Raw genomic sequence first — 71256 nt, 5'->3', positions numbered from 1 at the left:
GGGTGGAATGGGGGGGAAAATGGGGGAGAAAAGGGAGCAGCTCTTCATTAGCAGCTGCTGCTTCCCCCGGGGGGGGGGTCACACACCCCTCGGGATGGCAGTGCCAAGGAGGGAGCTCCTTGCTGGAGAAGGCAGGTTCCTCCCTGGAGCAGCAGGATCCTCCCGAGGCAGTTTTTGAGCAGTTTTGCTGGTTTTAGCAAAGAAACTGTTGCAGGGAATGAGCCAGTAAGACACTGGGGTAGGACAAGGGCAGCTCAGCACGGGGTGTCCAGAGATGTTTAATGCTAATTGTGCTGGTGGTGATTAATTGCTGCCACAGGCAAAGCCTCTCTGTGTCCATGTCCCTCCCTCTCCAAGGAACCTGGTTCACAGGACTGGCATCTCCAGAGGGGTTTGGGCCCCTCCAGCCCAGAGTTTCAGAGGAGTTTCGGGGAGATCACAGAGCCAGGTGGCCAAAGCCCACCAGGAACCCAAGTCAGATGTTGAGCTCTGCTTTAGAGATCTCCTGTGGGAAAACAAAGCAGGGCTTGATCTCCAGCCAGGTGAGGGGGGTCTTCCCAACCTCGAGGCACCTCGTGGGCGTGAAAGCACTGCTTGGTGTGTTGAGACAACCACACCTAAAAACCCATTTATATAAATAACGTCCAGTATTTGGAAGAGACAAAAAGAAGATGGAGCAGAACATGCTCTCCTTGTGCCCAGAGGGAATGGGCTGTGGGAGTCTGGCCCCAGGGCTGCAACTCCATCCTCTGTCCCTGTGTCCATTCCCAACTCCACACCAGGGAAGATATGAGGGAAACATGTTTACAGTGAGGGTGGGGAGGCCCTGGTACAGATTTCCCAGAGAAGCTGTGGCTGTCCCATCCCTGGAAGTGTCCCAGGCCAGGTTGGGAAGCCTGGGCTAGTGGAAGGTGCCCCTGCCCACGGTGGGGGTGGAAGGAGATGGGCTTTAAGGTCCCTCCCAACCATTCTGGAAATGACCTGTTTTAAATTAAAGGTGTGGAAGGTGAGTGCTGGTGAGGTCTACATGACAGGGCAAGGCAGAGCCCTGGGTAGGGAAGCAAACCTGTGGTTGGGGCTGTGGGAACACCGGGCACATTCCCGGAAGGGAAAATTCACCTTTCAGCAAAGGCCAATTGACAAAGAAGCTTTTGAACACCAGCAATAAACTGAGAGGGCACAACAAGTCAGCAAAGGGCCGTTCTGGAGCCCAAGGAAGGGAGGGTTGAACCTCCCACTGCCCGCAGCAGGTCCTCCCAGACTGCACCTGGAGACTCCAGCGCTCCCAACAAATCCATCGTAAGAAAACACAGGCACGTCCCAGCCGTGTTTATTGGCCCAGATAATCCAAAGCCCTTTCCTCAAAAAAAAAAAACCATAATCCTCTCCCCTCCTTTCCCTATTAGCAGTGTGCAGAGCTCCATTCCCTAATCCCAAAGCTCTGAAGGTGCTGCTGGGGCTCAGCACGGGTGGTGCCCGCCGGGGCCCTGTGCAGCCGGCGATAAGTGGATTCCTCCTCATCCCTCCTCAGATGTGCTAAAAGAAGGGGGAAAAAGGGGGAAAAAAATAAAAAAGGAGGTGAAGGGGAAAGGAAAAGCACAGCAAACCAAGCAAATGAAAAGCATCTCGTTCCTCTCAGCAGCTGGAGGCAGAGGCAGATAAGTGAGCACTGGCTCCGCTCCAGCGTCGCGTTTTCCCCGAATGAGGAGTGGGTGAGAGTGGGAGCAGCTTTCCAGCCAAACCTTGTGCCCCAGCAAAAACCTGTGAGGTGGAAAGATCCTTTTTGAAGGTGATTAATGGCAGGGAACTCCTGGGAGGAATTTCAGCTGTCAGGGGCGATGGATGGAACGGTATTTACCTTCCAACAAATCGGAGATGATTTCCCCATCTTTCCTCCGGTGTTGTTGTTCATGAACGGGTGTCTGGGCAGGGATCAGGATCCCAATGCACAGGAGAAAGGTGTCTCTGCCACCCAGGGCTTTGCTTCAAAGCAGCTGGAAGGAGCAGGAGGGGATTCCTGCCTCCCAAAAGTTATGATTTGCATCAAGAGAATGATGCCGAATGTGTGACTTTCTGAAGCCCAACACTGGCAGGGTCAGCAGGGAATTCCTGTCCCCCAAAAAAGTGAAGATTTACATCAAGAGGTGTGGCTTTTGGAAGCTCAGCACTGGGAGCTGCTGGGAGGGCACTTTGGCCACAGGAATGGAGCCAACTCTTCCCCTCCTCACACCCTGGAATGTTCAGGAGCTGAAGTTCTCGCTCAGGGCTGTCCCAGCCCTGCCTTGACCAGGAGACAACAGACAAAGGAGAACCTACTGGTTCCAGACTGAGCCACACAATGTCTGAGGTGGAAGAGAGACCCCAAATCTGCATTTCCCTCTCCTCTTTCCAACCACTTCCCTTCTTTCTGCCGTCTCCAAACACTCCATATAACCCTTCCAAGGAGCTGCTGTCACAGGAGTCAACACCCAGGGCATAAACCCAGCACTGAGGTCAGCACAACCCCTCCCAACCCCTTCCCACCTGGATACACCTCTGGGATGGCACCTGCCTGTCTGAGCCCTCAGTGCCCAGGGCAAGATCTTCTGCCCCAGGAAAGGGTGTTTTTTTCTCCTCCAAACTCAAAGTGCATAACTCTCACACATTCCAAGGGCCCTGCCAGAGTGATGACACTGGATGGAGCCCAGCAGAAGAATGGATGGACATCCAAAGGGCATCAACCCTCATGGGAAAACAACTTATTCAGCTCCAGCCAGAAGGAATTACACAGAAATATCCTCGTAGTGCCAGGACTAAGACTCTGAGTTAAGCTTTAGCTTTGCTTTGCTCTGGGTGTTGAGGGAAAGTCCTGAGGCCAAAACCAAGGAAGGGAGCCTCAAATGTGCATGGAAGGAGGGAGGTTGTGAAAAAACAAGGAATCATTATCCACAAAGCTTTAAAAGCCCAGATAATACCCTGGATTTTTCCCTCACCCCATGCCTTGTTTTTCCACAGGTTCCCTCGAGCCAGCACAGCCTTGCTGGAATTATTCCTGGTCCTTTCCCAGTGGTTTGTAGCACCACTGGGACACTTTGGTGGGATTGGAATTAGAACCAGTGCAGCCCTGTAATGGCCACTATCACCCCTGCAGAGGGGGTGTAAACAGCTTTTCCAGCCTTCCTCAGCTCCCTGTTTCCACATTTCCAGTTTCTGCTGCCAGCCCTGGGGGCACAGACACTTCCCCCTTGCTCAGCCCACTGAAGGTCAGGAAACAGTGTGGAATAGCCCAGAGACTGGAGGTAAAATCCCAGGAGAATGATTGCTGCTCGTGGGAAAGGTGAAAGGAAGGGTCACTCTGCCAATAGTGTGGGAAGGGCAGGGGATTGATTTAAAGAGGGAAAAAGATGGAAGGAGACAAGGAAGATCTTTTTCCTCCTTTCACTGAGCTCTGTGGCTCTCTGACAAACCCAGCTCCAAAAATGCTGAGGATTTCAACCCCCAGCAGGAGATTTTCTCTGTCTGAGGTTCTTCCATGGCTGTCACAGGCTGCCCAGGCAGGCAGGAAAACTTGGGATCTTCCCCTTCCCTTACTGCTCTGTTCTGGGCAAAGGAAATACGGGAATGCTGCTGGGACTGGGAGCCTTTAAAGGCTGTGGATGGAGAGAGAGCATGGAGGGCATGGGGAGCATGGAGAGCATGGAGGGCATAGAGGGCATGGAGGGTATAGAGGGCATGGAGGGTATGGAGGGCATGGAGAGCATGGAGGGTATGGAGCAGATGGAGTGATGCTCTGCCCACCCCAGCAGCTCCCTGGAAGCAGCCTGAACGCTCTGCCATGAGCCATTGGAGGGACTGATTCCCACTGAAAAGGGATCCCACTGATCCCGCTGATTCCCACTGATTCCCACTGACACTTAAGGAAGGAAAGCGCTGGTGATGGAGGAAAACAAATGGTCTGTGGGGCTGATGGGCCACCCAGGACCCGGGAGAAGAGATTGGAGAAGCAGGAACAACAAAGTTGGGATTGTGGGCTTTCAGTGCCTGAAAGGGGCTTGCAGGGAACGTGGAGAAGAACAGTTTACAAGGACATGGAGTGGTAGGACAAGGGGGAATGGCTTCAGTTCCCTCAAAGGTAGATATTGAGAAGAAATCCTTCCCTGGGAGGGTGGGGAGGCCCTGGCACAGGTTGCCCAGAGAAGCTGTGGCTGCCCCTGGATCCCTGGAAGTGTTCAAGGCCAGGTTGGATGGGGCTTGGAGCAACCTGGGCTAGTGGAAGATGTCCCTGCCCATGGCAGGGGGTGGCACTGGATGATCTTTAAGGTCCCTTCCAACCCAAACCATTCCATCATAACTAAAAGAGAACATTTGTTGGAAGGAAAACAGTTGGGCTCATGTGCACTGGGGTGTTTCTGTTGCTGCCTGCATGTGTGAATGTTCTTGGCAAACACAAGGCCATCCAAGAGTGGAGAGACCCCGAGTGTGCAGCCCCCTAAAGCCCCAGGTAACTTTCAGGACGTGAATTTACCTCTCAGAACATGTATTTAACTTTCAGGACATGTATTTAACTTCCAGGACATGTGTTTAACTCCCAGCACAACCCCCAGCCTGGGTTGGTGTGAGCCCAGCTCACGTTTCAAATGAACCATGTGGTTCAGCCCAAGCTGAAGGAAAATCCATCCTGACCTCCTGGATTGGGGAATAAGAGCCCTAAGTCTGTCTGAGCCCACTCTCTTGGCCCTGGAAGCCCTGGCTGCAGCAGGATGTGCTGGTGGAGGAGAGCTGTGGAAACCATCCCTGAGACCCTTCCCAGAGCAGTGAGGGTTTCCAGGGCTGCTCAGGGGGGTGGATCTCATGGATAACTCAGGGAATTGTTTAACTTTCTGGCTTTGGCCTGGAAGTGCAGATTCCACAGAAACCCTTGATTTTGATGTGCAGGTTTCCCAAAGCCTGGGTGATGAAGGTGAGGAAAAGGCAGATCAAGGAATGCTGGAGGGATGATGGGAAAGGCTGATTCCAACTCTCCCTGAATCCCTGCCTGAGGCATGGGAAGGTGCAGTTACTCCTCTCAACCTCCTCTGCTGGGGCTCTCCTGCTTTCTCCATCCCATTAAAGGTGGGAGGCAGGGAGGGAGGAGGATGAAGGAAGCTCCTGCCCCCGGAGATGGGATGTAAGGACTGATGGGGCTCCTTCACACACAGGTCCTGGTTCCAAGTTAAACACATCAGCTGGAGCCTCTCCATGACTTCTCTGGGCAGGGGGTTTCCCCAGGGTGCTTTCCCACCTCTTGTTGAACGTGAAAGCTTTTGCAAGGCCTGATATTCCAGTGCAGAGGAAATGCCAAAGCCATGAGACGTTTTGCAACCCCCCAAATCCCGTTCCTCGCCCAGCCCCTTCTCCACAATATCCCAGAGGGATGCTCAGGAGCAGCTGAGCTGTGCCATGGGCTGCCTTTATGCCTGGAATGCTGCTACCCCACGGCTCTGAGCAGTTCTGTGCCCCAGAGATCCACACCAGCATCTTACAGGAAGTCTAAATTAGTCCAAAATTAATTCAGCAGTGCTCAGGATGAAGTGAAACCTCTCTGTTCAGTCTGGGCCCTGAGTGCAGCCAGGCTTTCCCTGCCTGCCCAGCTTTCCCTGACTCCTGGCTTTCCACTCTCCATCACTTCCCCATCTTCCCTGCTCCCATATTTTCCTCTCCAGCCCGGAGGTGCAGCTCGGGAAGGGAATCCCTACCCGGGGATGGAGGGGTGTTATTTATAATTCCAGGGGAGGTGCCTTTTGGGCGGGAGGAGGAAGAGCAGAGGAGAAGGAGCCATCCATGGCAGCTCCATCCCTTCCTCCCTGCCGTTGCCATGGTGACGCTGCGGTGGGGACACATCCCTTTCCGGGCTGCCTCCCAAAGCCGGGATGCAGGAGGGCTGCCCCTGGGAAACGGAGCCTTTCCGTGCCCTGAGCTCTTTAAAATTCCCCCCGGCCGCCTGTGAGCAGGTCATTGTCTCCCGAGTCAGGTAGAAACCCTTCCCTCCCCCTCCCTTCCCGCAGCAATCTGGAGATAAAGTTCCCATTCCGGAGCAGCAGCCGCAGGGAAGGAGCCCGTCCTAAGCCATTCCCGGCGACTTTGCCAACGTGATAATATTGTCCTTCATCAGCCGCAGGATTAAGGAGCAGGACAGAGCACGCGGCGCTGTGGATTAATGCCTTCATTTTTCAAGGTCAAACACGGAGTTCATGGGCTGAGATTTCCAGCGGTTCCTTATCCAGGTGCACAAAGCTGGAGCGCTCAGTGTTTCCATAGATCTCGATCCCTTTTTCCATGCAAGTCATTAAATTCCTGTCCTCCCCCCCCCCCCCTTCCCCTTGCAGCTCCTCCTGGCTCTTGGAGCAGGTGGGAGCACTGGGTGGCACAGGGGAACAAATCCAAGGGGTTGGGAAGTGGGGAAGAATGTTTCTGGAAAGGAAAGGAAAATATCTGGGCCAACAAATTCTCCCTCTTATGGTTTCTGTTAACTCGCTGAAACCGAGCAAGGCACTTCAGGGGTTGTTTGTGGTTATATTTTCCAGTATGTCTAAACAAATAACTTGGTTTTCAAACACAAACATGTGAAGTGGCAGAAGTTTTGGCTTTCTACTCGTTTGCTTAACAGCAAAACTACTGCTGCTGTGAAAACAGTTATTCCAACTACTTCTGCCTGGTGGGAAAAGACAAAGTGCTTTCAAAAGGGAGAAGAAAAGGAAGGTTTCTACCCGGGGAAGGGTGAAAACGAGGTGTGGAAGGGAGTAAATGAAGTTTTTCTGCTCATCATAGAATGGTTAAGGTTGGAAAAGCCCTCCAAGATCATCGAGTCCCACCTGTCACCCATCCCCACCTTGTCACTGAGTGCCATGTCCAGTCATTCCTTGGACACCTGCAGGGGTGGGGACTCCAAACCTCCCTGGGCAGCCCCTGCCAAGGCCTGACAGCCCTTTCCAGGCAGAAATTCCTCCTGATGTCCAACCTGAGCCTCCCCTGGCACAGCTTGAGACCGTTCCCTCTCCTCCTGTCCCTTGTTCCCTGGGAGCAGAGCCTGACCCCCCCCAGCTCCCCCCTCCTGTCAGGGAGTTGCAGAGCCAGAAGGTCCCCCCTGAGCCTCCTAAAGCTCCAAAATATCTCTGGGCACAAGTTTGCTGCTGCAGGAGCTTCCCACTGCTCAGAGCCACCTCTCAAATTCCTTCACACAGAGACACAGTGGATCCAGCAGAGAGATCCAGCGGAGCAGAGACCCAACCACAGGGCACTGGCATCCAATGGAAAAGCAGGAATGAGGGATTTAAAGAAGTTTGGAGATGTTTCTGAAGTTAGGACAGACTTTGGTGACCGTGCACAGCCTGTTCCCACCAGGTTGATCTTGGGAAAGGTTCTTCTGCTAAAGCCTTAGAGGATAATTGAACCCCATCTATTAACCAGGAATTCTATCCCACCATCGCTGCTCTGAAGGATAAATGGGAGCCTTGTTCCCATTCCTAGAGGATAGAATTTAGACAGACATGAATAAACACCTCTCAAACCTTCCCTTCCCTCCCTTTTGGAGGAAGCTGCTGGGAAAGAGAGGGATCACAGCTCAGTCTCCAGGCTCAAGCTGGGGGAGCACGGAGTGACAAAGTGAAGATGCTTTAGAGGAGGGAGAAGGAGAAGTTTCTCCACCAGGAGAGGATGGCTCTGAGGAAAAAACCAGAGTGTTTCTAAGCTGGATAACAAGGATTTCACAAAACAGCCAAGCAACAATCCCTGGAGTGGGAATTCCAGCCGAGGATCCAACTCGGAGTTGTCCTTTCCTGCAGGGAGCAGAGGACAGAGAGAGCCTGTGCTGCTCTGGCTGCAGAAAGCACAGAAAGCCTTTCTAGGCTCTGTATCCTCACAAGAGCAGAAGTCCCTGCCTGTACATTTGTGCAAATAATAAATATTTGCCTGGCCACGGTTGGATTGAATCCTGAGCAGGCGTTTGTGGAGCCTTTGTTTACCCTGCTCAGCTCAGTGTAACCAGCACTGGCTGCTGAGCCCTGACCCAGCTCAGCAGCACCAGCAAACACAGAGAATTTACAGCTGGGGCTTTTCCCTCACCCTTGGAAAGGCTGCTTTGCACAGAATGACTTATCCACGGCTGATGGATCCACCAGCAGTAGGAAAAGTCGGGATGCTGCTGCTGATGTCTTCATTTTATACAGCTCTGTCCATCCAAATGTTCCCAGGCACTTCACAGATCTTTTCCTACTTAGGGATCACTTCCACTAACGTGGGTAATGACTGGAGATACAAAAGATAAGTGGGCAGATAAAGGCAAGGCACAATTTTTAAGAAGAAACACGGTATTTTTTATTTTCCCTGAGGTGGGGGAAAAAACAGCTGGAACAGCTTTTTGCAGCTCTCCACTTTCCCTCTCCTCCAGGGTTCCAACCCATTTGTTCTGGGTTTTACAGCCATGGAAATGACTGCACCATGTTCCTTACTAATGCTCCCTTTGAATATCACATTGCCTGGGGAGCATTGCCTTTTAATCTCCAAGAGCTGGGAGAACACCTGACATTCCAGGGAGATGTTAGGCCTTTGGAGAAAGGGGTGATCCTTCCTCAGCTCTGCTTGGTGAAAACCTTCAAATAAAAATAAAACCCCCCAGCCCTTTCAGAAATCAAGTTCTCTCCAAATGCTTGTTGCTCTGGCAGCCCTTAGAATGGGAGCACTGGGAGAATGAGAATCATGGAATTATTCAGATTGGAAAAGACCTTCAAGATCATCAGCCTGGGGAAGAGAAGCTTTGGGGTGACCTAATTGTGGCCTTCCGGTGCCTGGAGGGAGCTACAGGAAAGGTGGAGAGAGACTATTTCCAAGGGCCTGGAGTGGCAGGATGAGGGGGAATGGCTTCCCACTGCCAGAGGGCAGGGTTGGATGGGATATTGGGAAGGAATCCTTCCCTGGGAGGGTGGGGAGGCCCTGGCACAGGTTGCCCAGAGAAGCTGTGGCTGCCCCTGGATCCCTGGAAGTGTCCAAGGCCAGGTTGGACGGGGCTTGGAGCAACATGGGCTAGTGGAAGGTGTCCCTGCCCATGGCAGGGGTGGCACTGGATGGGCTTTAAGTTCCCTTCCAACCCAAAACCATTCTGTGATCAAGTCCAACCCCTGTCTGAACACCCCCATGCCCACCAAACCACAGCACCACATCAACTCATTTTTTGACCCCTTCAGAAGATCTGCTGATGTGAAGCTCAGGGACTGCAGGAGATCCCAACCCCGGTGTCACCTTCACGCCTCCTGATTCCAGGAGCAGCTCCAGTAACCTGCTGGAACAAGGCAGGATTTTGATGTGTTGTGCACAGTTTGGTCTCACAGTTGGGATGTGCTGCTGGGATGGTGTTCTCCTCATGGAGAGGAAAGAGCTCCACACCCAGAGAGGACGTGCACAAGACAGACTGGCTGACTCTGGCTCACCTTTTCTGGGCTAGCATTCCCGCAAGGCTCAAGACTCCAAGAGATATCCCTCATCTCAGGAAGGTTTGCATCACACGATGAAAACTTTCCAGGAGTTTCCCAGTCCTTGGTGCTGAGTCCCTGAACACCTCTGCAGGATTTCCAGCACCCACATCCAGGAGACAGCACAGCTCCCAGAATCCCAAACCCTGAGATGAACAGAAGAGCAGCAACATCTCTGTTTAACAGTGTTTGGCCACGGCATCAGAGCAAATATGTGGGATCCACACATGACTGATGGAGTCTGGAGATGGAAAGAGCTGCACTGCATCTGCTAGAAGACATCTGTCCACCCCCCCAGCAGAAGCTGTGGTGGGATATCTTGTTCCAGACAACCGGCCCTGCCAGATCCTGACATCTGCTCCCACATACCTGCAGATCCCAGAGCACTGGGAAGAGCTGCTCAGCTGCCCAGCCAGGGAAAAGCAGCAGCAGCAGCAGGACTGTGAGAGCAACAGCAGCTTCAAAAATATAATGGCCCCATTTCTCTCGTTGGAAATTTGGAGAGCGACTAAGAGTGATGGCAGCCATCAGCTGGAAGTGGGAGCAGGTGGACTAATGACTTGTCCTAGCAAAATTCCAACCCTTTTTTTATTTGTGGACCAAATGCAGCGCTGGCATTTGCTCCCACTCGAGGGTCAACTCTGCTTCCTCGTGTCCAGCATCCCAAACAGCCCCCCCAGCAGGATTTCAGGTGGTCTGAGAAGTGCCCTCAGTTCCTGCTGGGAGGCAGGAAGGGATCTGTGGCTGCTGCAGCTGCCTGGGGTGGTTTCTTACCCCACATATTTATGAGGGATTAACTGCTGTTTATCCCACTGTTTGGGCCAGCCTGGCTCTCTCTTACACCAGGAGAAAGGCACGAAGAGCCCACCAGGGGTTTGTCCCCAATTTTGGGAAGGTTCAGCCCTGGTGCTCAGATTCCTGCTGCTTCCTCCTCCATGAGGGAACAACTTAGTTCTTCCTCCCAGGAGGCATAGGGAGAGAAACACTTGCAGAATATGTATTTTCCATGGATTCAGGTGCCCTCACTGGGTCTCTTCTGAGCTGGATCAAAGGGAGGAGGCCACGAAATATCCCCCACCCAGACTGGAAACACAGAGACATCCAAGTGCTGCAACCAAACTCCAGCAGGTCCTTTAGGAATGATGCCACCAAATCCCAGTGATGCTGCCTGGGCCTGCCTCCCCTTTTCCCATGTTTTTAAAGAGAGTGTGTGAAAATCTGCATTCTATGGCACAGTATAACACACATAAGATGACACTGGAGCAGAAGGCAAAGAGATGTTCCCATATTGATTGGAATTCTCTGAGCCACACGGTCGTTCCTATAAATTCATGTGACTGAGGGAATCTGTATTTCAAAACACACATTAGAAAAAATCTAATTGAAGTGGAGAGACCAAGATAAATTTGTGTTATCAGGTGCAGTTACCAAAGCAGTAAATCATTGTCACAGCATAAGCTCTTATCCATATTTCCATATTAACACCAAACTTGTGCTTGAGGCTGGTGCTGCTGCACATAAAAGGTGTCAGCACATCCCTGTGCTGTCTGCTGGAGGTGGGGCTGTCACCAGGGGCTGAGCACAATGTCCCCATCCCAATGGCATTTATGGGATTTATCCCCACCCCGGTGCTGCTCTGGGGTGCTGGGGGGATGAACACTCCAAGCTGAACACCCCAAAGGCTCTCACTTGCCATCCCTAACTCTGCCTGCCCTGGAATTGTGGTCCTGGTGCCTCTGAGTCCTCCCAACTTCCACCTTCACAATCCCACCCCCCCCCCTTGTGAGCTCTGGCACTTCCTGGTGCCTTCCAGAGGATCCCACCCGTCAGCAAACCCCCTGTGACCCCCTCCTGCATTGCTCAGGGGGCTTATGGGAGCATCCAGGCACTCCACAACTGCCCCCTCTGCACCCCCTCCCCAAACCAGACCCAGTGAAGGTCTCTGGCTATGTGGGAGTCTGGGATAAATAACAATAAGTGGAGCCAACATTTGGTTCCACTCGAGAGAATGTTTTGGCCACGACTGAGCATCCTTACAGGCAAGACATAAAACCTTGTAGAAGGCTCCCTAATAAACACTCTCATTTTAAAAGACTTGAAGACTCACAGGAAAAGCTGGTTTAGTTACCAACCTGATTGATGCTCATTAGAGGAAAGTGAAGCTGAGATAATTCTTCCCTAAAGTGAGTTGCCACTGAGATTTGTACTGATGGAGTTTGGGCAGTGTCGTCGTTTTTGCCTCTCATTTCCTTGCTTTTTTTGGAAGAAAAGAACACACACGTTTCAATGAAGTGAAGGCTGTAAAAGGGAGAAGTAATTTTTGGGCAAACTGTCAAATTCTCCTTCTAAACCCTCAATCTTTCTGTTGAACCCGAATGGTTTCCGGTAAAACCTGTTGGCTCCTGACAGTCATTTTTATTTTATTTTATTTTTTTTTTTTTGTGCTACTGGGTCAGCACTTTCCTTGCATAATGTGCAAGGAAATAACTGCTCTCTGCCCACATTCCAAGTGCCTTTGGAGGGCTGCAGTTACAGAGTCCGTGATTCCCATGCACGGGCTCTTCCCACTGAACAACCAAGGGGAAACAGTGAAGGCACCAGTGTAAAAATCATCACAAAAACGTGACAGTGGCTTTTCCTACCCCTGTGGGCTGGAAATGCAGCTGCCCAGCCATCATTCCATTGGATCCTGGTAAATCTGGAGCACTGACCTATTCCTAGATGAGACAACCCCTCTGATTAGTTTTATTCTGCCTAAACCCCACAGAAGTTGCAGTGGGGTGAGTTCTTTCCATTACCTTCAGCCACCTGCATAAAATACAGGAGGAGACTGAGGGAAGAGCTTATCCCTGTCTGCAGCTTCCTCCTGAGGGGCAGCAGAGGGACAGGAAGGGATCTCTGCTCTCTGGGAGCAGGGACAGCACCAGGAACAGCTGGAGCTGTGCCAGGGAAGGGTTGGGTTGGATCTCAGGGAAAGGCTCTTCCCCAGAGGGTGGTTGGGCACTGACCAGGCTGCCCAGGGCAGTTCAACCCTGCCAGAGCTCCAGGAGGGTTTGGACAATGCTCTGAGGGACAGGGTGGCATTGTTGGGGTGTCTGTGCAGGGCCAGCAGTTGGACTGGATGGTCCTTGTGGGTCCCTTCCAGCCCAGGACATTCCACAATCCTACAATCTGAGGAGAGCTTGAGCCTGGCATGATTAGAACATGATTTTGAGTAGTAAAAGTAGACTCTTCGTCTGGGGAGGGAGGGGGGAAGTGCTCTGGAGAAACCACAACTCCCTTCTGAGCCAAACCTCTGCAGCAGGGGATGGGATACGCTGGGAATGTCTCTTATTTTCCGGAGGACAGCAGAAAACCATCGTGACTCGCTGAAACTTCTCACGGCAGAACGAACACATGGCAGGGGTTTATTTATTTTTGATGGGCTGGACGTGGTCCAGAAGCTCCATCTGTTCACCTGCACCTCCCCACGCTGGAACCAACCCACCCGTTGCCCCCTTCCCTTCCCTTGGACTCTGGGAAAATTTATTCCCCCATTTCCTGCCTGAGTAGAAAAAGCAACAGAGAAACTCGCTGATTGATTTCGGTCTTCGAAAGTCCCTGTCATCTTGTTTGATGACTTCATTGCAAAAATGAAATAGGCAAGGGAAAAGCAATGTTTTCAAAACAATTTGGAGCAAGAGGAGGAAGGGAGTGGGAGGGGAGCCTTTGGAAGTTGATGGCCTTTATTCTTCAATTCCCACGTTGTGTCTGGCTTGCTGCGGGCTACAGAGAGGAAGCAAAATTGTTATGATTCTTATTAGCTTTTATTTTATAAAGCCTGGGCTACACTCTGTAGGGGTTTTGAACGGGAGCTGCAAATCATAGGCCTGGCTGGTGCCTGCCTGGCCACCTCATCTTCCCATTAATGTCCCACCTGTGTGCAGGGAAGGGGACTCGTGTGATCCTGCCCGTCACAGCCCAGCTGGCTGCTGAGGAGACAGGGGCTGTGGGGCTGCAGCACGGGCCTTTCTCCCTGTGCTGCTGGAATCCCTCAGGAATCCCTCAGGAATGACTGGTGTACACACTCAGCAGGCTCAGAGAACAAAGGGAGCATTCCCGGCTCAGCTCCCTGCAATAACAGGGAAAATCCAGCGGGAATGGCAGCTCTGAGGGAGCCCATGCAGCATCCCAGGGCTGACACAGCCCTTGAGCTCCTCAAACAGGACCCCAGAAATCCTCCCAGCTCTGCTGGGTGTTTGTGTCCAACACTTTTCCTTTTTCCCAGATGAGGTTTAAGAAGAGGTTTCAACCTGGAGGAGGGAAGGCTCTGGGGAGACCTGAGAGCCCCTTCCAGTGCCTGAAGGGGCTTCAAGAGAGCTGGAGAGGGACTTTGGACAAAAATATGGAGTGACAGGACAAGGGGAATGGCTTCCCACAGCCAGAGGGTAGGGATAGATGGGATATTGGGAAGAAATCCTTCCCTGGGAGGGTGGGGAGGCCCTGGCACAGGTTGCCCAGAGAAGCTGTGGTTGCCCCTGGATCCCTGGAAGTGTCCAAGGCCAGGTTGGACAGGGCTTGGAGCAACATGGGCTAGTGGAAGGTGCCCCTGCCCATGGTGGGGGTGGAACTGGGTGATCTTTAAGTTCCCTTCCAGCCTAAACCATCCTCTGATTCTAAAAGCAGAGTGTAAACCAAAGAGTCACCCTCAGCACCTGGAATATTCCCCTTTTTGCACTGGGAATGTCTGTGCCGAGTCTTTACTCAGTGTTTCATTTTCCAGCTGCTCCACACACCTGAATGTTCATTCTCTGAGCGCTCTCACAAGTGATTTGGGGGGTGAATAATAAAACTAACAGTGTCCATTTTTTTATTCCTTGTGTTCCAGCACACTGGGAGGCAGCAAATCACAAGGAGCCCCGTGGTGGAAGGAGCTGTGTGGAGGAACACCAGCTCCAGGGAATCTGCAGCCTAAGTAGACAAGACAAACGTGGGGCAGGAGGGGGAACAAAGGCCAAAAATTTGATGTTTTGGTTCAGGGCTGATCCTCAGACTTGCAGAGATGGTTTTCTCAAGGCCAGTGGAAAACAGGCCAGATTTTCAGAGAAAGGAGATTCCTGGTTGAGGTGTGGGCAGTAGCTCTTTCCCTCTCCAAGGAGCTGTCCCAGGCTTTTGGGATGTCCCCAGTGAAGGGCACAGCCTTGGGAGCACTGGGAGAGGGGTTTTACCTCTGCCAGTGGCTGGATCCTGCTGAAAGCAATGATTACTGCTTCTCAAAACCTCCTCTTCCTCCCCTCCAGGTCATTCCAAAAAACTGGCACCGAGCCCAGATTCCTGCACGGGACTTGCACATACCACAGAAATAGGAAAATAGTCCTTATCCCAGTCAAAACAGTGGGAGCTCAACAGGAGCTGCAAATCCGACCACAGGTCGCTTCCTTTTAGCATAAAAAAAACTATTGAGAAGACACATTTTTAATAATCATTCCTGTGCAGGAGATGTAAGGCAGATTCTACTAATTGCCAGCCTAATGCTCATTTGTCCCAGCAAATTCCAGCGTGCTCCCAGCCACATTCCTGCCTGCCATTTGCTGGTGAGTTTATTTGGGAAGGATAAGTTATTTTTTAGAGCAGAATTCTTGGTGTTTTGACAGGGGAGGAAGCAAACAGACCCCTTGTATGAGTGACAAAAGGGCAGAGCTTCTTTCAGAGGAGGAAATGCAGCGGGATTCCCAGCTTTTCCGTTCTGCTGGCTCAGGAGAACGGCTCGGGGAGGGGAGCTGGCTAAAAGGAGATGTTTGGCGGGTTGGAAGAGAAAGTGAAGCCCAGAGGATCAATAGCAGCACATTTCTATGCACCAGCTCTGCGAGAGGCATCGATCCACGTGCTGGTGTTTGGGGACAGCACAGAGGCCATCGGCAAACAGGGGGCTGTGCCCAGCGGGAGGGAGAACAGGGAATGTGTGCTGTGCCTCCCGGGACAACTGCACCTCCCAGAGGGAGATCAGAGCTCCTGCAAAGGGGGCTGGTTTGCACCGGGGCACTGAAGTTACAGCCGGACGAGGCTTTGTTGTGGCAAAGGCTGAGGGATGGGAAGGAGTGTCCCAAGGGTTGGGAGGAGGAAGCAATCAGGACTGACCTTACTGACAGGGAGGGAAAGACTCTTTGGTCTCTGCATCTCAAGTGCCAGGTGGGAGAGGGCATTTCAGGCACTTTCATAGAATTGTTATTGTTGGAAAAGACCTCCAAGACCTGAGTCCAGCCATGAACCCAAAAGACCTCCAAGATCTGAGTCCAGCCATGAACCCAGCACTGTTCTGTTCACCACTAAACCATGTCCCCAAGTGCCACATCAATGAGTTTTTTGAGCACTTCAGAGATTTCACAGTCCCGGGTTTCACAGAATATTCTGAGTTGGAAAGGACCACCAGGACTGAGTCCAACCCTTAAGTGCATGGTCTGTGTGGGGATTGAACCCTCAACCTTGGTGCTATCGACACCAAGCTCGACTGCACCACTGCTTGTTCCAGTGTCTGGCAACCCTTTTAGGGAAGAAATTATCCCTGATATCCTATCTAAACCTCCCTGGCAAACATGAGGTCATTTCCTCTCATCCTTGTTCCCTGGGAGCAGAGCCAAACTTCCCCCCACCTCCCCCCTCCTGTCAGGGAGTTGGAGAGAGTGAGAAGATCCCCCCTGAGCCTCTTTTTCTTTGGAATTACAGTGATGAGCATCCCAGCTCTTACCCCAAATTCCAGGCACATAATTTGCTGTACCAGGAGCATCCCAACCGTGGCCCTGAGACCCACACCCTGCAGCTGATGGTGCCCTTTGGCAGTGACCTCTGGCAGTGACCTTGCTGCTCAGGGCTGGAGCATTGTGAGCAAACACCAGTCCTTTTTCCAGCCTGCTGCTGTTGGGATTGTGTTCCTTTTTTTCCAGCCTAAACCAGCAGCTTTCCAGGAGCAGCCTTAGGAGATAAGAGGTCTGAGCACAATGTGTCTGATGCCCAGACACAGGGAAATGCATCGTTAACCAAGGATGAAATTCCAGCCTCACACCCTGCTCTTTCACGCTGTTATGTGCTGCAGTCACACTGGGAATGATGCTCCCATCCCTCTGGAGAACCTGTCTGCCTGATTGCTCGTGTGCAAATCAACAAATCAACAGAACCCACTCCACTGTAATCCCCCAGCTCCATTTTCACTCCTATATGCAGGGAGCCCAAAATCAGATTTCGGCGGATTGATGCTCATGTTTCACTTTCAGCAGCTTGGAGAGGTTCAAACCTGCTTTGTGTTTAGAATCCCAGAATCCCAGACTGGTCTGGGTTGGAAGGGACCATAAAGATCCTCCCATTCCATCCCCTGCCATGGGCAGGGACACCTTCCACTAGCCCATGTTTTCCAACCTGGCCTTGGACACTTCCAGGGATCCAGGGGCAACCACAGCTTCTCTGGGCAACCTGTGCCAGGGCCTCCCCACCCTTACAGGGAACTATTTTTTAGCTCAGGCAACTTCTCCCTCTGCTTAGGCTTCCCAGCTCGGAGCATGAGCTGCCAACACTGAGTCTCTTCTTTTTTATTAATTAAATAATTACTAAACCTCTAGACTCCCTCAACAAATCACCCCAAATCCCACGTGATTAGTTGCTGTGGTGTCCTCTGGGCCTTGTCAGGGACGGCTCCAGGACTGTGCTGGAGCTTTTTATAATCCAAATAACTGGGTTTAAACAGATCTTCCCCGTGAGGGTGGGGAGGCCCTGGCACAGGTTGCCCAGAGAAGCTGTGGCTGCCCCTGGATCCCTGGAAGTGTCCAAGGCCAGGTTGGATGGACTTGGAGCAACCTGGGCTAGTGGAAGGTGTTGAGGTTGGAACAGGAGGAGCTTTAAGGTCCCTTCCAACCCAAACCATTCCATGATCCTCTGAATGTGCTGAGCACAGGTTGCTCCATGGATGTGGACAGGCCAGTGGTTGCATTTTTGAGTTCTCCCTGCTGCTGACTCCTTCATTTGGCCTCACTCAGCACTCCCACAGTGAGTTTTCTTTTTCTCCTGCCTTGTTACACAGAGTTTTGAGGAGCAAGGACGTGTTTCCCACAGAGGCTCTGCATTCAGCCAGGGTGTGCTTCCTGCATTTTTTGTCAACAGTGATTTGGAACATCTCCTCTTATTTCTCCAAATCCTTCAAATTCTTCAGAATTCCCATTATCCTAATGTAACTCTGCTCCTATCACAGACACAGACAGCATGAATGATTCAGTACTTTTTATAAACCCTCATTTTTTGGTCAGGTGTGATTTATTACTGCAGTGATTAAGGGACATTGTCAATATTTAGAGGGAAATTTAGACTGGATATTGCAAAGGAATTCTTGGCTGTGAGGGTGGGGAGGCCCTGGCACAGGTTGCCCCGAGAAGCTGTGGCTGTCCCAGCCCTGGAAGTGTCCAAGGCCAGGTTGGATGGGGCTTGGAGCAACCTGGGCTAGTGGAAGGTGTCCCTGCTCATGGCAGGGTGTGGCACTGGATGATCTTTAAGGTCACTTCCAACCCAAACCCTCCTGTGATTCTCTGACATGCACTGAGGTAAAATCAAATCAAGCAAAATTTTTTACTAAAGAAAAAGAAATGCCCAGGGAGAGGCCAGTTTACTTGTCTTCCAAAAAGCTTGTGGGTAATACTGGAGGTCAGATGGCTATCACAGAACCAGTTGCTTGCTCAGACAATATCTTTGCCCAGTGCACTGGAACAACGTGGGCAGCTGGAACTGTGTTGAAGGGACATATTTATTTGCCATAATTTAAATCCAGCTTCAAAGAGATGGGATTTTTCATGGCACTTCCTATTCTGGCAGGAGAGCAGGAGCATTGAGGGCTGATGCAAAGGCAGTGAAAGATGTGAGAGATCTCATAAAGCAGAGCAGGCAGCTCTGGGCTTCTGCTGCAGGAACTGCAGCCCGGGATTTATGTCATGGAATGCAGAGCTATGGCAGCTCCCAAAATCATTCCTGAAGTCACACAAACAAGGGGAAAGGACCTCAGCCTGCACCAGGGCAGGGCAGGGCTCAAACCAGCTTCATCTTTCACAGCTTGCTGTGACCTGCTTGATCTGGACATGTCCATACTCAGAAATCACTGAGGAGAGTGAGAGCCATCAGCTTGCAGTGACTTTGACATCTCATTGATGTCAACTTTAGAATCATGCAATGGTTTGGGTTGGAAGGGACCTTAAAGCCCACCCAGTCCAAGCCCCTGCCATGGGCAGGGACACCTTCCACTAGCCCAGGTTGCTCCAAGCCCTGTCCAATCTGGCCTTGGACACTTCCAGGGATCCAGGGACAGCCACAGCTTCTCTGGGCAACCTGTGCCAGGGCCTCCCCACCCTCACAGGGAACAATTTTCTCCCAATATCCCATCCAACCCTGCCCTCTGGCAGTGGGAAGCCATTCCCCTTTGTCCTGTCCTTACAGGCCTTGGTAGAAAGTCTCTCCATCTTTCTTGCAAGCCCCATTCAGGCCTCAATAAGGTCTCCCTGGAGCCTTCTCTTCTCCAGGTGAATACTCCCAACTCTCCAGCCTTTCCTCCCAGCAGAGCTGCTCCAGCCCTCTGACCACCTTGGGGCCTCCTCTGGACTCTCTCCAGCAGCTCCATGTCCTCCCTGTGCTGTTCCCCAGGGCTGGAGCAGCTCTGAAGGGGGGTCTCCCCTGACTCCACTGAGGGGCAGAGGGGCAGAATCCCCAGCCCAGGGCAGGGTTGGCATCATTACAGAAACCCCTCTTGTGGCCTTCAGACCCCCCAAAACTCCAGACCAAAAGACAGAGAGAAAAAGGGCTTTCCTTGAGCAGAAAGTCAGCAGGTGAGGTCCTCACCCTACAACACCAACCCCCTGCATGTGGTTCATGGAGGAAACAGTCACCCTTCCTCTCACCCTCTCACCCCCCTGGGGCTCCTGGACACCACACCCTGCTCCCCTGGGGGAGGATGTGCCTTGGGACCAGCCTCTCATCCAAGACATTTGACATTTCATCACGTTCCAACCTGTGATTGGAGTGGAAGGGAAGAAAAAAATCCCCTATTTTTAGCAGAAAAGTGCAAATTCACAGCATTACCTAATCCATTTTGTGGGAATGCATTTCATTGGTTGGCTGCAAAACACCTCTGTGTGGGGAAAGGTAAAGCCAATGAGCTCATCCTTCCCATTTTTAACCAAACAGGAATATCCATGCATTGGAATGAGGTGATAAACTGGGAAAAATCAGGTCAGGGTTAATAAAGAAGTTTAATTAGAATAACAGGCTTTATAGATCTGTAAATAATGGTGGGAAGGTATCCTGAAAAGTATCCTGAGAGGCATCCTGGAAGTTGCCCTCAAAGGTGTCCTGCAAGTGTCCTGAAAGCCCTTCTCCTAGAGCCACAAATTTATAGGAATATCCCAGAATTCTTAGGTTTGGCAATCAAAAAATAGGAGCATGTCCTTGCTTGGGAATTTAGTTATTAACACTAGAATAGAATCCCAGAATCCCAGAATCATTTAGGTGGGAAAAGACCTCCGAGGTCATCCAGTCCAACCTGTGACCAGCCACCACCTTGTGAACCAGAGCAGGGCACTGAGGTCCAGTTGTTCCTTGAGCATGTCCAGGGATAGTCCAAGGAACAAAATGCCAGACATAGAGACACAGAGGAAGCACAAAGCTCCTTTTTTGGGGGGGGATACAATGGAAAACTTCCCTGGGCAGGGTCCTGCCCCAGGAACTCCTTGCCTGGGGCTCAGGTGTGCCATGAAGGACAAATCCATGCCAAGGAGGAACCAGTCCCTGAGCAACCTGGGCTAGTGGAAGGTGTCCCTGCCCATGGCAGGGGGGTGGAATGGGGTGGTCTTTAAGGTCCCTTCCAATCCTGTGATTTCAGAACCCCCTCTTCCAGCTCCAGGGAGGTGGAAAGACGTCCCTGTGCTTTGCTGGGTTTAGGATCCCGAGCAGGGAACCTCTCCCTCCTCCACGGAGAGCAGCACAGGGGGATTGGTTGCACCAGATCCACGAAGGTGGACAGAGGGGGTTCTGACCCCAACCAGCACGGGGAAGGTGCTGTTGTGCCTGAGAACCCAGAAGTGCTCCCAGGGGAAGGCAAAAACCCCTCTGGAGCAGCGTCTGCCAGTTCACCAGCATGGAAATTTCCCAGGCAGACGATCCTGATCCGCAGTGACATCTCACAGGGGGCTGGGGGAGCTGGGAATTTGCCAGAAATAGGCAGCTTTTACTTCTGCTTAAAACTTACTTTTCATCTCACATTCAATTATCAGCCACGGGATGTATTTTTAGAAGCTGGCGCTGGGAGAGCGCTGTCGCTTTTGTTCCAGCCTGACTTCAAAGTTGGCTTTTGTGGCAAGACTTGGAATAGTTGGCGCCTGTTCCCGTCCCAAAACTGGAGAGCAGGAGCAAGGAGAGGCTTGGCAGGTATCTGTAGACCCCCCCAAACAAAACAAATCCAGGCTGAGGCTGCTCTAAGGGATTGGGATGTGATGCAGGGATGACAGAGAGGGAGAAAATGAGGCAGCAGAGGAAGATGATGTTGACAGCAACATTTTTAACAGGATATCAGTGCTCAGGATTCGGGGACCTTCCAGCCCCTGTTGCAGCAGCAGGGAGACAAAGCAATTTGGAAGGAATCTGCCAAAAAGACACGACTTTAATCCTGCTTTTTGAGGGCCAGGTCCTCCCAGCACCCACTGCCCCGTCCCTCAGCCGTCCCCTCCCCGCGGGGGTCTCGCTGGGGGGGTGGCACTGCAAGAACTGGATGGCACAAGCCCCTCAGGGGAAGCAGAGGAAGTTATTAAAGCCTCTTGTCTCCATCTCCCTTTCACAATGCACCTTTTATTACACTGGAAATATAAACCCCCCCGTTAACACTCGGGATTAGATTGTAAAGAAAGAAAACAAAAGGGGAGCAGTTGCCTGGGTTAGGAGTGTTTGGAGCTGCAGTTGTAGTGACTTGCTGCTTCTTGCCAGGTGTTTTGTTGAGTTCAAGTAAAACATCAAAGTCCATTATCTTCCCTGCTTCCTTGCCTGCCTCGCCCTCCCTCTCCTCGATTCAGGGCACAGCACAGAATTAATTTGGTTTATTCCAGCACACGCCACAGCCGCCTATCTCCCCGACTGCCCGGCTGCAGGGAAACAAATTTCCTCCTTAAGCACTTTCCACTTGACCTGCTCTTTTCTCCACGGAGAAAATTGAGGTCAGGGAGCTGCTGTTGTGCAGTGGCTGCCGTTCTCCCACTGCTCTGGGGGCAACCACTGACACAGGCTTGGGGTCCCTGCTCTGCTCCCGGCTGGATCCCGCTCCCTGCTCCCACGAGACGCTGGTAGGTTTAGGAAGGCAACAGCTGCATTTCCCACTCCATCCAATTATTTTTTAAGTCTCTCCTGTGCCGCTGGAGAGGTTGTGTCTGGTGAGGCCTGTAAATAAAGGGAGCTGTGGTGGGGGCAGAGCTGCTCGAAGGTGTCGGGAGCAGAGTTGGTGGCTCCAGACATGCCATTCCTGGGCAGGTGTTAGTGAGCTGGAAAAGCAAGAACAGAGGGATTTGTCTCTTCCCTCCTTTTTTATTTCTCCATAGAAAAGTGAGCCCTGACCCCGAGACCCCACATACCCTCCCAGCCCTGGGCTGGGCGTGCCTGGAGCCACATGGAGGGCATGGGTGGCCACTTCCAGCCCCATGAGCGTGGCACAGGACAAGTCCTCAGATTCCCTACCTGCTGGGTCAGTGCTGCCAGGAATTTGGCACTGACTCACATGCCAGGGTGGTTCCTCAGATGTTTGGTGGGTGGGACACAAGAAGCAGAGCAGAACCTCTGAGCACATCCTGGTGTCACCAGAGTGATGAGCTGTGGTCAAGTCAAACCTGGATTCCTGGATTCCCTCCCAGCAGTGGATGGGAGGGACCCCACCATGTGTGAAACCTGCCCTGCTTGCAGCTATTCCCTTCCTGCAAGGGACAGGCATGAAGAGAAATCCAATTTAAATGCACAGACACGGGAATTTCAGACTCGGAAGAGTTTGGCCTTGGCAAGCAGAAAGTCCCAACCTTGCATTTTCTTTGCCTGCCTACAGTGGTTTGTTCACAATCCCACAGGCTCTGTGGAGAGGCAGCTGGGGCCGCTGTGGGAGTGCAGAGTCCTCTGGGACAGGCAGAGCCAAGAGCTTCTCTAGTAATTGTTGCTTCAGGAGCTGGTTAATCTGGAAATGCAAATTCCTCCAGCAGGGCAGTGGTGATGGATCAGTGCCAGCTGTGCCCTCCCATGGCTGTGGGTCTGTTGGCTTCCCTCAGCACTCCTATTACTCCTGTGACTCCTTGGTTACAATTTATTTACCTCGTGGAAGTGCCTGGAGAACCAAACCCAGGCCAAAACCTTGTGCAAACTCCCCACAGGGCAGGTCCTCCTCGAGAGAGCTCCTGAGAGCTCCAAGTGCCCTGTGCAGGAGTTGGGATCCATGATCCCTGGGGGTTCTTTCCAGCTCTGGATATCCTAAGATTCCATGATTCCCTCAGGAAATGGGCAATGGGCAATGTGTCACGGGCTGGGCACAGCACCAAAATGTGTGTCAGCATTCCTGTGGCACTGGGAGTTGGAACAACAGTGTCCACTCGGGAAGGGCTGTGCTGGAGGAGGGAAGTCCAGAATCCCAGCACCAGCAGCCCCTGTCCTGCTGGGAAATCCCTCTGGGACATGTCTTGTGATGGGCTGTGCTACTCAGGGAGAGGGATTGAAGGAGGGGGAGCAGCTTTACCTGCTGGAGGTGCTGCCACACTTCATTTCTTTCATCCTTCCCCTCACACGTTGCACCCACAGCCAGCCCTGCCCAGGCACCACTTCCCCATGGATTCACAGGGGGGGGAAAACTGGAATGGGGTAATTTCAGCACGAGAATAAAATATGGATAACCAAGGATGCATCAGTCAGAAACAACCTGGAGGCACCAGACACTGGTCCTCAGGTGACACTGGTTCGTTTTCCCTCTCTGTTCCTCAAACAGTTGTGTTTCTGAGCTACGAGAGAAGTGTGTTGTTCCCTAGTTCCCATATTTAGTTATCGATTTCCAAGGAAAACTTCCTGCCTTGCTAATACCTGGAGTAAGACCCAGTGAATAATTCACGAGGAATAATGTATGTGACAAAATCCAGCCTGCTCCTGGAGCACACGGGGACTAATTGGGGTTTCTTTCTGTTGGAAATCGTTCCCCCCGCCCCGGCGGGTGATTCTGAGCGTTTGTTTTTCACCCTGTGAGCTGATTTCGAGAAGATTCCTGATGGCAATGGGGGATATTTGCATCCAGATGACGGTGATTTGTTCGCCTTGCCTTCTTTTCTCTCCTCTCGCAGCAAAACAAACCCGCGGAGAAGCCGCAGCCGGAGGAGCATCGGAGAGGAGAAGCCAAATAGTTCCTGTCTTAACCAGAAAGGATTTGCTGAGGCCACCACACTAAAAGCCTCCCAAGCCACACAAAGAGCCCGTGATGCCAAAGGCTAATAAAGATGGCAGAGCAGCGAGTGTTGTTATAATTACCCACCAGCTCATTTTCAAAAGCTCCAGCAGTTAAAAAGGCAGCAAATGAAACAATCCCGGGCTTCCTACGCTTCCCACATAATGAACAAACACATTGCCCGTGGCAAGCTCACAGGAACGGATCTTTCATTACCACAAAAGAGTCTTAACCTTGACCAACGTGCTGCTGTGCAGTTGCTCTGCTCGCCTTCAGATCGGCTGCTCCACAGCTCAAATATTTTGTTTTCGAGCCCTTTGATTCGCACAAAACGCTACAAACCCGAGCGTTTCTTACTCAATAGATGCACGTGAGGGTTTTTTTTTCTTTTCCTTTTTTCTTTTCTTTTTTTTTTTTTTTTTCCCATTTCTTCAGATCTTCCTGACGCAGTTTCGAGCAGCAAAGTGTCTGGCATAAATTCCTGATTGCATTATTAATGTGGCAAAGGGAACATCTGAAGTTAATCTGTTCCACTAATGGGTGCTATATAATACATTAAGGCAGGTTAAGCGTGTGATATAATAAAGCTCTGCCGTGTGAGATATTGGGGGATTGCTGATTGAAGCACAATGGTTATTTTGGCCAATGGTTATAGATTTTTAATAGAATATCCATCTCAGAGCTGGCTGCAGGGGGAGGAGAGCTTGTTCTGTAGCAAAATGAAACAATGTGAGAGTCCTCGGGGGCATTTTGGGCACCACGAGATGAGAAAGATCTAAAGAGTGTCCAAAGGAGGGACAGGAGGGTGGGGAAGGGTCTCCAGGAGAAGGCACAGGAGGAGCAGCTGAGGGCACTTGGTCTGTTCAGCTGGAGGAGACTGAGGGGAGACCTCCCGGGGTTCTGCAGCTTCTTCAGGAGGGCAGGGAAGGAGCAACTCCAATCTCTGCTCTGTGTGACCAGGGACAGCACCCAGGGAATGGCTGGAACCATCAGGAGAGGGTCAGGTTGGATATTAGGGAAAGATTCTTCCCCCAGAGGGTGGTTGGGCACTGACCAGGCTCCCCAGGGCAGTGGGCACAGCCCCAAGGCTGCCAGAGCTCCAGGAGGGTTTGGCTGATCCTCTGGGGCACAGGGGGTGACTCTGGGGGATGTTCCTTTGCAGGGCTGAGGGTTGGACTGGGTGGTCCTGGTGGGTCCTTCCAGCTCAGGATATTCTGATTCTATGACTATTTTTTCCCAAACAAGTCCCCTGGCTATTTCTAAAATCTTTACATTAAAAAAATCAAACTGTAAAATTCCAGCATCTGATCAAAGTGACAAGAATTCCTTGCTCTTCATCTGATACAAGTGTCAGTTTATAAGGTGAGTGTGTCCATGGGCTGCTCTTACTCACACAAGGAAAAGGAACACACAAGGAAAAATATCAAGTGTGCTTTAAGATTTTTTTTTCCTTTTTTCTGTCTGGATCAACAAAATTGAACATATTTCACAATAGATTCTCTTCCTGGATTCAAAAAGGGATGAATAAGCAGATATATTTCAAGGACTCGATAGGCAGCAGCACTGCCCTGAACACTCTGCAGCTTCCATTTTCCCTGCCACAAAAGCAGCAGATATCAGCTCAGCTCCAACTAAATGAAAAAATTAATGGGATGCTCAGAGAAAACTATCCTTCAATGCTGTATTCCTTGGTGATTTACTGGGGAAGAAAAAAAAAAATCACCCCGTTCTAAGGCAGGGTGAAACCCCCACAGGCTTCCTGAACAATTGCAGGGAATGTGGTGTTTTATCCTGTGCCAAATTTCCCAGTGTGGAGCCCCAGAGCCCCCAGCAGTGTTGCAGAGCAAGGCAATTAGTGGAGGGAGGACAAAAAAGGATCCTCAGGTTCAGCTTTCACAGTTATTCCTGTCAAATACACGGCTCCCCATCCTCTCCCAGGCAGGAATATTGTCAGGGATGAGTGAGAGGAGCTGCCCTCTGCCCCCTTCCCTGGCACAACCTGGCACAGCTCCACTGGGGTTAAAGGAGAGACACAGCACAAAGGAGAGACACAGCACAAAGGGAATCTCTGTGGAAAGGCACCAAGACTGGACCTGTGAGTCCTTGTTAACAGGGATTGCCCTCTGTGCACCTTCCTGAGAGCTGCAGGGTGGGAAGGGCACAATAGGCATGGAATATTCTAGAGAATATGGGAAAAGGGAAGAGGAACCCAGATCCGTGGCCCTTCCTCGAGGTGTCTGACACTGACCCTTTCCAAAGAGCACATTCCTGATGGGGTAAATCTGCTTTGGATGGGTCTGGTTTTGCTCTCCCCAGTCTTACTCAGAGGGAATGGGTTGGGTTGGAAGGGACCTTAAAGATCATCCCACCCCTGCCATGGGCAGGGACACCTTCCACTAGCCCAGGTTGCTCCAAGCCCCGTCCAGCCTGGCCTTGGACACTTCCAGGGATCCAGGGGCAGCCACAGCTTCTCTGGGCATCCTGTGCCAGGGCCTCCCCACCCTCCCAGGGAAGGATTCCTTCCCAATATCCCATCTAACCTGCCCTCTGGCAGCTTGAAGCCATTCCCCCTTCTCCTCTGACTCCATGTCCTTGTCCAAAATCCCTCTCCAGCTCTCCTGGAGCCCCTTCAGCCACTGACACCCAGAGACACAGAGACAACACAAGGCATGAACCCAACAACAACCCATGATTGTGGTTCCCACTCTGTGGCATGAACAGAGACAGAGCTCCCAGAGATAGTCAAGGCCCATGAGTAAAAATCCATGTGATGTGCCCTTCAACAACTGCCTGAATCAGGAATTTTGCTGCAAGGCTGGCTCTGTCTCATCTAACCCAGCAAGGGTCTGGATGCATCTGGAAGTGCAGGTCTCCCAGCACTGATTAAGACAGATGTCTAATTTCTAGGGAGATGAGCTGGGCTTAACAAAATAAATGCTGCCCTTAGTGTCTAACAAATTCCCGCTGATTCCAATACATTTTATGACTTATTTCACCAGTTTTACAGGTGTCTAAAGAACAATTGGCAATTCATGTACAAATGACTTCTTTATATTTTATCTGATTAATTTATCCCTGAACAAGCAAATGTATCCTGGGCTGATCCCCCAGCGTGGGCAGCAGGGCAGGGGGGGATTGTGCCCCTCTGCCCCTCAGGGGAGACCCCCCTGCAGAGCTGCTCCAGCCCTGGGGAACAGCACAGGGAGGACATGGAGCTGCTGGAGAGAGTCCAGAGGAGGCCCCAAGGTGGTCAGAGGGCTGGAGCAGCTCTGCTGGGAGGAAAGGCTGGAGAGTTGGGAGTGTTCAGCCTGGAGAGGAGAAGCTCTGGGGTGACCTTACAGCAGCCTTCCTGTGCCTGAAGGGGCTCCAGGAGAGCTGGAGAGGGATTTCAGACAAGGACATGGAGGGACAGGACAAGGGAGAATGGCTCCCTACTGCCAGAGGGCAGGGTTAGGTGGGATATTGGGAAGAAATTATTCCCTAGGAGGGTGGGAAGGCCCTGGCACAGGTTGCCCAGAGAAGCTGTGGCTGCCCCTGGATCCCTGGAAGTGTCCAAGGCCAGGTTGGACGGGGCTTGGAGCAACCTGGGCTAGTGGAAGGTGACCCTGCCCATGGCAGGGGGTGGAACAAGAAGATCTTTAAGGTCCCTTCCAACCCAGACCATTCTGGGATTCCGGGATTCTCACTCCAGATCTATCACACACCCTGCCTGCCCTGGGTGTGGCTGCAATGACAGTGAGCCATTGCTCCAAGAATGTCCTGCAGGCCCATGTTTTGATGTTCCCACCTCTCTGGAGGAAGGAGGAAGGAGGAAGGAGGAAAGCTCTCTCCAGCTTGGCAGGGACCCACAGTCCTGAGCCAACTGCAGCGCTCCTGGCTGGTGGGTCCAAGCTGTGGGTGAGCTGGGCCTGGTGACAAGTCCCCATGGTGGCTGCTTGGCCACGAGGACTCTCCCTGGGGTGTTCACTGAGACAATCCCTGGCAGAATTTGGGAGTGCCTGGCTCGGGGGAGGAGGGCTCTCCCTTCCCAGGATGATTGTGGGGGTAGGATCTGTGCCAGTAAAATAAATCACTTACTAGGGAGGGCTTGAGCTGGATCAGCTTTAGTTTTCACTTTGGATTTGCAGCCTGGAGAGTAAACTGGACCTAGTCTGGGGCTGCATTTAGAGCTGAGGGAGAAAATCTTCCCCAGCCTCTCAAAACCAGCAAGAGCAAAAGGAAAAGGCTTTGGACAGGACTCAAGGAAACAGCTGGAGCTGTCAGGGCAGGCTCAGGTTGGATCTCAGGGAAAGGTTCTTCCCCCAGAGGGTGGTTGGGCACTGACCAGGCTCCCCAGGGCAGTGGGCACAGCCCCAAGGCTGCCAGAGCTCCAGGAGGGTTTGGACAATGCTCTGAGGGACAGGGTGGGACTGCTGGGGTGTCTGTGCAGGGCCAGGAGTTGGATTGGATGATCTTGGTGGGTCCCTTCCAGCTCAGGATATTTCATGATTCTATGAACTTAAAGCTCCTCCTCCCCATCCCAGCTTGTCCTCCCCATCCCATCTCCTCCTGCCCATCCCATCTCCTTCTCCCCATACCATCTCCTCCTCCCTATCCCATCTCCTCCTGCCCCTCCCATCTGCTCTTCCCCATCCAGTCTCCTGTGCCGGGCAGGACCCATTTGGGAGGCGCTGACAGCTCCGGGAGGTGATTGATGCTGATTTGAATTGTTATGCAAATACATTTGTGCTCCTCTTCCCTACAAATCCTCCCGGGCTGTGACAGTGGCCATTTTCCCCAGGGATTTTTCCTTTTCTTTTCAATAAGGAACAGGTGAGCTGGACTCTGTGGCCTCAAACATCCCCAAATAGAGCAAATAACGTGCCAGACCCCGAGGATGGATGTTTATCAGTGCCAGGCAACAGAAACGTCTCTTTTTACTTTCTCTTTTCTCGCCTCACACGTTCCTTTGCAAGTATTTGTCACCCTCTGTTGATAGAGACAATTTTCAAAGGTATCACAGCAACTTAAAGGCTCCAAGTCCAACCTTTAAAGTCAAATTTGGGTTTGCTGCAAAGTGCAACAGCAACAGCAAAGCCTTGATTGAAGTCCAAAGGAGTCCCTAAAGGCTCATCCTGAGGCAGAGCTGGGAGAAGGGAACTGTGGAGAAAGAGAGAAACAGGGAAGGTTTGGGAAGGTTTGGGAAGGGAAGGTTTGGGAAGGGAAGGGAAGGTTTGGGAAGGGAAGGGAAGTGGGAAGGTCCCACTACTTCAAGAAACATTTGGGGCTGCTAAGGCCCATCAAGTGGTTGAAAGCCCAGGCCACTCCAGGAGGGAATCACAGCCAGATCCTCCCTCACCCTGGGGGGATGAGAAGGGATTTAAATCCCAGCAGTGTGTCCTGGTGCTGGTGAGCCCAACCAGAAGACAATCAGAAGCTCAGGGACTACCAGGACTCTCAGTTTAGGGCTGTCACAACACAGGTCAAGGTGCTGAGTTCAGGAGAACACATTTTTCCCTGTTTCCATGTCAGGGCTCCCCCAGAACAAGTGCAGTTTGACAGCCTGGTTCCTGATTCCCTCCACTCATCCATGGGAGCATGAAACAAATACGAGTCTTCCTAATAGGAACCTGCAAACGCTCCATTACACACCCACTTATTCAGATATTTCTCCTGCCTTTTGACTCCAGGCAAACCTTCAGCTCAGAAAGGAAATTTTCAGAAATATCAACAATGTCCCTTAATCACTGCAGTAATAAATCATACCTTGAAGCAGGGGAACTTCAGTCTGACCAAAAAATGAGGGTTTATAAAAAAGTACTGAATCATTCATGCTGTCTGTGTCTGTGATAGGAGCAGAGTTACATTAGGGTAATGGGAATTCTGAAGAATTTGAAGGATTTGGAGGAATATGAGGAGACGTTCCAAATCACTGTTGACAAAAAATGCAGGAAGCACACCCTGGCTGAATGCAGAGCCTCTGTGGGAAACACGTCCCTGCTCCTCAAAACTCTGTGTAACAAGGCAGGAGAAAAAGAAAACTCACTGTGGGAGTGCTGAGTGAGGCCAAATGAAGGAGTCAGCAGCAAGGAGAACTCAAAAATGCAACCACTGGCCTGTCCACATCCATGGAGCAACCTGTGCTCAGCACATTCAGAGGATCATGGAATGGTTTGGGTTGGAAGGGACCTTAAAGATCATCTTGTTCCAACTTCAACACCTCCCACTAGCCCAGGTTGCTCCAAGCCCTGTCCAAGCTGGCCTTGGACACTTCCAGGGATCCAGGGGCAGCCACAGTTTCTCTGGGCAACCTGTGCCAGGGGCTCACCACCCTCACAGTCAAGAATTCCTTCCCAATATCCCATCTAACCCTGCCCTCTGGCAGTGGGAAGACATTCCCCCTTGTCCTATCCAAATGCCCTCCTCCTGCCCTTCCAACACTGTAAATCCAGGTTAATTCCCAAGTGCTGGTTTTGCAATCCAGTTATCAGTAGGGAAAAAAAAGGCACTAAACATTGTTAGAGAATTCCTCATTTATCCTGGTTTCACTTGGCTGTAATGAAGATGCAAGACCTTTCAGCTCAATTCAATCAGCCCCATTCACAAGCCACCTTATGATCCATTAGTTCAATCCCTCCAAATTTGATTGCAGCGTGTTTTGATTCCAATCAATTGTTTTCAGCTCTTCTCCATTGATTTCCATGGACTCCCATTTTTCTACCAAGTCTTTGGTTAAACCTGGGGGTTTAAACCAAGGCAGGGGCACTGTGGGCACCTCCTGGCAGTGTCTGGGCTGGGCCAGCTCTCCCTGGCACAGGGCAGCACCACACAGGGCCCAGCACACCAAGGGAAGGTGACAATTCCAGCTTCAAGATTTTTCCAAACCCTCTTCCCTATCCCACATCTCAGAACCGCAGCAGGGTCAGAGGAAACCTCGCCCAGAAATCATTTGGACACAGGAATAAATTTTTTCACAAGGAGAACAATCAGCCATTGGAATAATACCCCCAGGGAAGTGGTGGATTCTCCCACACTGGACACTCTGAAGGTCTGGCTGGACAAGGTGCTGGGTCACTTTGTCTGCACTCTGCTTTTGCTAAGGGAGGTTGGACCACATGGTCCTTGAGGTCCCTTCCCACACGTTCTGCTGTGACCTGTGATCTGATCAGGTGGGACAAACAGGGAAAGGGGGAAGAGACACACACAGAGGAGTCTCGGGGAGTTATTCAGAGTCACAAACTCTGTTGGAGGAAGAACCAGAACGAAAGCAGAACTTTCCCCGACCCCAGCCTACTGGTCTGACTGCTGAGCTAAAAGCCATGAGGGAAATAAGGAGCACCTCTAGGAAAAGGTCTGAACTGGGGACAGCTGCTGAAGGAAGCTCTGGGAAGCAGGGAGTTTGTCTCCTGGCACACTGGGCTGTGCTGCCAGTTGGGAACACTCCTGGATGGACAGCACATGGACTGCCCACAGGAGAAGGGCCTCATCTCCTTCACAGGAGACCAGTTCGCTCCTCTCCTGCTGCCACCTCCTCCAGTCTGACTGACAGGGCCTGTCTCCTCCTGCAACCCTCCAGGCTGGCCCAGCTCATGCAGAACTGACACTTCTCCAAGCAGGGCGAGGCAGAGAGATTTTGCTGGAGCTTCCTCACAGAACCAGGGCAGTGAGACAAACCCCCAGAGACTCCTTCCAGCTCAGGGGAAAGGCTGCTGTCAAACCCCAGCCCTGCACTGCTCCAGGGAAGCAAGTCTGAAATGGGGCTGGAGAAAGTTTGATGGAGATCCCAGGTGGAAGCAAAAGAAAAGTCAGCTGCCACTTCCCTCTGGAAAGATGAAATGTTGACAAGAATGATATTTGGAAAGATGAGTTTTCTGAAGTTGAACGAGCAGTGCAGACAAAGGTCCCTGAGCCAGCACAGGTGTGGAGGCCACAGGATGTCATTGTCCCTTGCACTTCAAGGAAAAGCATGTCCAGTTCACAGCCCAGTTTCCTGCTGGGATTCCCAGTCCCACCAGCACGTGTCCCTCTGGAAGCCTCAGGTTTTCCAGCCCCCTGAGGAATCAGCTGCCAGCCCTGCAGAGCAGGATCTGTTCTGCTCACCTGGGCTCCTGAGAGATGACTCGCTGAGTGTGATGGGGGGAGAAGGAACTCGTGGAGAGGAGTCAAACCTGCCCGGCTGCTGCTTAATGGGGTGCGAATGACTCGGACAGCACTGCCGCTAATGTGTGGGGATTGTGCTCAGCGGTGTGAACGACCTTGCTGGAGCTGAAAGCCGAACACATTCACAGCTCCGGGGCCCTGCTGGGGCTCCGTGCAAATCAAAAATCCTCAGTGCTGCCTTCTGCGTCTCCAGCATCCTCAGTATCTCGTACATCCCCTGCCACCTCGAGCATCCCCAGCACCTCAAGGATCTCCAGCATCCTTGAGCATCCCCAACCTCCTCGAGCACCTCCAGCCTCTTGGATCATCCCCAGAACCTCCAGCACCACCAGCATCTCAAGCATTTCCAGCAGCAGTGCCTCCAGCATCCTCAGCCTCCCCCAGGATCCCTGTCCCCCTTGAGCATCTCCAGCACCTCCTCCAGCATCCCCCACCTCCTTGAGCACCCCCAGCACTTTCAGCATCACCACCCTCCCCCAGCATCCCTGGCCCCACCTTGAGAATCCCCAGTGCCTCAAGAATCCACAGCCACCTCCAGCATCCCCAGTGCCTCCCTCCTGCAGCATCCCTGGCCACCTTGAGCATCCCCCGTGCTACCTTCTGCTGCTGCTCCAAGCCTGGGGGAGAAACTGTGCCCTGCTCTGGCCCCACAGCCGGGTGGGAATGGGGCCTTTGGGGAAGGGATTGACACCAGCTGGGAACTGCTTTTCCTTTCTCATATTTAAGGTAGAAGGAATTGGGGGTGTTCAGCCTGGAGAAGACAAGGATCCAAGATGACCTCAGGGCCCTTTCCAAGCCTAAAGGGGCTCCAAGAGAGCTGGAGAGGGGCTGAAACCAGGATAAACCAGGAATTCTCTAACAATATTTAGTGGGGGTTTTTTTGTCCCTACTGATAACTGGATTGCAAAACCAGCACCTGGGAATTAACCTGGATTTACAGTGTTGGGAGGGCAAAAGGAGGGCATTTGGATAGGACAAGGGGGAATATCTTCCCACTGCCAGAGGGCAGGGTTAGATGGGATATTGGAAAGGAATCCTTTCCTGGGAGGATGGTGAGGCCCTGGCACAGGTTGCCCAGAGAAGCTGTGGCTGCCCCTGGATCCCTGGAAGTGTCCAAGGCCAGGCTGGACGGGGCTTGGAGCAACGTGGGCTAGTGGAAGGTGTTCCTGCCCATGGCAGGGAGTGGACAGAGATGATCTTTGTGGGCCTTTCCAACCCAAACCATTCCATGATTCCAACTCTGCCCTTGTAAGAAATCATCAAACACAACCCCAGGGAGTTCCAGGGTTGCCCATGCACCAAACTAAGCCCAAGAGCAACTGGGGATGGCCCTGACCCCTCAACAGCTCATTTGGTTGAGCTTCAGCTCTGCCCATCAACCCACAAGTGTGGGACAAAAACTGCAGTTCCACAGCTCCACATGGAGTTACTTGAGAGATCCAATAAATCCCTGTGGTTCCTTGGAACCCCACACAGGTCCTGGCCCCCGACAGCACATTTAGGATTCATTTGCAACATGGAATTAACCTCAAGTATGGAGATATTTCACGCTGGTTTTTTAAAAAGAATGTCTCTTTTAATCAGAAGAAAAGGCAAATAGATAAAACTGCTGAAATTCCAAGTTCACTCCTGGTGTGCTCTGTGCATTTTTAAATTCTTTCAACCAGAGAAACTGGACTTTATGTTGTCTGTACTAGCATTGGGAAAGAAAAGCACGGAAGAAAGCTTGAAAAAAATGGGAAAAGGGCAGGAGCAGCATATAAATTATTATTGCTGGAGAGACAGAAAGGAAAGTGAATTCCCAAGCTGAGTTAGCACATGTTGGCCTGCTCAGAATCACACTCTCCTGAACTGTGCCCACCTCCACTCCTAGCTGTTAAAAACCTTCCTGTCTCCATTCTGAAAATCCCAGGATCACAGGATTATTCAGGTTGGAAAAGGCCTCCAAGGCCATCGAGTCCAACCTGTCCTCAGTCCCCACCTTGTCACTCAGTGCCACAGCCAGGCCTTCCTGGGACACTCCAGGGCTGGGGACTCCAAACCTCCCTGGGCAGCCCTTCCAGTGCCTGACAGCCCTTTCCAGGAAGGAATTCCTGCTGATGTCCAAGCTGACCCTCTCCTGGTGCAGCCTGGGGCCGTACCCTCTTGCCCTGTGCCTGTGGCAGACGGTGCCCTGTGGGCTGGTGAGGCTGCAGAGCACGACTCCAACTCCTCCCTTGTGCTGCCCTCCATGAAGGGCAGGGACCTGCCAGCCCCAGAATTCCCATTCCCAGCAGATGCTCCTGCAGGGTCTGTGTCCTGTGGGAAGAAAGCCCCCTTCTGTATAAACCAGGAGCAGGGCTTAAGGCACAGGGGGGCAATAACTGAGGAAGGGCGGGGGGATCGAGGGGGGTTTCTCCTTCCCTCCCGGATCTGAAGTTCCTGATGGGAATTCCTCCCCGTGCTGCAGGAGGGAAGGGCACCCCGCTGCCAGGGAGCAGAAAATCCTCTTCTCGGGAACAGGAGGCTGCTCCTCTCTGTCCCTTTGCTGCCGTGCATCCCAATGCCGAGAGTTTGCAGCTTAAACAGGATTGATTTATGCCCCTCTCCGGGCTTCTCCAGAGCCTGGATTGCCCGGAATGCTTTTATCTACATGGTCCCTAACAAGTGCTCCACACACCCCTCGGAGCAGCGCTGTTTAACAAGGAATTCTGATGCCCCGGAGCGTCCCCGCCTCCGCTTTGTGCCGATAATGGATTTGTCAGCGGAATTGCTTCGCTCTCAAAACAATAAACCCCAACTCACAAGGTGACATTTCAGGGGAATTCAATTCCCTTCTTTGTGCTTCTCTTTCTTCTTGTTTCACGTGTGATATCTTCTTCCCTTTGCCTCTCCCTGGAAGGGCAGCAGAGCGGGGGAAGGAAGTTGTTGTTAAAAGGAAAAGCTTGATTTGATTTGGAGCTGTTAGGGAAGATTTCTGACAGGCTGACAGAGGCTCACTCTTTTCTTAAGGTGTGGTGCAACCACGTGTCCCTTAAAGGGACTTGGCCAACATGTTTGGCTCCAGATCTTCCTCCTGCTCAAGGAGCAGTTGGATTGTTGTTTGTAATATGGGATTTTTCCAGCAGCTTTTTGTTGGGACTCATCACTTCTTTGCTCACAACAACATAACACAACAGTTAGCAATTAATTATAGATGCACTCGAGTCCAGACATGAGCTCACACTGTTGGCTTGGCAAAGGCACTTAATTAATAAATAACGATGATGATGATGAATAAAGACGGGGATAAACAAAGGGTCTGTGTATGAAGGAGGAAACATGAAGTATTCATGCTCGGGGCTCTCAGCAGACTAATTCTGCTGCCCCCCACCCTCCCTTCACAGCACTTCAGCACTTTGTAACCACCCCCAAGCTGCTGCTGCTTCCAGGATTATCCACAAGTCCCACATGGGTCCCAGACTGAAGTTCATCAGCTCTGACATGAGAAAAGAGTTTGGATCTTTGGATTAACAGTCCACAAAAACTGGGCAACTGTGTCAATGCCTGCCATGGGGATGAGGGCACTGAAAGAAAGCCAAGAGAGGAGTTGGAGTCCCCAGGCACCATATTCACCTGGGCACTTCCACGGGATCACAGAGTCAGTAAGGTTGGAAAAGACCTCCAAGATCATCAAGTCCAACCTTTAATGCAAAGTCCTACCTCTAAGGAAACTTCTGCAGAATCACAGAATGTTTTAGGTTGGAAAAGCACTCTAAGACCATCAAGTCCTACTGTTAACCCAGACCTGCCAAGGTCACCACTAACCCCCGGCCCCAAGAGCCACATCCACATGGCTGTTAAATCCCCCCAGGGATGGGGACTCCACCTCTGCCCTGGGTAGCCATGCCAGGGCTGGACAGCCCTTTCCAGGAAGGAATTTTCTCAATATCCAACCTGACCCTCCCCTGGCACAGCCTGAGGCCGTTCCCTCTCCTCCTGTCCCTTGTTCCCTGGGAGCAGAGCCCGACCCCCCCCGGCTCCCCCCTCCTGTCAGGGGGTTGCAGAGCCAGAAGGTCCCCCCTGAGCCTCCTTTTCTCCAGGCTGAGCCCCCCCAGCTCCCTCAGCTGCTCCTGCTGCTCCAGCCCCTTCCCAGCTCCGTTCCCTTCCCTGCACACGCTCCTGCCCCTCCATGTCCTTCTTACAGCGAGGAGAAATGCTGGAGGGTTTTGTATCTTCACCCCAAGCCCTGGGCACCACATCCAGGCTGCACCTTCCTCCCTGTACCCCCACTCTGCTGACAAACCAACAAGAATCTGGGACAGCACTTTTCAAACACTGGTTGGCTCCAGGTTTGGAGGAAACCCCTCCAGAAACGCTCATGAGTCACTCCAAGGACATTCCAACCCTCCTGTCCTCTTAAACCACGCTCTCTATCCTGTTGTCCATCCCAGCAGGCTCTGCTTGGGAATCTGATGCTGTTCCACCTCCATTTGCTGCATTGGCAGGACAGGTGAGGAGGGTGAGCAGGTCTCACCCTGTGGAAGACAAGGAGCAGGGAATGAGCAGAAGGAATGCCAGGCTGAAGACACTGGAAAGAGGTCCTGAGTCTCCTGGAGTGATTTATTTCAGACCAGAACACATTAATCACCAGTAAAGACGAGTCAAAAGCTGATTTGCTTATTCCTCTCTGGCCTTCAGCCTCCAAATCCTCATTATATTTGTCTCAATGGAAGTGTAGACCCAGCCAGGGCTGGCTGATGAGTGCAAACACCAAGCTTAACTGAGTTTGTCTTCCCTTCCAAACAGGACTTGCAGCAAGAACCCCAGTTAGGGGGCGTTTCTTAGGACATACCCTGTGGTAACACTCCCTTTGTTTTCCATATTCATAAAGATAATCACAGAGGGACAAGATGTTTCCCTGTTAAAGATGAGACAACACTCACTGCATCCCTCAAGGAGACTGTTTGGTTTACTTCAGCTGGAAATTTGGGGTCTGGGGATGCAAAAACCAGTGGCATATGAATGACCAGCCAGGCTTTGTGCTGGAAATCCCAGGCTGCAGGCAGCACCCAGCCCACCAGGAGAGAAGCTCGGGGCTTGAAATGACTGCACTTCCCTCATTTTTAATGTTTTTCACCATCACTGCTGTTGTCAGTCATTGTTAAGTATTAAATTGCATAAAATACAAACCCTTGGAAACAAACAGCAGTGCTTATCAGCCTATGTCAAAAGTCAATTTTTTTTCTTTACAACAATTTTGCTTGGAAATTACTTCTTGGGAGCTGCTCCTGCAGCTCAGGCCCTGCCAGGGGCACAGACACCAGGGCTGGGCTCTTCCCCCCTCTCCCCACACATTGTTTGATCCCCAGACCTTCAGGCCGGTTGTGGAATCACAGAATCATGGAATGGTTCGGGTTGGAAAGGACCTTAAAGACCCCCTTTTTCCACCCTAGTGAACACCTCCCACCAGCCCAGGTTGCTCCAAGCCCTGTCCAACCTGGCCTTGATGCCACAGCTGCTCTGGCAAGCTCTTTGTCCCCTCTTGGGCTTGTGTCCCACTGGCCAAGGAGTTTACCTGCACACACAGCACCTCTGTCTTCTCTTTTCCTTCTCTGTCTGCACCTCTGTAACCCTCCAGCCCCTGGAGCTGCAGCTCACGGGCACAGCCAGGAGTCTGACTTTAAAATATATGGATAGGGTTCCTTGATGCCTTGAAAATAAGCCACAGACTTGTTCCCAAGAGGCACTTTTATTAATTTAGGGGGGAAAATAAGGGATCTTGGCAAAAGTTCAAAAGGGCACCACACAAGCTGGACAAAATGTTCCACCCAGCACATACTATAGAGCAGTGTCCTCACTGTTCCTCCAGGAGCTGTGGGGTGTTATGGGGCAGTGTCCTCACTGTCTGTGCTGGGTGAGGGGCTGCAGGAGCTGTGGGGGGTTATGGGGCAGTGTCCTCACTGTCACTGCCCCTCTGAGCTTGGTGAGGGGCTCCAAGAGCTGTGGGGGGTTATAGGGCAGTGCCCTCACTGTCTGTGCTCCAGGAGCTGTGGGGTTATAGGGCACTGCCCTCACTGTCTGTACTCCAGGAGCTGTGGGGTTATAGGGCAGTGTCCTTGCTGTCCCTGCTGGGTGAGGGGCTCCAGGAGCTGTGAGGTGTTACAATTTTCCCTGACAGCTACTCCAGGTCTTCCCCACGTGGGTTCCAGGGCCCTGCCATGAGGTTCCACCCATCCCTTCCCTCTCCCCACACACTCACAGGGTGGTTCTGACCCAATAATCACAGATCTGGTGCCTGACGAACTCCCAGCCTGGAAGGAGGAACAAAGCAAAGCCCGAGGAGGAGGAGGCTGACCTGCTGAACACCCCCAAGCCAGGAGGGAAATCACCTTCCTGGCACCTGAGTGGGTTCCTCTGGAGCAGAGGCACCAACAGACTGACCTGGAGGCACCTTTGGCCACGCTGACACAAGGGGAGACTTGTTTGGCTGCCAGAGGCAAGGCTTTGGAGGCCAAGGCTGCTGGGCTGGGAGCAAAGGGATGAATGATTTCTGTCCTGTGGCATTTTGAAAGAATGATCCAGGGAAATATCCCCTGCTGCAGAATTCCAGGGAAAGTGCTGTCATGGAACCACAGAATGGTTTGGGTTGAAAGGGATCATCTTGTTCCACCACCTGCCCTGGGCAAGGTCACCTTCCACTGTCCCAGGCTGCTCCAAGCCCTGTCCAACATGACCTTCACTTAAAGAGAAAAGTATCCCACCACACAGAGATGCCCATCTGGAATTTTCCTTTCGAAGTCTGAGGACAGGTCTTATGTGAAATATAAGTGATTAAATTAGCACCTACACTCACAGGCACGGTAAAATAAGAAATCTAAGGGAATTTATACTGTTAATAAACCCCTCTGAGTGTGTTCCTGACAAATAGCTTGTGAATTAACGTAATAAACAACCACTGTTTGCTGACAAATTGCATCTGTGCTGAAAGCGAAATAGCAGAGATGGGTTGAGCTGCCTATGGAATTACAGGGGATATTATTACTTTGTGGTGTCAACACCCAGGGGCTCAGACACACCAACTGTGGGTGACTCAGGGCTGGGTTTAACCACCTCTGCCCTCTGTGTGGCTCAGGACAGTTTCCATCACATCCCACAGAGCTCAGGAACAGGGGCAGGGACTGAGCTCTGCTCTGGGGGGACCAGGGACAGCACCCAGGGAATGGCTGGAGCTGTGCCAGGGCAGGGTCAGGTTGGATCTCAAGAGAAGGTTCTTCCCCCAGAGGCTGGTTGGGCACTGCCCAGGCTCCCCAGGGCAGTGGGCACAGCCCCAAGGCTGCCAGAGCTCCAGGAGGGTTTGGCTGATCCTCTGGGGCACAGGGGGTGACTCTTGGGGATGTTCCTGTGCAGGGCTGAGGGTTGGACTGGATGGTTCTGGTGTGTCCCTTCCAGCTCAGCACAGTCTGGGATCTGTGATTCACCTTTCCCACACTTGGAAAGTCCTGACCAAACTCTTCCTGTCAGCTTTGACAGAGATGGAGGTGAAGCTCTTCCAAAGTGGAGGAAAAGGTGTTAATGTTGAAATATGGCAGCATTGTGGGGAGCTGACCTTTATTGAAGCTCCACAAAATGCAGCCTTGAATGCAGTGAGGTTTGAAAGCCCCAATCCTGCTGCTCACACTGCACACATTTGTGCTGACAGCACCTAAACTGGCTGCTGGAGTGCCCTGGAATGCTCCCAGATGGCTAAAGACACAACACAGGCATTGTTCAGACACTGTTTTGGGAGCCCTTGAGGAAACCTCCTGCTTTCAGAGTAAACAACAAGGACTGTCATCGACTTCAGAGGAACTCAAGATCTCTGTCCTGCTGTATTTCCATGACTTCTCACCTCTCCTTCGATTTCTACATCCCTCCTGAGGCCAAACCTTGTTCCTCAACCTCAGTGATAAAGACCCAGAGGCACAGAGAGGCTGAATGTCTCACTGAGGGTCACAGAGGCTCTCACAGATTCAGCTGCTCTGCCTTGCAGCCCATGGAATAAAACCAGCCCTGGGAAGGGGGATCATGGAAACAGAACCATGGAGTGGTTTGGGTTGGAGGGACTTTAAATCTCATCCAGTCCCATCCCCTGCCATGGGCAGGGACACCTTCCACTAGCCCAGGTTGCTCCAAGCCCCGCCCAGCCTGGCCTTGGACACTTCCAGGGATCCAGGGGCAGCCCCAGCTTCTCTGGGCAACCTGTGCCAGGCACCATCACCCTCCCAGGGAAGGATTGCATCCTAATACACCATCTAAACCTGTTCTCTTTCACTGTGATCATATCTTCTTTGAGCCTGCTGTGCCCTCTGTTTCCTTCTTAGAACCATGGGATTGTTTGGCTTGGAAAAGACCTTTAAGATTATCAACCCAGCCCCACCACCGTGTTCACCACCAAGCCATGTTGGCTCTTGTCACTGAGGGCAAAGGAGACCTGGGAGCTCTAGATAACAATTCCAGACAAAAGACATGGATAAGGACAAAGAATATTACCCCATTTCACTCAGCCACTGCCACAAGGTTTAACCTGAGCCCTGTGACCACTGACCTATTCCCTGTAGGGGATATTTGGGAAGCACCAGGAACTCCTCCTTCCCTGTTATGCATCCATGGACCAGCAGACTCTTCAAAAACTAAACCCTCCTGATTAGTACAACATGAATACTTGTTTTTTGGGCTGCTGCTGCCTTCCCATCTTCAAAGCCAAACCACCAAGGCTTTATATCCTTCCCACAGGATGGGCAGTAACCTCTTGTGCCAGCCAACAACCTCCTTGCAACATCTGCCTGCTTTCATGGCCTTAGTTCTTGGCAAGATAATCCACCCATGATATTTGGAAGCTGAAGACCCTGGGGGATCAAGCAGGGCTGTTGGCTCTTTGTGGCTGTTGGTTTACCCCCAAACCACCCACAGCACTAACAAAAAAACCCCTCAGAGCAGAACTTTTTGGCCTGAGGATGGTACATGGGTATGTTGGACCTGGCTTTGGCTCCTTCATCTGACCTTGGCTTTCCATATGACCTTGGGCAGGGCACCTCCTGCCTGCTATTGAGAGATTCTTAAACTCCTAAAAGCATTATGAGCTGTCCAAGGTGGGCTGGAGGGTGAAGAGTCTCCAGAAGCACCAAAGATTGATTTTAAAATCAACCTGATGTTTTCAAAAAATTAAATGCCTCTGATCCTCTGGCACCTCCACTACATTCCCTGGATTTCAACTTCCTCCTTTACAGATGCTGCTGAGCTCTTTGGGCTGGAAGTCAGCTTAAAGAAGACAGAAGTTCTCTATCAACCAGCACCTCAGGAAGTCTTCCTTCATCCCCATATCACCATTGGTGAACCAGAGCTCAAATCAGTCCAGCAGTTTAATCACCTGGGTAGCCTCATCTCCTCGGATGATAAGATTGACAGAGAGATGGACAACAGGTTAGCAAAGGCATAGAGAGCTTTTGGAAAACTCCATAAAAGAGTTTGGCGAAATAAACACCTGAAGAAAAGTACCAAGATCAGTGTTTACAGAGCCATAGTGCTGTCTACTCTTTTATATGGATCTGAATCATGGGTCATCTACAGCCACCACCTGCAACTCCTGGAACGCTTCCATCAACACTGCCTCCATACAATCCTAAACATCCACTGGTCAGATTATGTGACCAATACATCTGTTCTAGAGCAAGCAGCAGGCACAAGCATTGAGGTCATGTTGCTGAGAACACAGCTGTGCTGGGCAGGGCACATCTCAAGGATGAAGGACCAACCACCCCCTCCCTAAGATCCTGCTTTATGGTGAACTTGCCACCGGCTGCTGCAAGAGAGGAGCCCCAAAGAGGAGATACAAGGACTCCCTGAAACAACATCTCAGCCTTGACCATATTGATCAACATAACTGGTCTACTCTGGCCTCCAACTGGGAGGTCTGGAGACACCCCATCTATAACGCTGCTGATGCCTTTGAGAACGCAGCAGGATCACCCTTGAGGAGAAAAGACAACGCAGAAAGAACCATGTCTTGCAGAATTTACCACCTAAGGAGTCTTTCTGCTGTGCCTTTTGCAGCCGGACGTTCCTGTCTCATATTGGCCTTTTTAGCCACCAGCACGCTTGTGACAAACGTGGGCAGAGCCCTCCCCAAGTCTTCATTCGTGAAGCCCAGCCATGATGACCTGATATTCAGAAAACAGTCCTTGAACTGCAGGAGAACTGCGTTGGTCCCACAGCAGGGGCACAGGAGGGCTTGCAAGGCCCAAGTTTGCAGGAGCAGGTTTGCATTGTCTTCCCCCCAGCCCGGAGCCCACACGCTCTGCCAGCAGCGGCTGTGCCATCCCTTCTGCCAAAGTCATAACTCGCTGCCAATAACCTTAATTAAAAATATTAATGCTCCAAAAGTGTGCCTGGAAAGTGTGCTGTTCCTTTCTCCTTTCCCTGCAATGGCCCTGTAATTGCAGTAGTTCCTGCAGCTTGGGGAGGATCACTCCCCAGGGCCTGCCTTCCCCTGCCTCCCAGGGCAAAACCCTTTATTGTTTTACAGCCTGGCTCTGCCACCAAGGTGTTCCCACTTCATTGGGAAGAGGGAGAATTTATATCAGGCAGAACCATTATGGGCTGGGAACAAGACCATGAGCACAAGGCTGAGCTGCTCAACCAGGAGCTTCCCATGTGTCCTGGCTGGGAGGGGAGAAAGGAAATCCATCCACCTTCCTGTCATCCACCCACCTCCCTGGAGATCTGTCCACCTTCCTGGCATCCACCCACCTTCCTGGTATCCACCCACCTCCCTGGAGATCCATCCACTTTTCTGGAGATCCACCCACCTCCCTGGAGATCCATCCACCTTCCTGGCATCCATCCATCTTCTTGGAGATCCACCCACCTCCCTGGAGATCCACCCACCTTCCCAGCAAAGCCAGTTGCTCCTGGGGTTAGTTTGGGGCACGGGCAACCCTGTAACTCCCTGGGGTTGTGTTTGATGTTTTCTTACAAGGGCAGAGTTGGAATCATGGAATGGTTTGGGTTGGAAGGGCCCGCAAAGATCATCTCTGTCCACTCCCTGCCATGGGCAGGAACACCTTCCACTAGCCCAGGTTGCTCCAAGTGCATCCAGCCTGGCCTTGGACACTTGCAGGGCTGGGGCAGCCACAGCCTGTGTGTTTTGGCTGCTGTTCCCTGCCCGGGGAGCAGCCTGGAGGGACAGGAATGCTGTCCTGACGGGACAGTCTCCCCTGACAGTGACGTGGCACTGCAGGAGGGCACGGGCAATAAATAAACAACTGATAGCCCAAATTAATCCCTGTTCTTACACCCCACAGCCTGAGCCCTGGCTGGTGAGTCGAGTTAATTACCAGACTGTCAGCAGATGTTCCAGGAGCCCTGTCAGGATGTGACAGCCCCGGGATCAGAGCCGTCCTTCCCGCAGAGCCTTCCCTCCTGCAATCCCTGTCACGGCACTCCACGATGAGCGCCCCGGGAGCAGCTCTGATAAAGCCCCTCAATTCACAGCAACTTTTGTCTGCTTTATTACATTAGGTATTCCTAAAGGAGAGGCTGGCAAAGCTGGAATGATTAGCATTCCATTTGCAAACAGATATTCCTGTGTGCGAAGTGATCCCGGCACGTGCCCCTGGAGCTTTGGGGAAACCCGGTTTTACCTCCCCAAAGAAACATGGAACAGCAGCCTTAGGGATGGGAAACCTCCTTCCCTATCTGCCATGATGTGGTGGTGCAAGAGTTGTGGTGAAAACATGGTTTTCCCAGTATGTTTTTGGGCAAATGTTTCCACCTGGGAGAAATTTTTTCTCGCAAAGGTGCCGAAGTTTTCACAGAAATGGGAAAATGTTTTGGGGAACAACCACACGGCAAAATGTCGCTTTGTGTTACAACTTCCCACAAAAGACAATTTTACGGAATCCCAGAATGGGTCAGGCTGGAAGGGACCACTGTGGGGCATCTGCTCCAGCAGGGCCATCCCAGAGCACACGGCACAGGATTGTGTCCAGAGGGGTCTGGAATATCCCCAGGGAGGAGACTCCACATCCTCTCTGGTCACTGTTCAGGGCTGGGTCACTGCCCAGGGAAGAGGTTCTTCCTCCTGTGCAGGTGGAGCTTCCTGGGCATCAGTTCCTGCCCATTGCTCCTGTGCCATTGCTGGGCCCCCCCAGCAGAGCCTGGTCCATCCTCTGCCCCCTCCCTGCAGCCCCCACAGACATGGCTGAGGGCCCCTCTCAGAATCTGCTCTGCAGGCTGAACAGCCCCAGCTGCCTCAGCCTGTCCTGCTCCCAGAGATGCTCCATCTTTCAGCATCTCCACAGCCTTCCCTGAACCTGCTCCAGAAGCTCCCTGTCCCAACAGAAATTAATTCCTGCACTTTGCCAATGCTTTCCCCCAGGAAAATCTCCTTGCTTGAGGTGAAGACCTAACTCAACATCACTCCATGAGAAAAGCCACCCACTCTTTGCCTGATCCTGAGGCAAAACATCCAATCTGTGCCACTTGGATTAACTCATTACATCTGACATGAATCCCTTTCTCCTGGGGACCTCCAGGAAAAGCATTCCCAGTCCACAGGAGCAGCTTTGCAGGACGTTTCCATGAGCTGTTTTCCCTACAAACTGTAGCTGGCACACTGTGCAGTGCCCAGCCCTGGGAATGCCAGGCTGGCAGCAGGTGATCACCCCGTGCTCCCACAGCTCCTGATGCCCTGGAAGCACAGCAGGAAAACCTGGAATACACGGTGAGCTCTGGAAAGCCAGAGCAGGTTTTGTGGCTGCTCTCAGCTTTCCCAGCTGCTCCCAAGACTCTCCCTGTGGACTGAATGTCTCCTCAGGATGAGCATCCCATCCACTGAGCCATTCCTTTGATCCTCAGGACTGTGGGAACACTCTGGCATTTGCATTTCTGAGGAGCAGAGGTACAACAGCTCCAGATGCTTCTTAACCTCTTCATACTCCAGCTGTAAAAATGCAAGTGCTCCTCAAGTGAGCCCTAATGAGAGGGAAAAGCCTGACACCATCTTCAGACACCTGTAAGTCCCAAAGATCCCAGTGCCCAGGTCTGGAATCTTATTTTCCCATGACTTGGCTCTGTAACAGGCTTATTATTTTTATTTATATTCAATGCACAAGCAAAGTTGGCCACATATTCCTAGAACTCCCCACTTGGAGGAGGCTTCAAAAGGAAAATAGGGAGAATCCAGCTTCCCATGGATTATTTTTCTGATGGAAGAGGAAACTATTGTGGTTTCAATTTGTTCCACTTTGGTGCAGAGCCCCCTGTGAACAGGACACTGCAGATGTCGTGGGCTCCAGGTTCTTGTTCCCCTTTCAACAACTAGTCCCTCTCTGCATTTCAAACATGCCCAAAACCTGCTCAGTATTCCAGAGATGATAATGGGACCTTGGGAGCACCAGATTTTAGGAACAAGAAACAAGGACAACACAGCATCTCTCTGCTGCAGAAGAAGTTCTTTAAAACATCCCTGTTATGGTTTTGGGGGTTCAAAGCCTTTGCCTGTGGTGGTGGGACTGTGGGAGCAGCTCCCACCCATCCCTGAGGCAGCTGCCAGCAGGCCACAAGATGGATTTGCAAATCATCCATCACCAGCAGCTTCAGTGATTTAATTAGAGCCAAATTACTTTATGTCTTTGAAAACATCACAAATCTTGCTGGAAAAGATCCCGTGCGTGTGCACAGACTCGCCAGCAAGGGGTTGTTTCATCCTGCCAAAAGTGCAGGAGAACAGCATTCCTGGCCCCAGGGGCTGCTGAGGAAGATTCCAGTGCCTGCCTGGACCAAAGCCTGCAGTAAAAAGGAGGCACAGCCTTCATCCTCCTGCAGCAGGATCCTCTTCCCAGCACGCTCCCTGCTCTTTGTGCTCGGCACTGCCGAAGGTTTGGGCTCCCAGCCGGGAACAGGAGAGGAGCAGAGGCAGGAAACTCGCTCAACCCTCAGCCAGGAACACAACAGAGCCATGGAAGGCTCCCTGATTCCTGCAGCCCCGCCAGGCCCCTGCAGGGCTGCTCAGCCCCCCGTGCCAGGGAACACAAATCCATAAATCCCAACATGTCCCAGGCACTGCTCCTGCTCTGAGGCCCCGCGGCCAAGCTGGGTGGGCTCCCCCAGCGGCAGGTCCCCCATCCCAGCCAGGGGTCGGTCCAGCAGGAGCAGTTCCAGGCACAGGGGGGGCCTGGGAAGCAGCTCCAGCTCAGGGAAGCAGCTGCAGGGTCGGGAGAACAACCCGAGGAGAGCCTCGTGCTGCTGGGAGGGCTGGAACAGTCCCGGGAATCTGAGCCCAATGGGAACAGGGCTAATGCCAGGATCATTCCCTTGCAAGCCATGCCAGGGGCAGGCATTTATCCCAAACAGGGAAAGTGGTGCAGGCAGCTCCCATTCCCAAAGAACTCGGGAGTGCAGCTCCACCAGGGCGGGTTACAGCAGTCATGTGTCCACCCGTGTCACTCACGTGCAGAAACTGCTCTTCCCTGCCTGGAGGAGACTTTTGGAAGTCATGGTGCCATGGAAAAATGTGATGGTTAAAAGCACCACCCTGATTCACACGTGGGTTCCTTCACGGAATATTAATCCCAGAACATTCTGAGTTGGAAGGGACCCACGAGGATCATCAAGTCCAGCTCCCAAGGGAATGGCTCGCCCGGGGAGCAAACCCACACCCTTGGAGTTATCAGCTCTGTGCTCCGACCAGCTGAGTCCATCCCAGGGAAGTGGAACACAAATTAAGTGGCAAAAAGGTGGCAAGACACCAGGACACCAAGGAAAGTGTCTGTGAGGTGGAACAGGAAGATAAACTGGGAGCTGTATGCACCATCCTCTGCCTTGAAAGCGAGTCAGAGCTGCTGCCTTATCCCAGTTTTGCCAGCTGCTGAGATTATGGTATATGGCCCATCCCTGGAAGTGTTCCAGGCTGGATGGGGCTTGGAGCAACTTGGTTTAGTGAAAGGGGTAGAGGGAATGGCAGAGGGTGGAATGAGATGGAATTTCAAGTCCCTTCCAACCCAAACCAGTCTGTGATTCCATGGAGCCCTGGATAAAATACAGAGAAAACATGGGAGGCCCTTTGGGAAAGGGTGGATTTGACTGAGACACTTCTGATTGGTCCAACAGGTGTGGACACCTGGAGTGGGCTCCAGAGCTGCCAAGGGAGCTGGAAGTGGAGCAGATGCCAAGTGCAGCTCATGTCCCTGCCTGGATGAACAGAGTGCCCGCAGAGCTGAGCCGGCATGGCACAGGCACGGCCACAGAGCTAGGACATGCTGCTCTGCATCCTGCACTCCTGTTCCAGGGAGAGGAATGCCCAAAACAAACACCCCCTTTGGTCCCTTCTCACCTGCAGCCCCACAGCTTGTGCTCTTCCTGCCCTGGAAACACAGAAACCCACCCAAACTCCCTGAGTGCCTGTACTTGGGAGCTGCCTCTTAGGAGGCAACTCTGTTTGGGAGAACCCACTGCAGCCTGGAAGCAGTCTGTCCAAATAGCTGAGGAACAGCTTATTTTCTCCCAAATCCATGTGAAATCCAGCTTTACACACTCCTGCTTCTGTTTGCAGCTGTGTTTGGGAGCAGGGGATCCTCCTGCCACCTGAGCTCTGCCCCTGGGAGAGACCCTGCCGTGACCGAGTCGTTCCAGCCACAGGGACAGGCCACACTGGCAGCAAAACATGTGCAGGCAGCTGAAAACCCGCTGACCCTCCACAGTCCTGGCTCCTGCTGCACTCTTGCCTTGATTTTCTCCCCTGTTTTTTAATCACTGTGCCTCGTGTGACAGATCAAAGCACTTGAAATCCAAGAGAAGGTGCTCCAGCCCTTGGCAGGGACACGGGATGGCACAGCCAGCACCGCCCACGCAGGTGGCCCAGAGGGGCTGCAGATATTAATTTAAAAACCACGGCGGGAGGTTGGCTTGCTGGCATTTGTTTCAGCCTCTACTCTTCCATTTTCCTGCTCAATCCCAAGGAAAGGGCCCCCGCCCGAGTCCGGCTCCGAAGGTTCTGGATGTTGGGCTGTTCCACTCCTGCTGTCTCGTGCAGGTCCCCAGTGCTCAGGAACAGCCACTGTGCAATTAATCCTGCTGCAATAATAGGGCAGCACCAATTACTGAGCAGACTCTTGTAGCAATAAAAAAATAATATACTGAGTCTTACTTTCTAAGTCACGGCGCAATAAATGTCTCTCTTTTGGAGGACTTCCATCTTTCTAGTCCTGCCTCTTACTCCCTCTTCTTTTTTTTTTTTTTTTTTTGCACCTAAGCCAAGTCTCACTTGCAGACCATCCATCCCAGAGCCATAAATTCCACATCTGAGCCGTGTCAGACCCAGCAGTCCCTCAGTCTGACTCGGAACATTGAGTTTCCTCCATCCAGCTCAAAGTCCTTGGAAGCTGAGCATGGATCCTCAGTGGGATTTCTGAGCCCGGGAGGAGCAAAACACGAGACAAAAGAAGGGTCACAGCATCAAACAGAGGCAGAATGTGCTGAGCTGGGAGGGACCCACGAGGACCATCCAGTCCAACCCTCAGCCCTGCATAGGAACATCCCCAAGAGTCCCCCCCTGTGCCCCAGAGGATCAGCCAAACTCTCCATAAGCTCGGCTCATGCCCAGCAGGGAGGTCCTGCCCTTCCAAAAGACATTGGGAGGAGAGGAAAAGGTCCAACCAGGATGATGGGGATCCAGGATGGTTTTAATGAAGAAAACTATGGGAAAGACACAACTCTGGAGAGTCCCTGTCTGGGGGTAGCACTTAATGGGAGGAGGGCAGGTCCAAGGAAAAGAGAGTGACTATTACAGGGAGGGCTCAGTGGGATTTCTGGTTGAACTGAAGTTTCCCAGCAGTCCCAGGGCTCCAACCTGCTGGCAATGCCTGCAGGGGTAATTCCCTGCCACCAGCCCTTCCTGAGGCTCTCTGCAAAACCACAGCCTGCTTTGAAGGGGAGTTTTAGTCTGGAATTTAAAACTCTTGTGCTTTGGTAGAAGTTTCATGCTTGGCTGAGCGAGCCCAGGCTCCCAAAATTTGCCATCCTCCCTTTGGCAGGCCCTGCCAGTGCTCTGGGATGCAGCATTCCCTAATTACAAGCCACATCACACTTTCCCCTCCACTTTGGCACAACCATCTCCAGAGAGGCTGGATGTGTGTGTGTGTTTGTTTTCACGCTGTCTGATCCCCCCCAGCCTGAGTAATCCTCACCTCCAGCCTGACTAATCCTCACCTCCAGCCTGACTAATCCTCACCTCCAGCCTGACCCTGCAGGGTAGGTTTTGGACCAGACCCACACTCCCTACACCATCCAGATTTAGTCCTTGCTTGCCAGTCCCTATAAATCACATCCCTGTGGTTCAACTTGTTCCCTCCATCCCTCTGCTCCTGGTCCTGCTGTTCTGTGCCTCCCACCCCTCACGTGGCAGCAGGGAGATGATATTCCTCTCCCCAGGACTGCTGAATTCCCCAGAGCCCCATGGAGGAAAAGGATTTGCCCATAAGAGGTTTTCCGAGTCACAGCAGATGGTGCAAAGTCCTTGGAAGCTGAACATGGACCCTCAGTGGGAATTCTGAGCCCGGGAGGAGCAAAACACAAGACAAAAGAAAGGGGTCACAGCATCACAGAGAGGCAGAATGTGCTGAGCTGGAAGGAACCCACAAGGATGATCCAATCCAACCCTCGGCCCTGCACAGGATCATCCTCCAGAGTCACCCCCTGTGCCCCAGAGGATCATCCAAACCCTCCTGGAGCTCTGGCAGCCTTGGGGCTGTGCCCACTGCCCTGGGGAGCCTGGGCAGTGCCCAACCACCCTCTGGGGGAAGAACCTTTCCCTGAGATCCAACCTGAGCCTGCCCTGGCACAGCTCCAGCCATTCCCTGGCTGCTGTCCCTGGTCCCCCCAGAGCAGAGCTCAGTCCCTGCCCCTCCTCTGCCCCTGCCCAGGCAGTTGGAACTGCAGTGAGGTCTCCCCTCAGCCTCCTCTGCTCCAGCTGAACACACCAAGTGCCCTCAGCTGCTCCTCCAGGCCCTTCCCCATCCTCCTACCCCCCTTTTGGACACTCTCTAACAGCCTGAGAAGGGGATGATCCCCTGTGGCTGAGCAGGGAAGGTGGGGTGTCCCCATGGCCCCCCACCCCGGGAACACTGAGCCTCTGCTCAGCTGCTCAAAAGATCAGTCTTTGCTTTGGGCAAAAAAAATTTGGACTTTTAAAAGCTAAAATGAACACAGTGCTCAAGTAAACTGCACAGAAGTGAAATTCTGATGAGGCTTCAGCACCCTGGTGCCTGCAGACAGGCTCTCTGCTCCATTCAATCCCCTGTCATGCTTGTTACTGGGAAATGCATTCCCCTCACACTGACATTTCATATACTTACTGATACAGCACATAATGAACACCCCGCCAGCCCTGTCAGCCTCTTGCAAAACTAACTTTTTATTGCCTCTTTTCTCATTATTGTATTTAAATTTGCTGGTTTGTTGGCATGGTGGTTTTTTTTTTTTTTTTTTTCCTTCTCGAAAGAGCAGCCCAGTGTAACAACGAGCCTCCCCCTCGGGGTCCTGCCCCGGGAACTGCACAGATTCCCAGCAGCCCAGCCAGCCCTCAGGGCTCCCCAGGAGGAGGCACCGGCACTTCCAGGCGGCTGCAGAGGTTGGAACAGGGATAAACGAGCGCCGAAGCACCTTCCCGGCTGTGTGATCCCACACCTTCCTGACCCGGGGCTAAGCACATCTCTGCCATCAGCAGGGCACTTACAACTAATATCCCTGACATTATGATGACTTATTCCACAGTTTTAGACTTATTTGCTTTCACTCTCCCACCGTGTGGGACATGAGAGAGTGGCAGTCACAGCAGTGCTCCCGGGCACTGAACTGCTCCTAATGAAAACCTGGAGAAGCTGTGGAATCATCCCTGATCATCCCTGCAGCACTTCAGCAATGGGCTCGGGCTCTGAGCTGCCTTCTACCTCCTGCTGCCTTGATTTTGGGCTAAATGCAGCCCTGGGAAGTAGTTTGTGGGCTGGGAAGGGGTCTTAGGGGAGCAGCAGAGCGGGATCAGCCCCTCTGGGATCGAGGCCATCCAATGTCAGTGATCAGCTGACCTTTTCCTTTGGTCTAGAACATCAAATAAACACAACAAACCCCTCTGAAACTCCGTGACAGGAGCCTCAGACACCTGAAATAACAGCTAGAAGTGACAAGTGCTCCCAAGAGTGGTTTTCCTTCTTTCCCTGTTTGACCCTTCACTGTTCCCTCCTCTGCAGACAGGGCTGATGCCTTTACACCTTGTCTAATCTCACTTAAGAAAACCAGGAGCCTCGTGGAGGGTGAAACCTGTTTTTTTAAGCTTTTAAAGGACCATAAACACATAGATTGAAAAAAAAAAACAAACCCAACAATTAGCAGCACAAAGTGCATTTTTTATGCTAACAACCAGACAGCACAGTAGGAAATGGAGACCTACCAATGTGAATATAAAATTTTTGTCTCATTTTCTCCCTCTGTTTACAGAAGAATGGTCATGGCACATCAGGTGAGAGGCCTGGCAACCTGGGCATCCAGTCTGAGGGGGGAGATGTGTGATTATTTGTGTCATGAGGAAGTATCACATTCTTTTAAATATTCTCTCTCCTAGTTCTGTTGTTCTTGTGCTGGAAGAGACAAAACCCATCATCTCCTCGTTGCATTTCTCCTCCCACTGGACAGAATTGTACCAGTGACCTGCAGTGACCTGTTGGGAGGTTTGTTCCTGTCCCTGCTGGAGAGAGTCCAGAGGAGGCCCCAAGGTGGTCAGAGGGCTAGAGCAGCTCTGCTGGGAGGAAAGGCTGGAGAGTTGGGATTGTTCAGCCTGGAGAGGAGAAGCTCTGGGGTGACCTGATTTTGGCCTTGCAGGACCTGGAGGAGCTACAAGAAGGGTGGAGAGAGACTATTGACAAAGGCCTGGAGTGAGAGGACAAGGGGGAATGGCTTCCCACTGCCAGAGGGCAGGGCTAGATGGGATATTGGGAAGGAATCCTTCCCTGTGAGGGTGGTGAGGCCCTGGCACAGGTTGTCCAGAGAAGCTGTGGCTGCCCCTGGATCCCTGGAAGTGTCCAAGGCCAGGTTGGACAGGACTTGGAGCAACCTGGGCTAGTGGGAGGTGTCCCTGCCCATGGCAGGGGGTGGCACTGGATAAATCTTTCAGCTCCCTTCCCACCCAAACCATTCCATGATTCCCCACATTCCATTTCTTCCCGCATTGCTGTTCCTTTTTGTGCCTTTCCCAGCTCCAGGAGGTAATTTCTGAGCTGGGGTTGGGAATTGCACTGAGCAGACACAACACAGACCTGTGCTCCAGCCCCTGCTCTGTTCCCTGAGCCTTTCCCACTAATCCTCTTGCTTTTTGACAGTTGCAGGGCTGTGTGATGCCATTTCCACAGGATAATTTACAGCAGCTCCTGAGCCTCCCTGAGGAAGGAGAGCCCAGCCCAGAGCTCCTCACTGGTGTGTAAAGCACCAGCTGCCTTTCTCTGCACTGAACCCCCCAGTTTATCACCTGCTCACCCCTCCCTGGAGTTGCTTCCCTTTCTCCCCACCCTTAATATCACCCTCTCTCTTCACCCTGGGCCTTGGCTCCTCTCCCAGGCCGTTTGTGAGCACAGGGAGCAGGGCATGGCACAGGCTGCCCCTCCCAGACCCCTGCAGAGCCTCCCTCTGTCCCCCCTCCCTGGCAGAGCCCAGGAGCTCTTCCTACCTTTGAAGCCCCTCTCCATGGGCTGACCTTTCCTGGGAGCCCACAGTGCCTCAGTTGCCTTAAGCTGCTAAACCCACTGAATATAAGAACTAGTTTTTTGCTACCCCTTGTGTCCCTATCTGAGCATTTATCATCCTTCTGCCTTGACTGTGCTGAGTTAAACCTCCTGTAAACTTGTGACTGAAGTTACCTGCAGTCCCACACATGAGCCCAGCATTCCAAAGGCAGGGATGCAGCTGCTGATGCCTCCAGCATGGCTAGAGATTCCCATTTTCCCATGACTTTACTCCAGGAGGCTGCTCCGTCCTGGCCCTGACTCTGCACCGCTGCTGAGGAGACTGAGCAAAAGCTTTCCAGACATCTAAGTGGATTTTGTCCACTAGCTTTACCTTGACTGCACAGCCAGTGGTGCCTTCAAGCTTCCCGAGGAGGTTTGTGGAGCCTCATCCCTGCCCTTTCCAAAGGACTAATTGTCCCACCTACCCAGGCACCTGTTGAGTCTGTTTTATCTTTCCCCCAGTTATCCCAGTTCAACTCTCCAACTCTCTGGACCTTCACGGAGCCGTTTGGAGAACCAACATCCCATCAGCTGCTTTTCCTACAAGCCCTTGTGATGCCAAGACACACTGCAGTAATTTCAGCTTTTTCATCCTCCCGTGAGGACTCAAAACCCACTAATGAAGTTCTGGACCAGACTCCTGCTCATTTCTGCCCTCCCAGGGTGGTTTGCTCACCCCTTCTTTGAAGCCACTTTAAAAAGGGAAGGCACACACCAGCATGAGGTCTCTCATCTTTGCTGCAGTGCCATGGATTGATCTGGAGTCTACAGGAGATGGAAAGAGTGTGGGCTGAAGAGACAAACCTCCCCAGCAAGGGATGCAACCCCCTCAGCCGTGCCCTGTCCCCATCTCCACAGAGCTCACGGGACGAGAGGGAATGCAGGAATGGCCTCAGGTTGCACCAGGGGAGGTTTAGATCAGATATTAGGAAAAACATTTTTCATGGAAAGGGTTGTCAAGCATTGGAACAGGCTGCCCAGGGCAGTGGTGGTGTCACCATCCCTGGGAATGTTCAACAAAACGTGTGGGTGTGGCACCTGAGGACGTGGTTTGGTGGTGAACACGATGGTGGGGCTGGGTTGATGATCTTAAAGGCCTTTTCCAACCTAAACAATTCCATGATTCTAAGAAGGAAATGGTGGGCACACCAGGCTCAAAGCAGATGTGATTGCACTGGAAGAGAGCAGGTTTAGATGGGATATTAGGATGGAGTTCTTGGCTGGGAGGGTGGGGAGGCCCTGGCACAGGTTGCCCAGAGAAGCTGTGGCTGCCCCTGGATCCCTGGAAGTGCCCAAGGCCAGGTTGGACGGGGCTTGGAGCAACCTGGGCTAGTGGAAGGTGTCCCTGCCCATGGCAGGGGGTGGAACTACATCTAAATCCCTCCCAACCCAAACCACTCCGTGGCTCTGGGACACACATTTGAAGTCACAGCACATCTCTCACTCCTTCCTCACCCAAAAGAGGCTCGGAACCCAGGGCTAAACATTCCTACCCCGGGTGGTTTTTAGCAGCCCCACGGCCCTGTTCCATCCCTGACTCTTCCACCCCTGGCACACGGCACGGGTGGGAGGCTGGAGGGGCTGAGTCCAGAGGGAGGGAGCGCCGGGAGCAGCCGGAGCAGGGACGCGACTCCCGGAGCACAGCCCCACATCCCTCCTCTCCACGGGCCCCTCCAGGGCACAGCGCTGCCTTCCCACCTCCATCCCCGCTCCCACAGGAATTCCCCCGGGGAACCGCAGCTCCAAACGAGCGCGGCTCCTCCAGCAGCGTCCGGTGTGTCGGCAGCTCGGGAGCAGCTCATTATCCCCGGGGCTCGGCGGAGCACGTTCCCATGGAAACAGGGAGCCTTTTTATGGCTGTTGACAGCTTTGGAGGGTTTTTTTTTCTCTAAAATGCTTGGACACAGAACAGGTGTCTCCGAGCCAGGCAGTAACCAGATAGTGCAAAGCCGGCGCGGGCAGATAATGAGACGAGTGTTTGTTGGAGAGGAAACATTTTCACCCGGCGAGGAGCCGGTCCCCGCCGCGGGGACACGGAGAGGCATCTGCCACAGAAACCTTGGGAAGGGGGGACAGGCTGCCCGCACCCCGGCAGGGCATGCCGGGGGCAGGGATGTGACTCCTGCTGCCTTCCCTCCACCCCACAGCATCCCGGGGGTGCCAGGGGACCTCAGCCCCGCTGGCAGGATCTCCTGAGCTGTCAGGGTGCTCCTGAGCTGTCCGAGCAGCCAGGAGTGATCTGCTTGCAAAGCAGCGAATAATTCTCCCCCTTCCCCCTCCCGTGCCTGCTCTTGCAGGGATGGATTTCCAGGGAACTGGACTGCAGGGAAAGGGTGGAATAACAAATGTCCAACAGCCACATCTGCCCTCGCTCCGAGGCAGCACCACACGAGAGCCAACCCTGCCCCGGCTGCAGCCAGCCCACATTTCCCCTCCAACACCAAAAACCACCTCCTGTGGTTTTTTTTCTCTGCAGCTCAGGTTGTTACAGCTCCTGAGCTCGGCCAGAAAGCCCCGAGTCATTCTGCACAGGGAGCTCTGTCGTTGGCAATGTGGTGTTTGTTCCATCAGAGCCCACGTTGGAGTTCTCCAGGTTTCCGTGTCAGGTGCTCAGAGAGGGGCCTGTGCCAGATTTCAATTGTCTGTGCAAATTTTATTGTGCTCACACGTTGTGGTACAGTCTAATTACCCAATTGCCTCCTATTTTTTCCCCCTAAAACACCTGCCTTGTTTGCTGAATGGATAATTGTTCACTCTAGGCTTTTATCACCCTAATTATTATTTAGTGTACAGCATGCAAACCCTGGCTCAAACAAACTGAAAACTGCTCATTTCCTCTTCAGTCTGGCTCAGCTTTTCTAACCAACGTAATTGAAAACTATAGGAATTGTTCATTTCTCGCCACATCAGATAGAAATGATTTCAGATAGAAATGATTTCAGATAGAAATTCCCTTCCCAGCAATGGCAGATATAAAAATGAGAAACTGAGGCACTCAGAGATTAAACCCACTGAATATAAGAACTAGTTTTTTGCTACCCCTTGTGTCTCTATCCGAGCATTTATCATCCTTCTGCCTTGACTGTGCTGAGTTCAACCTCCTGTAAACTCGTGACTGAAGTTACCTGCAGTCCCACACAGGAGCCCAGCATTCCAAAGGCAGGGATGCAGCTGCTGATGCCTCCAGCATGGCTAGAGATTCCCATTTTCCCATGACTTTACTCCAGGAGGCTGCTCTGTCCTGGCCCTGACTCTGCACTACCCTGGGCAGGGCATTCATCCCCTCCCAAAATCCAGAGCTGCCCTGGGGAGGGAGCTTCTGGAGGATGGAAAAGAGCCACCATTTCATCTTTTTATTCCAAACAGAATGAGAAAGGCACGATGCTGAAGTTGTTTTCTGAACAGCAGAAGTGCTCAGGGTCAAATGAAAGGTCTCGTTTTTGGATCAACCCTCTTTGTTTCAGGCTCCTTAATGTAAAAGTCATTCTAATTCAAAGGAAAATCAACCCACAGCCACGGGGAAATGCAAAATGTTCATGTTAAAGAACATGTGCTTCCAGGATTAAAGGAGTTTTGGACATCAATACAATTTCACAAGGAAAAAAAATCCCTTTAATTCGAGCCATATTTTCCAACAGCAATTGGTGCAAGGAACGTTTTCCAACCTGCTCCCATTGCAAGCACTGAGCAAGGTGCAGAATAAATAATGTGTGACCATGTTATTAGAGGCTGTGCAGGAAAACACCTGCAGAGAGGAGATGAAATAAAGACCTGGTCCCAGCTCCCTAAATCAACACAGGTGAGGTCACACCTCGAGGGCTGTGCCCAGTTCTGGACCCTCATGATGGGGACATGGAGGGGCTGGAGCATGTTCATGGAGCTGGGAAGGGGTTGGAGCAGCAGGAGCAGCTGAGGGAGCTGGGGGGGCTCAGCCTGCAGAAAAGGAGGCTCAGGGGGGACCTTCTGGCTCTGCAACCTCCTGACAGGAGGGGGGACCTGGGGGGGGGGTCGGGCTCTGCTCCCAGGGAACAAGAGACAGGAGGAGAGGGAACGGCCTCAGGCTGTGCCAGGGGAGGGTCAGGTTGGACATCAGGAGGAATTTCTCCCTGGAAAGGGCTGTCAGGCCTTGGCAGGGGCTGCCCAGGGAGGTTTGGAGTGCCCAGCCCTGGAGGTGCCCAAGGAAGGCTTGGCCATGGCACTGAGTGCTCTGGGCTGGGGGACAACGTGGGCATTGGGCACAGGTTGGACTCAATGACCATGGATATCTTTTCCAACCTTAATGATTCTGTGATTTAAGTCCTTGTCCTCAATAGGGCAAATTTATCACACTTTTTTATCACAGGAGTTGCTTTTCTCCGAGGTTCACTGGAACCTCGCTGCAAGCAGCCCAAAAACTGGGAAATCACTGAGGGAGAACAAACCACAGGGATCCCCTCCTTTTTGCATCCACAAAGAAGAGTGTGGGCCACACACAACCCTGCACTTTCCTGGTCCCCAGAAGGTGTTTCCTACCTGTTTTCTTTGCAGTGTAACATCAGAGGATCCTGCATCGTGTTGCTGCTGCCACGATGACAGAGAGATTGAATGGAGTCAACACGTAGAAAACATTGGGAAGAAAGGGCTAAAATTGGAAAAAACAACAAATCATCCCTGAAAAAACAAGACTGAAAGGAAGATGAATGATATGAGTACTGAGGAGATGGAAAAAGAAAAGAGGAAACACCTGTAGACAAGGTGGGAAGAGCTTTGGTCTCCTAAGACTGGCTTTTCACTGGAGCCTGACAAGTTTAAGGGGGAATTTGTGTGCACTCCACTGACTTGGCAGAAACCATTTCCCAGCTTTCACCCCAGGACTTGCAGTTTTTTTCCCTCCACCTCCAGCCCCTTGATGCTCTGGAAGCCTCTTTCCCACAGCCAGACAAACGAGACACAGCCTTTTCCCAGGCAAACTCCACTCCAGTCCCTCTTCTCCGTTTGGGATCTGCATCACCATCCCCTCCAAAACCTCTGAGGGGTCCCCAGCCCCGCTGGCCTTGCTCAGTTGTGTCACTAACACACCTCTGAACAGCCTCTACTTTGTATTCCCCCCTGGGAGTGGGCACATTCCATCCTGCCCCTCCTCTGCCTTTGGTGTCCCAGGGTCTCTCCCATGGTGGGTGTTGGGAGCAACTGGAAAGCTTCTGGGTCTTCAGCACCTCCCAAAATCCCAGTCAAACCCACGGACAGGAGCTGGAGCAGCTCCACACTGGGTAGTATATAAGGAATGTGTGATGCCTGGAGTGGGATAGACTTGCTTTCCCACCTCACTTCAATTTGGGAATGGTGGGTCCCATCCCTGACACCTCCCAGCCCTCACAGAGTCACCAAAAGTGTACAACAAACCCACTTTTTTGGAATGAGAACCAGAGCTGTTGAACCCTTTCTGAAGGAGCCTTACAAAATATTCACAGTTCATGAGATGAATTCCCCTCTGCTTATTATTCAGCTCAGCTATAGTTAAACCAATTTAAGCTACACAACATAAGAGTTATTAAAAAAGATCTGTGCCTGTCAACTTTTCATTACATTACTGCTCGACATTCACCTTGTACAAAATAAAAAAAAAATAAGGAGAGGAAAAAAACCCCCAACAACAGAGGAGACTTTCAAATTAAACTAAAGTGTAAACCAGGCACGGAAGAGGAAGAAATTAAAACACTATCACTGGCACACAGCTTGCACCAGCTGCCCTCTCCCCCTCCCAGCCCCAGCCAGCCCTCAGAGCCCAAGGGCATCAAACACGACTCAAAGCAGCCCCAGCCTTGCTCAGTTGGGTTATTTGGGGTGATTTGTGGTTTCCTTTCCCACAGACCTCACTCAGAGGCACTTTCTGCCCTCCTGGAAGGTCTCAGCTCCTCAGAGCTGGGCTGGGCTGGCACCTCTTTGCTACCAACAAGTGCCCTCCACACCTCCAGCAGCTTTTCCTCTTCCCCAGGAGGATCCTCCCTCCTCCTCCTCCCACCCCGGGCAGCAGAGGAGGAGGGAAGTGCTGCCTTTCTGTGCCCCAGAGGGGTGGTTTGGCTTCAGCAGGGAGTGAGCTCAGCAGCCAGCTCAGCTCACTGCTCTTCTGTCTCACACCGTGTTTATTGTGGGATGTTTATTGTTTGATGTTTATTGTGGGATGTTTATTGTGTCCCAGAGACTGTCACTGCCCCTCTCCCACTGGGATTGCCCATCCCTGGCACGGAGCAGGAAATCTTCAGCTGTCCACAACTTCCTCAGGAGGGGCAGCACCATCTCTGCTCTCTGTGACAGACACAGCACCCAGGGAATGGCTGGAGCTGTGTCAGGGCAGGCTCAGGCTGAATCTCAGGGAAAGGTTCTTCCCTCAGAGGCTGGTTGGGCACTGATCAGGTTCCCCAGGGCAGTGGGCACAGCCCCAAGGCTACCAGAGCTCCAGGAGGGTTTGGCTGATCCTCTGGGGCACAGGGGGTGACTCTGGGGGATGTTCCTGTGCAGGGCTGAGGGTTGGACTGGATGGTCCTTGCGCGTCCCTTCCAGCTCAGGATATTCCATGATTCTATGATCAGCCAGGCAAGGCCAAGCCAGGGCTTGGGGATGGCAGGAAGGGCAGATTCCCACAGGGATGCTCCTCGTGCACAGAAGCTTAAGAGGAGGGAGACTGAGTGCATCCACACCTTTCCTAAGCCTGTTCAATCTGGACTCTGAGCTCTTCAGAGAGCTCATCCTTGCAGCCCTGGGAGCAGCAGGAATGGTAGCAATTCCATCCTTACCCTCAGAAGGCAAAGCAGAAGACAGCAAGTGATTCTCCAGGAGAGGAGGACAAAGCCAGCCCAACCCAGAGCTCTGAACTCAGGGCTGTGCAAGCAAAGCCGCCGGGCAGATACAGGATTATTGATCTGTGTTTGCTGCTGGATAAAATCCTCCTCTCGCTCCTCTAAACTCCCTAGTTAAGCATTTTGCAGGAGCAAAGGGGCTCAGTTTTGCTCCCTGCCCCTGAGGAGCCACAGGAGGGAGGTGAGAGCAGGAGGTGAGAGCTGCACATTCCTGTCACTCCTCGTTCCACCCCAGTGCAGCTCCACAGTTGGGCCGTGGCAGGAGGCACTTGCTCGGAGCAAACACAGGGCTCTGAACACCAGGATTATCCCCTCTTGGGGAATTACAGCGTTTGGAGGGCGGGGAGGGGGAAAATCCAAAGCTCCTGGTGATGAGAAAGGAGACAGAGCAGGGAAATAAAGATGGAGAAGTCGGAGCTTTCCATCAAATCCGGTCGCTGGGCTGGGCAGAGCAATTCCGACCTGCCCAGCCAGTGGCTGCCTCACCATCACTGCTGAGCCAAAAACAGGGACAGAGGGTGCTTAAAACAACTCTGAAAGCTTGTCAGGTATTTGGTAAGGAAGCCACTCCCTGGTGGAGCCTTTTCCCTGCCCCACAGCCAGAGCTGAGCTTGGGGCAGCAGGTTTGTGTGGGCAGCAGGGCCGTCCTTCAGCTGCTCATGTTTTTAAACCAAAAGAAATAAACCGAATAAACCAAAAATAAAGCATTGTTTTTCCACAAAACCTGCCATCAGAGACCTGATCCCACAACCTTCTGCCTACGAGCTGCTTTTCCTCACTTGGCAGCTCTGTCTGCCCACCCCAGGAGCACTTTGCATGTGGAAGGGCATCGGGCTGGGAGCAGGATTGGGATTTTCCCACCTGGAAAGGAGAACAGGCTTCAGCCAGGACCAGCCTGGAGTCAGCAAAACATCCCAGATGGAGGGATCTAAAAGGTGCTGTCTGCTAAATGTGATCTAGGCCAGCATCCCAAGCCCAGTTAGGAGTCAGGATGCAGCAGCTCCTCTGTGGGAATCCTGGGCCCTCATTTGCAGGAGCAAACCCCCTTCATGTCACCCAAGGGGACAGGAACACCCCCCAGAGGAGGGGACAGGCAGTGGAATCAGTGTGCCAGGGGGAATTGTGCTAAAATGAATCAGATTCCACAAGGATATGAGCACTCCAAGGCATCCCGGGTGCGAAATGTATCCCGAGGGACATTCCCAGCTCATCCGAGTCTTGGGGGGTCTTGTGGGCCTGAGCCTTGCAGGGATGAGGGGTCAGCAGGAATTCCAGGGGTCAGCAGGAATTCCAGGGGTCAGCAGGAATTCCAGGTGTCTCAGGAGGCTGAGACCACCGGAACTTTTCTCCAGTGGGTTTTTGAGCTGCTTCCCGTGCCCAAAATTTGGATCCTGGGGTATTTTGCCTGTCCCTGGCCATCACAGGCAGTGACTAGTTGGGAAAGAGGAATTCCTGGTGCTTTCCTATTTATCAGGAAGGGTAAGAAAAGGCGGATGTTCCTCCTCCAGACCGGGGAATGGGAGGGTTAAGCTCTCCCCTCTTCACCCCCAAGGAGAGGAGGAGATCCATGGAGCAGGATCTACTGCCAGACTGAAAATCTGGGACTGCAGCATCCCATTCCCGGTCCTTTAAGGACCTCTCCATAAACCAGAGGGACAATTTCTGTGGAGAATTAGCCCGGTGTTAGAACACAAAGAGCAATTCTTCAAGCACTGAAAGCATCTAAAGACTTAAATGCTGCAAGCAATTGCCAGGGAGCACATCTAAACGGAATAATACTCCCACTAAGTAGATAACAGGATAAACTTCGGGAAATAGGATAACCCGGGATGAAGATTTAGGGCCGATATTTCGGTGTGGTGTTTTGTTGCATTTCTAGGCTTTCTCTGTGCTCACCGATGTTAATTCTGGGTGTTGCCAAGTGCTGATTCTCTTCGGAAAGGAGTTCCCAGAGCCTTTCCCAGCACCCAGACACAAAGGAAATACCCGATTAGGGGAAGGGTAATTAGCTGCTGTGATTAACTCCGAACTGGCCCATCACCCCAGTCCCAGATAAGAAACCTGTCCCACTCTCGGGAACCCCTCGGGGAAAGAGAAACAAAAGTATTTATGGTCTGGAGAGTTCCTGTCTAAAGAACCAAGTCAAAGCTACACCTGAAAGGCACAAACCCACCAGGTTTTCCTCCAAAAAGCAGAACTGGCTTTTTCCAGGATGGAAAAAAGGGGGTACAAAAAAAAAAAAAAAAAAAAGCTAGAGGTGGGTACAAATTCTCTCGGGATCCTAACATGATTTTCTGTTTAATGAAAACTGAAAATCTGTACTTTCCAGCACTTGCAGCAAACAGAAGGTGATTTCTGCTCTGTTGAGACCATTGCTGTAACCTCCAGTGTTTTTTAAGGAATTGTTTCATTTGCAGCCACGCTCAGGATTTTGCTTTCCAAGAAACCCCAAATTTGAAGGCAAAATAAAGATGTTTTCAGAGTAGCACAATGGGGATCCATATGAAAGCAAGGAAAAACACACACATCAGCAACTCCTCACTCACACACAGTGGCACTTTTATTTTCTAGTTTGGCTGCCTAATTTCACCTTCCCATACTGGACCCTTCCTTAATTGGGATTAATCCCTCTGCAGTTGCTGCCCTTCCCACTGATCCCAGCTCAGGTTCAGGCAGCTCAGCCTCCCCTTTAGACAAACACCTGCAGTTCAGAAGAGGAATCCTGCCCATGGTGAGCAGGTTGGTACATAATATATCATGTCTAGTATGTAACATCACGTCCTGATGTCCCTTAGAGTAGAGAAGAGGTGACATTCCCCATTCCCAGATGGGAAAATAAAGGATAAACCCGCTGCCCTGTGAAGGTTCTGAAGCTCATCGTGTGCAGGAGCTTCAATTCATAATTTATCTCAACTTCCCATGGAAGTGCTTCTCTTCCAGAGCTGTAAAGCCACTGCTCCTGAATCTTCAAATCCAGGGAAGCACCAGGAAAGCCCAAGGCACTTCCTGCTCCAGGGCTGGCATGGGAGGGATCACTTTTTAGTGCCATATGAGGCCAAAGTTTATGGCTGAAAGTGGTTTCAAAGGACTGCTTTGATCTCCCAGTGGAAGCATGAACTCAGTAGAAGGGCTTAATTCCATCCAAGGACAGATCTATTCCTAAGGAACTGAGCACCAAAAGCAACAGGGGCAGGAAAGAAACTGGGAAAATTGCTGTGTAGGAAAGGCTGGGGAGTCAGTTCTGGGTGGGACATATTTCCTCCCAGGTGGACATCTGTGCCTGGGAATTGGAGCTGCCTTAGTCCCTAGTTTGGTTTTCCTCAGCTCTCAGAAAGTTTTCTAACTTTAACATCTAAGTTTTCTGTCTTTAACAAAAAAGTTTTCTTGTGTTAACATAAATCTCTTGAATTAGCAGGAATCTGGCTGTGCATGTCCTGCCAGGAACCCGCCTCAGTGCAAAGCACCTCCTACCACAGGGAAACCTTTCCCTGTTTAGAATCCAGCTGGATTCTTATTCCTCTCCATCCTCCCTGAGTCCTGCAATTCAAAGTACACCAAGAACGCTCCAGAGGCACTTGCTGTATTTTATCTCCAATGACTGATAATACCAGGGGTCAAAATTAACCAGCTGACCCAGATCCAACCTCTCCTGTGCCTCTCTGCCTCATTGACTCCCCATTTCTCCCTCCATCTCAGCTGAAAATTTATTTGGCCCCAGCTGTTAATTCCTGGGTGCCGTGTCTGTGTTGTTATTTATTATTTAGCACAGCAAATCACCTCGTGAAGCAGTTCTCATGAAAGGCACTACATAAAAGGAAGCTGCTTTTGAATATTTTAGCAACTCGACATCCTGCTATTGATATTCTAATTCCATTTGTTAGAAAATCAAGTCAGGCCCCAACAGGTTATTCAACAAATTAATAAATGTTGCGGCTTTTGTCTTCCAGAGGGTTTCCAGCCGCTGGGATTTGCACTTTCATGTTTTTCCTCTGGTAAAGACCTGCTGCGTTTGTTTGTTTAAGAGAGGAGACCTGATGTTCTGGTGTGATCCCCTGACTCCGACAGCTGGGCCCTGAAAAGCAAACAAACACTGCAAGATGCCGAGGGAGAGGAAAAAACCCGGGAGATCCCTCTGCCCCTCCCTGTGGTCAGCGGGCTTTTTATGGGAATTTTTTGTATCCTTCCTCGGATGGCCCCGGGATCACAGAATCCCAGAATGGTTTGGGTTGGAAGGGGCTTTAAAAATCATCCACTCCCACCCCCTGCCATGGGCAGGGACACCTTCCACTAGCCCAGGTTGCTCCAAGCCTCGTCCAACCTGGCCTTGGACACTTCCAGGGATCCAGGGAATCCACAGCTTCTCTGGGCAACCTGTGCCAGGGCCTCACCACCCTCACATTCCTCACATTCCTTCCCAATATCCCATCTCACCCTGCCCTCTGGCAGTGGGAAGCCATTCCCCTTGTCCTATTCCTGGGATCCTGGCAGCTCAGGCTCTTGCTGAGCGTTCAATCCCCTTGACATCTCAGGAGGAATCTGCTCCAGGGGTGGGATGTGGGAGCCAGGAGGCTCCTGCAAGCTGGACAATGTCCCTGGGACAACCAGCACCTTGGGCACAGGTTATCCAGAGAAGGATAACCAGGACCAGGCTGTGGATCTGAACCTTGGCTGGACCTGCCTCAGCTCTCCCAGATTATCCTCCCAGGGTTTCCAGGCTCCCACCTCCCAGACCTCCTCCTTGGTGGGAGCTGGTGTCCCAGGAGTTCTCCACTCTTGTCTCCCATTCCAGCTGCTGGGACACTCCCCAAGAGCTGCCCTCAGTGCCATTTTAGGGCAGCAGGCTCTGAGCTGCCCTCTCCATGGAAATGAGAAAGAGGGGCCAGTCCTGCGCCATGAAATCCCTGAAAACCATCAGGACACTGCTGAGCTCTACAGCATTCCAGGACCTAACAGAGGGATTTTTCCCTACAAAGGACCTCAGATACTATTTTCAGTTAACAGGAGCTCACTGGCCTCCTTCTGACCTAAAATTCCCCCTAAATGAAAGGACAAGAACCTATTTATTTAACCTGGACATTTCAGCCTCTTCAGAAGAGAAATAAATGCAGCCTCCTTGGAGCTTTACCCAGACTTTCATCTTGTACACAAACAGGAGGGAGGAAAAGGGGGAAAGATTCTTCAGACAAATCATAAGAAACCTAAATACTGGGTAAAAAAATCCATACAGATCTGGAATATCAGGGGACAGCTCTGCAGAATGATCTTGTCTTTTTTCCCCCTAGGAAAGAGCTCCTGGACACCCATCCCATCCCATCCCAACAGGAGTGCTGAGGTAACCTGAAGAAAGGCAAGAATTCCATGCAGTGAAGAGACTTTTCTCCAGAAAAAGTCACTTCAGTGGCAAATAGGCAGAAAAACTCCCCTAAGTGGTTGCAGCACAGACCTGCCCGTTCCATGGGAGAATCCAAACGTGGCACCGGTGCTGGCACGGGAGATAATGCCAGGAATAATGTCCCCTCACGGGAGATAAGACAAAGAATGATATCCCCTCAGCTCTCCATAATGAAGTTGCAGCTCCACAAAGGAACTTGAGGGCCACCAGAAACCACAAGTGTTAAACTGGAGCCTTCAGTTCCTCAAATTACTGCCTCAATTTATGTGCAGTAAAGTGCAGCAGGCAACAGAGACTACACTTAGGATTTAAAAGGATTTCTCCCACTTTGCCTCTTGTCCTCTCCTTTAACCTCTCAGTAAATTGCCATTGGTTGCTGTTGCCACGAAGCCTGAAATTCTCATTTCATTCTACATTTTAACAGCCCCGTTTCTCTACGGGAGCAGATCTTTGGAAATTAGCAAGAAATGGGAAAATCAAATTTGACAAATTTAACCTTGAGGGGTTTTTATCTCCCCACCAATCCCAGGAGTAATGGGGCAGGAGACAGACAGATTTTAATGCTGTTTTAACATCCCTATGTTTATGCTTATGCACATATATATTTATTTGTGTTTCTCACGGAGCTCCTGATCCGTGCACAGGAGCCAGGAAATGAAGCTGATTAATAGAGCTCCTTCCCCCAAATGCAGAAAGTAAATTCAGCCTAAATGATAATCAGTGAGTTTGATTTTATTCATCCCTTCAGAACCAAGTCAGGCAGAGTGTTTTGGACACAGGAATACTGATGTTGTCCTCCTTCCACACTCCACACCAGTGACTTTCCACTGTAATTCATTCACATCACCAAGGTTGCAGGGCTGATGTTCACGTTGGTCAGCAGGTTAAATATTTATAACCTGTATAAAAATATATGTTAATTTTAAAATGGTAAACTAAGCTTAGGACGTGGCTTGGGGCAAATTTAAACAAAGGCATCGAAACAAGAGCTGTGTTTTATAACAAAGCCACAGGCAGAGCACTCCAGGGATAACTCTGGATTTCCTTGCTGTTAAGGACAGGTACTAAACTGGGGGCACTGTTTGCACACCAAGGGCTGCTTGGAGCAGGGAATGGATCCATTTCGGAGCCTGGGTTGCAGCCCTGCCATGGAATCATGGAATAGTTTGGGGTGGAAAGGACCTTAAAGCCCATCCAGTGCCACCCCCTGCCATGGGCAGGGACACCTCCCACTAGCCCAGGTTGCTCCAAGCCCTGTCCAACCTGGCCTTGGACACTTCCAGGGATCCAGGGGCAGCCACAGCTTCTCTGGGCAACCTGTGCCAGGGCCTCACCACCCTCTGAGTAAAGAATTCCTTCCCAATATCCCACCTAACCCTGCCCTCTGGCAGTGGGAAGCAATTCCCCCTTGTCCTGGCCTTGTCAATAGTCTCTCTCCATCTTTCTTGTAGCCCCTTCAGCCACTTCAAGGCCACAATCAGGTCACCCCAATGCTTCTCTTCTCCAGGTGAACACTCCCAACTCTCCAGCCTTTCCTCCCAGCAGAGCTGCTCCAGCCCTCTGACCACCTTGGGGCCTCCTCTGGACTCTCTCCAGCAGCTCCATGTCCTCCCTCTGCTGTTCCCCAGGGCTGGAGCAGCTCTGCAGGGGGGTCTCCCCTGAGGGGCAGAGGGGCACAATCCCCCCTGCCCTGCTGCCCACGCTGGGGGATCAGCCCAGGGCACGGGGGGGTCTGGGCTGGTTCATGTCCAGCCTCTCCCCCACCAGCCCCCCAGGCCCTTCTCCCAGGGCTGCTCCATCTGCTCATCCCCAGCCTGGAGTGATCCTGGGGCTGCCCCGACCCAGCTGCAGCACCAGTCCTTGGCCTTGTTAAACCTCAGGAGATTCCCAAGGGCCACTTCTGGAGCCTGTCCAGGTCCCTCTGGATGGCCCCGTTCCCCCAGGTGTGTCCCTGCACCCTCAGCTCGGGGTCACCTGCAAAGCTGCTGAGGGTGCCCCTGATCCATCCTCTGCCTCATTAATGCACAGATTAAATAACACTGGTCCCAGCACAGACCCTCAGGGCACCACTGCCCACTGGTGTCCACTGGGACCCTGAGCCATTGACCACGACCCTCTGGATGGGACCATCCAACCACTTCCTTGTCCATCTGACAGTCCATCCATTGAATCCTTCTCTCCCCAGTGGAGAGAGAAGGATGTTGTGGGGGACCATGTCCAAGGCTTCACAGCAATCCAGATAAATTACTTTATAATCCATATAAATGTCCTCTGTAGCCTTTCCCTTGTCCACTGATGGAGTCACTCCACCACAGAAGGCCACTGGGATGGTTTCTACCAGGACACCAGTCCTGACCCCCTAAATCTTCCATCACACTACCAGGGGCTGGGAAAGCACTAAATCTCTGCTCAGCCTCCCTGGCACACATTGGTTATGGGGAACTTTGCCAGAGGTGCTTTGGGTGGACAAAGGAGAGAGGGAAGATGTGTGAGAACCTCTGGATACAAAACCCCCCAAGATTTTGTGCTTAAAGAACCTGGAGACCCAAAGCATCTGAGCCTTTCTCACACCCTGGAGCAGGAAAGGGGGTTGAGCAGTTGGGGCAGCTCTGGAAGAAGAACCAAGGGGTCAAGCTCCGAGGAGTTAAATACCTCTGGATCAAACACCAAGGGATTAACCCCCTCTGGATCAAACACCTCCCTCAGCCACCAAAGGGAAGCCTCACCACAAGCACATTAAGTGCAAGGTCACCCAGGAGCTTGGGATCTGACAGACACGGATCCTCCAACAAAACTCTGGGAGCTTTTGGCCATGGGCACATTTTGGAGTGTGAACACGATGCCAGGAAGGTTTGTACATCCCATTGCCCAGGAATCCCACACCCCACAACCAGCTGGGGGACTGGGCTCTCCCTGTTCCATGTTCCAGGCTGGCTGGGGGAAGAATATCCATCGGTACCACCCGGGATTTCTCTCCCAGGTTCCCGTTCCTGCTCCCCCAACCCCTGGCACAGTGGCAGGTGCTGAGCAGTCCCTGCTGTCCTGACACATTCCCACCACACAAAGGATAATATCAACTGCTCCTTGTACAGCCCGGTGTTTGTTTGCTGAGCTGCCTGTGTCTGGTGAGTGAACAGATGTTTTCATTGAGCTGTTCACAATAACCTCTGGGTCTTTTCCCTCCGTGGCTACAGTTAATTTAAAATGCAGTAGTGTGTATGAGGAGGTTGTATTTTGCCTTCCAACGCACATTAACTTGCATTTGTCAACATTTAATTTCGTCTGCCACTGCCTTGCCTGGTCACCTGCCTGGCTAGAGCTATTCCCAGCTTTTCATCAGCTTTCTCTACACAACTAAATAAATTTCCCTAAATAACCATGGGCAGCTATTATTTTTTCCCATCTTTTCCTCCCCTCTAATTCTGGATTATATTTTTAAAAGCCTGGTCCAAGCTTCCAGATTACTCTTCTCCTATGGCCACGCTGAAAAGGGATGGCTCTTTTTTGTTAAACTCACAGCTGCTTCCTAACCTGTGCCAGTAATTCCTTTAGTTAAGGGTGTCCTCTTGTTCCACTTCCTTCTTCTCTGCTGGTATCTTATCTCTGTGTCCCTCTGAAGTCTCTTCCCATGGATATTCCCTGTGCAGTGTTTTCCATACAATAAGTGAAGAGTCAATTAGCAGAGGGCTCTGCCTCCTGTCTATTCCCAGATTAACTTCTCCCACTATTTCTGTTTCCAGTCCCTTATACAATCACTTGGCAGGAGCTCTTTTTTCCCTTTGTTCAGTGGAAAAGAAAGGACTTGGAGTGCAAAAGCAACACCACACACAGCCCTTCCCTTGCCCTCTGCCCTGAGAGCTCTAGAAAACCCACGAAGGGAACAACCCCTGTTATTGCCCCCACAGTCAGGGGTGGGAAAAGGGGTGTGAAGGAAAAGGCTCTCAAAGCCCCCTGGATCCACCAGGAGCTGTTCAGGTGCTCTATCTGCCCCAGACCACGTCACTGCATTCAAATACCTGCTCAGAGGGAGCAAGGAGGTTGGAAATATTCCCACTGTGTCCAGTTCTGGGCCCCTCATAACAAGAGGGACATTGAGGGGCTGGAGCGTGTCCAGGGAAGGGAAGGGAGCTGGGAAGGGGTTGGAGCAGCAGGAGGGGCTGAGGGAGCTGGGGGGGCTCAGCCTGGAGCAAAGGAGGCTCAGGGAGGACCTTCTGGCTCTGCAACTTCCTGACAGGAGGGGAGAGCTGGGGGGGTCGGGCTCTGCTTCCAGGGAACAAGGGACAGGAGGAGAGGGAACGGCCTCAGGCTGTGCCAGGGGAGGGTCAGGTTGGACATCAGGAGGAATTTCTGCCTGGAAAGTGTTGCCAGGCATTGGAAGGAGCTTCCCAGGGAGGTTTGGAGTCCCCATCCCTGGAGGTGTCCCAGGAAGGTCTGGCCGTGGCCCTCAGTGCTCTGGGCTGGGGGACAAGGTGGGCATCGGGCACAGGGGGGATCCACGGCCTGGGAAGGCTTTTCCAGCCTCAGGGATTCTGTGGCACTGGGTCTATTGCTCAGAACAGGCAGATCCCATGTTTTATCCCCTTGCCTGGAGTAAGCAGCTGGTTTGCTCTGCACTCTCCAGTCACTGGTGGTTTCCACTCCAGCATTCCCACCTCAGGACACACAGGGCACAGCAGCAGGGGACACAAAGATCACAGCTGAAAACGGACAGTTTGCAATTTAAGCCCCAAAGGGAAAGAGGGAGAGAAGCCTTTGCAGAGGGAGAGAAGCCTTTGCAAGAAATGAGGATGAGTCAGCCCGTGGGGCTCCACAGAGGGTCGGGCACAGCCATGGCCTGGTTGGGAACAAAGAAGGACTGGGATGTTTTCCTGCTGAGCTCAGCCACCTTCTGCTGCCACCAGCTCTGCCCTGCACCAGACTGGTCACACACAGACCTGTGAGGATTTTCAGACACAAACCCTCAGGGATTTCCTGTACCTTTCCCCATTGTCCTTCCATGTTTAAATTCCGGGAAGACAAAAAGAAAACCCAAATCCAAATTATGCTTCACATAATCCATCAGGGAAACCTGACACAACAGCTCTGACCCCTGGGCACGACTGTGGAATCAGAGCAACCACCTCCAACTTTGATTTCTCCTTAACCATCTAATGTAAACCACAGGAGGCAAGAGGCAACAACACCCACTGCAAAGCCCAGATCCTTGTCAGGAATATTTATAACAGGCTAAGGATTTGCACTTCCTCTGCCCAGGAGGAAACACTGCTCCAAACCAGCTCCTTCCAAAGCCCAAAGTCTGTAAAATCCCTCATGTGGAAATAGGGAAGAAACTTGATACTTGGGTTGTTGTAAATTGTCTTCCTCAAACTACAGGAAGACATTTCCCCGTTGAGTCTTGTGTTGTCAAAAATGCAGCAACACCCCTTTGACAAGTTGTGCTTTATCTCTGCAGAACCTGATGAATCTGATTCCAAATCCTCCTCTCCAAACGTGTGAGCTCCAATAAATTCTCATTTGAGTGTGGAGAGTCAAGGCCACTCATATTCCTCAGCTCCATCCCCCTCCTCTTTCCGTTCCTTTTGCAGCAGCCAAGTGAAGTGGGGAGGATGAGCACAGCAAAAATGGGCTGGTGATCATTCCTGTTATTGGGAACACACAGTCCCTGGGGATTATGACCTACATCCATTTATTATCCACAACCAAACAGCTCCCACTCCCACAGCAGAGACCAGAAGGACCTGCAGAAGGGAGGAGGAAGGAAACCACCATCCCCCTGCACCTCACACTTAAAGACAACCCGAGCAAAAATGCACAAAAATCCCTCTGTGGGACACTGGGAACTCCTCAGTTTCCCAGCTACTAGAGGTCTGGCAAGGTCTTGAGCCAGAACTGTCCCAGAGCTTTCATCAGACCTTGCCCAAGCCCTGTGAGATGATGCCAGGGGAGAGCTGTGCTTTCACACCCAGGGTTTGCTGCTGGGGCTGCCCATGGAAGAGAAGGCAAAGGAGGGAGGGTGGGTTGGAGTCTGTGAGGTCCTGGCTGCGTGCCTGAAGGGTCACAGGCTTATCCCGCTTTCCCAATGTCCCCAAGAGCTTCTGAAGGCTTATTCTTGTATTTAAACCGAGACACTGATGTTTCTGTGCCCACAGAGGCACATACAAGAGATCCACCTCTGGGTCCTTGGAAGGAA

Source organism: Manacus candei, unplaced genomic scaffold, assembly GCF_025592945.1.
Source record: "Manacus candei isolate 608988 ecotype Guabito, Panama unplaced genomic scaffold, ASM2559294v1 h1tg000015l, whole genome shotgun sequence".
In the NCBI taxonomy this organism is placed as follows: domain Eukaryota; kingdom Metazoa; phylum Chordata; class Aves; order Passeriformes; family Pipridae; genus Manacus; species Manacus candei.
This window is presented reverse-complemented; position numbering follows the sequence as displayed.